Source organism: Elephas maximus, chromosome 1, assembly GCF_024166365.1.
Source record: "Elephas maximus indicus isolate mEleMax1 chromosome 1, mEleMax1 primary haplotype, whole genome shotgun sequence".
Taxonomy (NCBI): Eukaryota; Metazoa; Chordata; class Mammalia; order Proboscidea; family Elephantidae; genus Elephas; species Elephas maximus.
Window position 1 is genome coordinate 50959027 of NC_064819.1, and position 72089 is coordinate 51031115.

The 72089-nt window shown below is 39.4% G+C and overlaps 1 protein-coding gene across 6 annotated transcripts; it reads right to left on the reverse strand.

The window, feature by feature from the left end:
• Positions 1-21160: 21160 nt before the first annotated feature.
• On the reverse strand, positions 21161-52124 carry SLC35B3 (solute carrier family 35 member B3). 6 transcript variants are annotated; one of them, XM_049883330.1, is made up of 11 exons: positions 51920-52053; positions 49438-49616; positions 44915-45206; positions 41547-41668; positions 37394-37548; positions 36015-36122; positions 34748-34845; positions 28016-28108; positions 27460-27571; positions 24033-24102; positions 21161-22957 (listed from the first exon to the last, which is right to left on the reverse strand). In XM_049883330.1, the coding sequence occupies exons 3-11, from the start codon at positions 45113-45115 to the stop codon at positions 22807-22809; spliced, it is 1110 nt and encodes a 369-aa protein (XP_049739287.1). In that variant the 5' UTR covers positions 45116-45206; positions 49438-49616; positions 51920-52053; the 3' UTR covers positions 21161-22806. The 6 variants fall into 6 exon arrangements, with proteins under 6 accessions (XP_049739287.1, XP_049739293.1, XP_049739268.1 ...); XM_049883336.1 differs by lacking the exons at positions 49438-49616; positions 51920-52053 and adding an exon at positions 52087-52124; XM_049883311.1 differs by lacking the exon at positions 49438-49616.
• Between the last annotated feature and the right edge of the window lie 19965 nt (positions 52125-72089).

A 72089-nucleotide genomic window follows, 5' to 3' on the forward strand; every position in this document is an offset into this window, starting at 1 on the left:
CTGGAAGCCCTCCAGTAGTTTTCCACTCCCAAAAGGTAAAACCCAAATTCCAAGGCCCCATGCTTACCACTGCAACCAAAAACCAAAACCAAACTGAGTGCTGTCAAGTCAATTCCGACATAGGACAGGGTAGAACTGCCCCAGAGTTTCCAAGGAGCGCCTGGCAGGTTCGAACTGCTAACTCGTTGGTTAGCAGCCATAGCACTTAACCACTACGCCACCAGTGTTTCCCTGTAGCCTAGCCCTAACTGAGTCTGAGTTTCAGACGCAGCAAACTACCTGCAGCTATCTGAGCATCCTCTGCTGTTAATCATCTTCAATTACTTGCTCGTGTTGCTCCCTCCGCCCAACCTTTTAGTGCTGGATGGTTAAGTCTTTGCCTTTAATGTCCTTGTCATGAATTTGTTCAACCTATGTTATGTTTTGAGCCAACATTTTCATCACCTTGTTTTCTATTCAGGCTTCTTCCTGTTTTCTTAAAAATTAAGAAAGAATATCTTCATCAAATGAGTTATTTTGCATATTCAGAAGAAGTTCACAGACTGAATGTTTTTAGTTAGCTGTAGAGTTTTTTTTTTTTTTTAGGGACCAGTTCATATTTTCTATACCTATTGGCCTATAGTGAATGTATCTTTGGTCAACAACAGCTATAAACCCGTTGCTGTCGAGCCAATTCTGACTCATAGTGACCCTATAGGACAGAGTAGAACTACCCCATAGAGTTTCCAAGGACTGGCTGGGCTGGTGGATTCCAACTGCCAACCTTTTGGTTAGTAGCCATAGCTCTTAATCACTACACCACCAGGGTTTCCAACAACAGCTGTAAGAGGAAGAAAGACATTTGGAGAATAAAAGGAGACACAACAGACCCAGAAATACCCATGAGGGAAATGTATGTCTCATGTCTATTTCCAAATTGTAACCAGCTGTAGTGTTGACAGCTGGGTAAGAGATTATCAAGTTCCTACATATGACAATGATAAAATAATCTGATGCATAATATATGGCAGTTGAAACTGTCACTATTATCATTTTCTGTACTTTTCCATCAGAAAAAAAAAACCCAGTTGTGAGAGTTCACATTGCAATCTTAAGCGCTGCTCATTTTCAAGTAGGTACCTTCACATCCCATTTCTAGATGTATTTCCATTTAAATTTGATAGTACTGATACCAAAGAAATAAGTGTATGGGTACCACTATTTGTATTGGGTTCAACTACCATATGCCAGTTTAATTAAGCAGTTAACAGATTGGTGCATGGCTCTGAGTGTTACTGGATCACAATTCAGAGACAAGAAGGCTTTAATTGACCACATTATACCCATTAGATGGAAAATAATTTTAAGTGATCATAGAAGGATCAGAAAGGCTCCCTGGTGGTGCACCAGTTAAAAGATTGGCTGCTAACCAAAAGGTCTGTGGTTCGAATCAACCAGCCACTCAGCAGGAAAAGACTTGGCAGTTTGCTTCCATCAAGATTACGGCCTTGGAAACCTTCTGGGGCAGTTCTACTCTGTCCTATAGGGTCACTGTGTGTTGGAATCAACTAAATGGCAATGGGTTAGAAGGATCAGAAGTCCACATGGGATATGATCAAAGTTAAAAGAGAAAATCTTTTTTTTATTTCTTTTTTTTAAATTGTACTTTGGATGAAGGTCTACAGACCAAACTAGTGTCTTGTTAAACAATACATGTGTCATTTTGTGACATTAGTTGCCAACTCCGCAACATGTCAACATTCTCCCCTTCTCGATCTTGGGTTCCTCGAAACCAGCTTTCCTGTCCTCTCCTGCCTTCTAGCCCTTACCCCTGAGGTGGTGTGCCCGTTTAGTCTTGTTTTGTTTTATGGGCCTGTCGGATCTTTGCCTGAAGGGTGAACCTCAGGAGTGACTTCAGTACTGAGTTAAAAAAGGTGTCCAGGGGCCATACTCTCAGGGTTTCTCCAGTCTCTGGAGACTTACAAGATCAGTAAGTCTGGTCTTTTTTTGTGATTTAGAATTTTTCTCCCACTCTGTCTGGGACCCTCTATTGTGATCCCTGTCAGAACATTCGGTGGTGGTAGCCAGGCACCATCTAGTTGTGCTGGACTCAGTCTGGTAGAGGCTGTGGTAGTTGTGGTCCATTGGACCTTTGGGCTAATTAGTCCTTTGGACTAATCTTTCCCTTCTGTCTTTGGTTTTCTTCATTCTCTTAGATGGCCATTCACAAGCTTTTAAGATCCCAGATGCTACAACATTTTCTTTATAAACTATGTTGTGCCAGTTGAGTTAGATGTTCCCTGAGACTACTGCCCCCAGCCCTCAGCCCAGTAATTGGGTCCCTTCCATGACCTTGCCTTGGTCAAGTTGTGCTGGCTTCCTCAGTATTGTGTACTGTTTACCCTTCACCAAAGTTACCACTTATCTGTTGTCTATTTAGTGTTTTTCCCTCCCCACCCCTCCCCTCCCTAGTAACCATCAAAGACTATTTCTGAGAAAGCCCTTCTTAACGGACGAAAGCAAGATATTTTGGTCAGGCCTCACTTTTTCCTTTGTTAGAAGCAGAGTAAATGGCATAACCAATGTCATGGAAGGGTGTGGTCAGACTAATGTTTGGTCAAAAACTAATGCTTTTTATGGTGTCCCTCGGTGGTTTAAAATGTTGATTAGTCACTCAACTATCAGCTGAAAGGCTGACATTTCAAACACACCCAGAAGCACCTTGGGACACAGGCCCGGCGATCTGCTCCTGAAAACTCACAGCCTTGGAAACTCTATGGAGCAGTTCCACTCTGCACACATGGCGTTGCTATGAGTCCACAATCAACTCAAGGCAACTAATAACAACAACAAATGATTTTTACAGTACTATACAGTTTTCTAAGTGTCTTTCTTTAAACCTACTTTGATACAACTTATCATTGACGGGCAGTGTTATTAATATAATAGCGTTGTAAGGTATCAAACATCTGCTGCTGAGAGCCACCAACTAGAGTGATTAGAAAAGATCCTATCGTGAAAATAAAATGTTTTTCCTTTTTATCTTTAGTAAAATACTTGAAAATTTATTCTTTCTCTGAGCTTTAAGTATGATTTGCTATTCCCAAACTAGTTTAGTCTCAGCAGATATGGAATGTGGGCATACATTTTATATAACTAGGGCTGAGTTGCATTAAAAAGGAAAAATAAAGTATATGATTCGTAATAAGAAATTGCTGCCTTTGAAATCACTTCCTACCACAATACTGGCCACTTCATCACAATAGTAATTAGAAAGAGAAAAAAAAAAAAAAACAGGAATGGCCATTTGAGGGGAAATTAGTGCTTAATTTCCAAGACTGTTTTATTGTAACACTAGCAGGATTTTATACTGAAATTACAAACCAAAGAATGATAAGGCTAGTGTTTTAGATCTGTCTTCTAAATGGAAAACACTTAATGCAGCATGCGATGAAAAAGTGTCTAATGACTGAATGCACTCCGTATAGTCAAATGCACTATTTTTGAAAGATGGTTAAAATAAACAGGTATATGTATGTACGCTCGTGTGTATGGAAGCAAGTTACATCCATTTAATCAGTTGCTACTGTCTTTTACCAGGAAACCACTGTTCTAGTGCACATCTGTAGGTCGCTGAAGATACTCAGATAAAGAGAAAGCACTGTTAGAAGAAAATCTCATATTTTATTAAAAATATCTGGTGCAGTCCAAAATGAAGGATTGGATCTTTTTCTGGAAGAGGAAAACAAGATTTGAAGAAATAAGCCCAGGTTATTTTTTAGAGAGCTAATGAGTCATTTTCTAAAGAACTTATTCCCCACCCCCTTTATTTCCTCTTATAGATAACAGATTCAATCTGAAATATGATAGATACAGAAAACTGTATCAAATAAAAAGAAACAGCTCAAAGGGTACACAGTGTAACCACCACACAGGACAACAGAGCGCTGCCAACACCACAAAAGGCTCCTTGTGCCTCATCCTCCCTCTCTACTCCCACCCTTGTACCCGAAGGGCAGCTGTCTTTCCTGGTATCCCTTCCTTCCTTTTCTTGATATTTTACTATCAAACTATGCATGCCTCAATAGGATAGCTTTGCCTTGTCTTTTTTTTTTTTCCAAAATTTTATGTAAATGGAATCATACAGTTTATATTCTTTTGTATCTTGATTCTGCTATGCAATATTCTACACATGACATTTATTCTTCTTGATATGGGTAGTGGTATTTCATAGTCATTCCATCCCATTATATGTATATACCACAATTATTTTACCCGTTCTACTGTAGGTGGACATTTGGGAGATTTTCGATTTTTGGCTGTTATGAATAATGCTTCCATGAATATTTTTGTATGTATTTTTTGCTATACATATGCACACATTTCTGTTGTATGCACCTGAGAAGAATTTCTCAGTCAGAGGTTATGTTTGGTAGATAACGTTAAATAGTTTTCTCAAGAGGTTGTATCTATGCACACGTCTACCAGCAGTGATGAGAATCCCTCCTTCCCCACATGGTTGTCAATATTTAGTATTTTTGATCACTTTAGTTTTATTTTTCTGTCAAGTTTATAGCAGAATTTTTACTTTTCTTATTGATATGTGGGGTTTCCTTACAATGTGAGCCCTTTTTTGATTATATGTGGTAAATTTCTTCTCTCATTCTGTGATTTACCTTTTCACTTTCTTAGTGGTATCTTTCTTTTTAATTTTTTTTAATTGTGGTGAATATACACGCAACAAAATGTATGGCAATTCAACAATTTTTACACGTGTAGTGCAGTGACATTGATTACATTCTCCAAGTTAAGCAACCATTCTTCTGTTTCCCGAATTATTCCACCACCGTTAACATAAAACCAATGCCCCCTAAGCAGAAATTACCCCTTTCCCCCTCCATTCCATGCCACTTCTGGTAACCACTAATGATTTTCGGCTTCCATATATGTGCTTATTTCGTATCAGTAAAATCACATCCTTTTGCGACTGACTGATTTCACTCAGCATAATGGGCTCAAGGTTCATCCATGTTGTGGCATATATCAGGACTCCATTTCTCTTTATGGCTAGTGAAATGTCATTATATATATATGTATATATATATAATTTTGTTTATGCATTCATCTGTTGATGGACATTTCACTTGCTTCCACATTTTGGTTATTGTGAAAAGTGTTACAGTGAACACTGGTATACAGATTCCTGTTTGTGCTCCTGTTTTCACTTCTTCTGGGTATATAGCTAGAATTGGAAGTGTTGGGGCATATGGTAGTTCTGGAGCCCTGGTGGTGCAGTGGTTAAGAGCTTGGCTGGTAACCAAAAGGCTGGCAGTTCAAATCCACCAGCTGCTCCTTGGAAACCCTATGGGGCAGTTCTACTTTTTTCCTGTAGGGTCAATATGAGTTGGAATCGGCGATGTTTGGTTTTGGTAATGGCTAATGACCTTGAGCATCTTTTCATGTGCACGCTGGCCATTTGAATATCCTTTTTGGTGAAATGTCTGTTCAAGTTCTTTGTCCATGTTTTGACTGGGTTGTTTGTCTTTTTGCTGTTAAGTTGTAGAGGTATTGTGTATGTTTAAACAGTAGCCCCTTACCGGGTATTTGGTTCCCCCACATTTTCTCCCAACCTGTAGGCTGTTTTTAGTAGTATCGTTTGATGAATAGAATTCCTTAATTAAAAAATCTCTTGAATTAATATCAGATTTACAGCAGAGCAGCAAGGATAGTACAGAGTTCCCGTGTCCCTTTTACCTAGCTTCCCTCAATGTTACCATATTACATAACCATGGTACATTATCAAGCTAAGACATTGACAATGGTATAATATTGTTACCTCAACTGCAGAGTTCATTCGGATTGCACCAATTTTTCCACCGCTACCCTTTTTTCTGTTCCAGCATACCACAGTGCATTTAGTTGTCATGTCTCCTCAGTCTCCTCTAATAGGCGACAATTTCTTAGTTTTTCTGTGGTTTTCATGAACTTGGCATTTTATTATGTAGAGAGAATCTCATTTTGGGTTTGCCTGATGTTTTCTCAATACTAGATGAATTTCTTAATTTTTAATATAGTAGTGTGTCAGTCTTCTTTTAATAGTTAGTGCTTTCAGTAATGACTAAATAATTTCTTTAAAATATCTTCTCCCAAAAGCCATTCTTTCACCTTTCCTATCTTCCAAAAGCTACTGCTTAGCCTTTCATATTTAATTTATAAATTTAGGCCAAGTTCCATAGTTGCCATTTGGGATATCTAAGTGACTCAGCACTATTTATCGAACAAAAAATTATTTCCCCATTTCTCTGTAGTCCCATTTTACAGTAAATCAAATATCCGCAAATCAAAAAGAGTAGGAAGCTATTCCATTAGTCTACCTCTCTATTCTTGCACTCCATGCACAGTATTACATTGACTACTATAGCTTTACAATAAGTCTTGCTAGCTGGTGGAGCACGTTCCTCCACTTTTTTGTTCTTTACTAGAGATCATTGGCTATTTTGACCTGTTGCATTTCCAAATTGTAGAATTTGTTGATTTTGACAATTTACATTATTGAGTCTACTGATCCATGAACATGGATAGCCCTTCATTTACACAAGTCTTCTTTTTCTCAATAATAATTTATAATTTTCTAAATATCTCTATTATTGGTTCCATTCCCTCCAGCCCCAGTGCCAGAGTGCTTATTTATCTCCTCATACTGTCTTACCTGGAGTTGCTTAAATGTTACCTCTTGCATAAAGTCCTATTATAGTTTATACATATGCACATTATAGAAATTATTGTACTGTACTATGCATTCCTCATTAACTGAGAGAAGAGCCTATGACACATATATATAGTAGTTGTTAGTTGCTGTTCAGTTGATTCCAATTCATGGCAACCACATGTGTACAGGGTAGAACTGCTCCAAAGGGTTTTCAAGGCTGTGACGTTTCAGAAGCAGACTGCCAGGCCAGTCTTCCAAGGCACCCATTGCTGGGTTTGAACTGCCAACCTTTCTACTGAGTCAAGTACTTAACCGTTTGTACCACCCGCAGGGATTCTCGCTCTATATATACATAGATATATGCACACACAAACACACACACACATCCATACATATATCCTAATGGCCTTGAAAACTGCCCAATACATATTTATTGAATGAATGAAGCAATGTGATATTTGGGTCAATGGATGTCACCAGGAAAAAGTAAACAAAAAAGTTTAGCATTTTCTCAGTACTTCTTAGTGCAATCATTGATAATTCACTTTTCAGTGGAGAGGTCATATGGGGTCCACGGATTGTTACGTATTAAACTTTCTGAAAAGTCAATTCAGATGGGATTATTAATTTTCATGGACCTGTGTCAATGTCACTTTAAACATAGCTGAACCATTTATGATAATGCTTTGCTCTCAAGGAAAGTTTAAGTCTGAGTTCTTACAGTTGTAATGAACCCTTCTGACATTATAGCCACCTCATTTAAAAAGCCATGTCTATTTGGTGGCATAGTGGTTAAGTGCTACGGCTGCTAACCAAAGGGTTGGCAGTTCGAATCTGCCAGGCGCTCCTTGGAAACTATATGGGGCAGGTCTACTCTGTCCTATAGGGTCACTATGAGTTGAAATCGGCTCGACGGCACTGGGTTTTTTTTTTTTTTTTGGTATTTGAAAGATAATAGTCAAATCACTATACTATTGAAGTCGTATGCTTAGAAAGCTCAGGATCACATAATTTGAATTCTGAATATTATAACTTCAAATTAATGTATTACTTATTAACACAACTATCATAAGAAAGAAAACTCAAGTCTACAGTGAGGGTGCTTTTAGTCATCCTTTTTTCAATGTGCTGAATGAAGCATAATAAAATTAGCAATTTAGGCAAAATCTTATCACATTACTGACAGTAATTCAGGAGTACTGATTCCTAATTCTAGAATCTCCTTTTTTTAATGGTGATAACAATGTTTTTTCCCCCATGCATATGTCAGTTTGTTGTACTGTGAGGGCTTACCTTTGCTGTGATGCTGGAAGCTGTACTATCAGTATTCAAATACCAGAAGGGTCACCCATGGTAGACAGGTTTCAGCTGAGCTTCCAAACTAAGATGGACTAGGAAGAAGGACCTGACAGTCTACTTCTGAAAAAAATTGGCCAATGAAAACCTTATGAATAGCAGTAGGAGATTGTCTGATACAGTAACAGAAGATGAGCCCATCAGATTTGCACGCACTCGAAATGTAACTGGGGAAGACCTGCCTCCTCAAAGTAGAATCGACCATAATGACATGGATGGAGTCAAGCTTTCAGGACCTTCATTTGCTAATGTGGCATGACTCAAAATGAGAAGAAACAGCTGCAAACATCCATTAATAATCAGAATGTGGAATGTATGAAATATGAGTCTAGGAAAATGGGACATCATCAAAAAATGAAATGGAACACATAAACATTGATATCCTAGGCATTAGTGAGTTAAAATGGACTTGCATTGGCCATTTTGAATCCAAAAATCATATGGTCTACTATGCTGGGAATGACAAATTGAAGAATGGTATTGCATTCATTGTCAAAAAGAGCATTTCAAGATCTATCCTGAATTACAATGCTGTCAGTGATACGATAATATTCATATACCTATAAGGAAGACCAGTCCATACTACTATTATTCAAATTTACATACCAATCACAAAGCCAAAGATGAAGAAATTGAAGATTTTTACCAACTTCTTCAGTCTGAAATTGATTAAACATGCAGTCAAAATGCATTGATAATTACTGGTGATTGGAATACTAAAGCTCGAAACAAAGGAGAAGGCTTGGTAGTTGGAAAATACGAGCTCGGTGATAGAAATGATGCCAGAGATCGCATAACAGAATTTTGCAAGACCAACGACTTCTCATTGCAAATACCTTTTTTTCAACAATACACATGGACCTCACCAGATGGAATACACAAGTATCAAATTGACTACATCTGTGGAAAGAGACGTTGGAAAAACTCAGTATCATCAGTTAGAATAAGGCCAGGGGCTGACTGTAGAACAATCAGTTGCTCACTTACTAGTTCAAGTTCAAAAAAAAAAAAAATTTTTTTTTTTAGTTCAAGTTCAAGGTGAAGAAAATTAGAACAAGCCCACGAGAGCCAAAGTGAGACCTTGAGTATATCCCACCTGAATTGAGAGACCATCTCAAGAATAGATTCGATGCATTGAACACTAAAGACCGAAGACCAGACAAGTTATGGAATGACATCAAGGACATCATACATGAAGAAAGCAAGAAGTGGTTAAAAAAAAGAAAGAAAGAAAAGGCCAAAATGGATGTCCTAAAAAACTCTGAAACTTGGTCTTGTATGTAGAGTAGCTAAAGCGAAAGGAAGAAATGATGAAGTAAAAGAGTTGAACAGAAGATTTCAAAGGGCAGCTTGAGAAGACAAAGTAAAGTATTATAATGACATGTGCAAAGAACATGCTTGGTATTTCTCAAACTGAAAGAACTGAAGGAAAAATTCAAGCCTCGAATTGCAATATTGAAGGACTGTATGGGTAAAATACTGAGACACAGTATCCACCAAGAGATTACGGAAGGAATACACAGAGTCACTGTACCCAAAAGAATTGGTCGACGCTCAGCCATTTCAGGAGATAGCACATGATCAAGAGCCAATGGTACTGAAGGAAGAAGTCCAAGCTGCACTGAAAACATTGGTGAAAACCAAGGCTCCAGGAATTGGTGGAATACCAACTGAGATGTTTCAAGAAACATGTAGCATTGGAAGTGTTCACTTTTCTATGTCAAGAAATTTGGAAGACAGCTACCTGGCCAACCGACTGGAAGAGATCCATATTTATGCCTATTCCCAAGAAAGGTGATCCAACAGAATGTGGAAATTATCAAACAATATCATTAATAACACACACAATAAAATTTTACTGAAGATTATTCAAAAGCAGTTGCAGCAGTAGATTGATAGGGAACTGTCAGAAATTCAAGCCAGATTCAGAAGAGGACACGGAATGAAGGATATCATTGCTGATGTCAGATGGATCCTGGCTGAAAGCAGAGACTACCTGAGAGATGTCTACCTGTGTTTTATTGACTATGCAAAGGCATTCAACTGTGAGGATCATAATAAATTATGGATAATACTATGAAGAATGGGAATTCCAGAACATTTAATTGTGCTCATGAAGAACTTGTACCTTGACCAAGAAGCAGTTTGAATACAAGGGGATACTGTGTGGTTTAAAGTCAGGAAAGGTATACATCAAGGTTGTATCCTTTTATCATACTTATTAAATCTGTATGCTCAGCAAATAATTTGAAAAGCTGGACTATATGAAGAAGAAGGTGGCATGAGGATTGGAGGAAGACTCATTTACAACCTGCGTTATGCAGATGATACAACCTTGCTTGCTGAAAGTGAAGAGGACTTGAAGCAGTAACTGATGAAGATCAAGACGATAGCCTTCAGTATGGATTACACCTCAACATGAAGAAAACAAAAGTCCTCACAACTGGACCGGTAAGCAACATCATGATAAACAGAAAAGATTGAAGTTGTCAAGGATTTCACTTTACTTGGATTCACAATCAACACCCATGGAAACACCAGTCAAGAAATCAAAGCACTGACTGCACTGGGCAAATCTGCTGCAAAAGGTCTCTTTAAAGTGTTAAAAAGTAAAGATGTCACTTTAAAGACTAAGGTGCGCATGACCCAAGCCATGGAGTTTTCCATTGTCTCATATGCACATGAAAGCTGGACGATGAATAAAGAAGACTGAAGAAGAACTGATGTCTTTGAATTATGGTGTTGGCAAAGAACACTGAGTATACAATGGATTGCCAGAAGAATGAACAAGTCTGTCTTGGAAGAAGTAGAGCCAGAATATTCTTTAGAAGCAAGGATGGAAAGACTTTGTTTCACATACTTTGGACATGTCATCAGGAGGGACTAGTTCTTAGAGAAGGACATCATGCTTGGTAAAGTAGAGGGTCAGAGAAAAAGAGGAAGACCCTCAATGAGATGAACTGATACAGTAGCTTCAACAATGGGCTCAAACACAACAATGATTATGAGGATAGCACAAGATTGGGCAGTGTGTTGTTCTGTTGTACACAGGGTCAGTATAAGTCAGAACTGACTTGACGGCACCTAACAACAACATTTCCAATAAACACAGATGTCATACAATCTTTAACTTCTGATGTAGCTCTTACATCCCGTATTTTAAATTTTTCCATTGTTACTTTTAATCTCTATACCATCTTTAGGCTTAGTTCCACCTGGCCCTCCTGTTGGGGGAGAAAAAGAGCCTTGGAACTCACAGTTTAGCAAATCAGATTCCTTTTGGCTCTCCTTGGACGCTGAAGCCTCCATTCTCTATTTTTTCCCCTAGGGCTGAGCCTCTGCCTTTTATTCTATTTCCATCAATACGTCTCTACTTTGACCACACTTGCCTTGGCTCCTTGCCCTGTACTGCAGTTCTACAGAAACTCAGAACCTGATTGGTCCTTTGGTTCTATCCCGCAGCCCCAGTTGCTCCTAAAAACCTCTCCCTGTGGCTGAGTCCCACTACCTGCTGGTAGACTAAATGTCTACCTGTGAAATACACCAGGCCATTAATGCACAGGTGGATTTGGCTCATCAGGGATGCCAGGTTGATAATCCCTTCTTCTTCCACCACTATATGTGCATTCCTCTTAAAGCCCAGCTGAAGAGGCTTGGATGGCTTAGTAGATGCACTCCTTAGATGGGTTGCTAGGTACACCAGCAGGATTATCCACAATGGTCCTTCCTTGAAAAAAGCCTTGCTCTGTTTAAGTAGGCCAGAGAAGGAAGACAGTGTAAGTCCTTTGGGGCACCCAGGAATAGTTGGAGAGGATGCCGATTCTAACCTTGTGGTATAGTCACTGGAGGGGGCAGAGGCTCAGGAATGGTAGGTTATCACATAGGCATTAAATCCAGAGTCAAAGAAACTGGATTTTGATCCATTCTGCCATTTACTATGAGCCACATCCTTAGGCACATCATTGATCTGTTTTCATAGGGATTTTACAAAGGATGCTTCCTTCAGTGTACACTAGACAAGGGCAGAATTGGGGAATCTTACAAGGTATATGAATTGGTATTATCCGAAACAATCAAAGCTTTGAAGTGAAGTTTTCCAATCTGAAAAAATTATGCATATGTACTAACTTAAAATCTATGCTATGTAAATCACTGTAATATGAAATTAAAGTTCCTGTTTATTGTAATGACTGAATTCTACTTTCTATTCCATTACCTAATTTTCCTCCCAAAATATCTGAAATGTCTGCAAATTGTTAAAGATCACAAATCTTATGGCTTAAATCTGAATTTCATCAATTTAAATTGGTAAATGGGCCAATATCTCTAAAATAGAATCAAAGTAGCAGCGAGGAAGCTATCATTTGTAGGTATTGGAATGGCAAACCTGTGGATTATTAACATAAGCCAGTAAGACAGAGTGGGGAGAATTTCCCTTTTAATTAGTCTTGGTTCCTCTCAAGGTGGTGAACTATCATAGGATGCTTGCTGGCTTCTTCCAAAAACAACCCTGAAGAAACTATAAAAGTGAGGGAGAGTGGGAGAGATGGGCATGTGGGTTCTAGGAAAAAACGGAACAGTACCAAAAAGTGAGAAGCCCTGAGAAGATCAAAGTCTGTCCAACCTTGGGGCCAGAGACGAGGAGGAGCGGAAGGAGCGTGTGCAGATGGCAGTGAGGAGAAAGGTTGGAGGGAAACTGCTAAGGACTGTGCTTTGTCTGTCCCTGTCATTCTAGGAAATCCATGCCTGCCTCTTTCAACCACAGAACTTGGCAGAAGGAGTCCAGGTCATCTGATCTGGTAAGTTAAGTCAAGGTAGTGCAAAAGCTCTGCTGGAGTGAGATGTGGACAAAGACAGGTGAGGGAGAACCCAGTGTTCTTAGGTACCTGATCAGTTACTGCTGCACTCCGGCCCCCAATCTCCAGGGCTAGAAGATGTAGAGTAAGAAGACATCTTTCCTGCTAAGAGTTGGGAGATAAAGCCCCTGTCAAAGGAGCTGGCGAGAGTGATGCAAACCTGAGTGGTGGGCAGTCCTCAGGTTGGGACTCTCCGTTCCCTTTCCTTACACTCATCTAGACAGCCGCAGACTAGGGTGTGGCCCTTCCCCAATATATTATCGAAGGACCAAGAGTTCAAAGGCCAAAATAACCAGAGACCTAAGAAGTATAATTTCTGTAAAAGAAAGACAACTAACTGAAAAACATCTACTATGGGAAACAGAATGATTAGAACAGAGAGCCTAGGAATTTAAAATAATCATGATAAATATAACAAAGTAAGGGAAAATATCGGTAACATAAAGCAACACCAGAAAATCATTTAAAAAAATTCCAAGTGGAAGTATCAGGTATGAATTAATAATAACTGAAATTAAGAACACACACACACAATGAATGGGATAAAGAGATGAATAGAAGAAGAATGAATTAACGAACTGAAAAATGAGATTGAGAAACTCCCAGAAGCAATAAGAAATAGTAAAGAGATAGAGAAGAACAGAAGGAGAAGAGAATAAAAGAATTGCTCAGGGATATGTAAGGTAAAGGTAGAGTTTCCAACACTGTAGAAGTCCCAGAAGGTGAGGAAATAAAAAGAATAATCCAACTATAAGAAATTCTTAGGAACATAAATGACAAGTGCTCACAATTTAAAAAATCAATACCCATGCCTGAGTTTTATGAGAATGGCAAGCTGCTAAGAAATTGTTGTTGTTGTTGTTAGGTGCCGTCGAGTCATTTCCAACTCATAGCGACCCTATGCACTGCCCGGTCCTGAGCCATCCTTATGCTTGGGCTTATTGTTGCAGCCACTGTGTCAATCCACCTTGTTCAGGGTCTTCCTCTTTTCTGCTGACCCTGTACTCTGCCAAGCATGATGACCTTCTCCAGGGACTGATCCCTCCTGACAACATGTCCAAAGTATGTAAGACGCGGTCTTGCCATCCTTGCTTCTAACGAGCATTCTGGTTGTACTTTTCCTGGGACAGATTTGTTCATTCTTTTGGCAGTCCATGGTATATTCAATATTCTTCACCAACACCACAATTCAAAGGCGTCAACTCTTCTTCGGTCTTCCTTATTCATTGTCCAGCTTTCACATGCATATGATGCGACTGAAAATACCATGGCTTGGGTCATGCACACCTTAGTCTTCAAGGTGACATCTTTGCTCTTCAACACTTTAAAGAGGTCCTTTGCAGCAGATTTACCCAATGCAATGCGTCTTTTGATTTCTTGACTGCTGCTTCCATACATAGCTGTTGATTGTGGACCCAAGTGAAATGAAATCCTTGACAACTTCAATCTTTTCTCCATTTATCCTGATGTTGCTCATTGGCCCAGTTGTGAGGATTTTTGTTTTCTTTATGTTGAGATGCAATCCATACTGAAGGCTGTGGTCTTTGATCTTCATTAGTAAGCGGTTCAAGTCCTCTTCACTTTCAGCAAGCAAGGTTGTGTCATTTGCATAACGCAGGTTGTTAATGAGTCTTCCTCCAATCCTGATGCCCCGTTCTTCCTCATATAGTCCAGCTTTTTGTATTAGTTGCTCAGCATACAGATTAAATAGGTACGGTGAAAGAATACAACCCTGACGCACACCTTTCCTGACTTTAAACCGATCAGTACCCCCTTGTTCTGTCCAAACAACTGCCTCTTGATCTATGTAAAGGTTCCTCATGGGCACGATTAAGTGTTCTGGAATTTCCATTCTTTGCAATGTTATCCATAATTTGTTATGATCCACACAGTCGAATGCCTTTGCGTAGTCAATAAAACACAGGTAAACATCCTTCTGGTATTCTCTGCTTTTAGCCAGGATCCATCAGCAATGATATCTCTGGTTACACGTCCTCTTTTGAATCCAGCCTGAATATTGGCAGTTCCCTGTCAATATACTACTGTAGCCATTTTTGAATGATCTTCAGCAAAGTTTTGCTTGTGTGTGATATTAATGATATTGTTTGATAATTTCCACATTCTGTTGGATCACCTTTCTTGGGAATAGGCATAAATATGGATCTCTTCCAGTTAGCCAGGAATCGGTCTTCCATATTTCTTGGCATAGATGAGTGAGCACCTCCAGCACTATTTCTGTCAGTTTGTCGTATTGTGGGGGCTTGCATGTTGCTGTGATGCTGGAAGCTATGCCACCGGTATTCAGATACCAACAAGGTCACCCACGGAGGACAGGTTTCAGCTGCGCTTCCAGACTAAGACAGACTAGGAAGAAGGACCTGGCAGTCTACTTCTGAAAAGCATTAGCCAGTGAAAACCTTATGACTAGCAGAAGAACATTTCTGATGTAGTGCTGGAAGATGAGCCCCCCAGGTTGGAAGGCACTCAAAAGATGACTGGGGAAGAGCTGCCTCCTCAAAGTAGAGTCGACCTTAATGATGTGGATGGAGTAAAGCCTTTGGACCTTCATTCGCTGATGTGGCATGACTCAAAATGAGAAGAAACAGCTGCAAACATCCATTAATAATTGGAACCTGAAATGTATAAAGTATGAATGTAGGAAAATTGGAAATCATAAAAAATGAAATGGAACACATAAACATTGATATCCTAGGCATTAGTGAGCTGAAATGGACTGGTATGGGCCATTTTGAATCAGACAATCATATAGTCTACTATGCTGGGAATGACATCTTGAAGAGGAATGGTGTTGCCTTCATCGTCAAAAAGAATGTTTCAAGATCTATCCTGAAGTACAACGCTGTCAGTGATAGGATAATATCCATATGTCTACAAGGAAGACGAGTTAATACGACTATTATTCAAATTTACGCACCAAACACTAGTGCCAAAGATGAAGAAATAGAAGATTTTTATCAGCTGCTGCAGTCTGAAATTGATCGAACATGCAATCAAGATGCATTGATAATTACTGGTGATTGGAATGCCAAAGTTGGAAACAAAGAAGAAGGATCAGTAGTTGGAAAATATGGCCTTGGTGATAGAAACAATGCCGGAGGTCAAATGATAGAATTTTGCAAGACCAACGGACTTCTTCATTGTGAATACCGTCTTTCACCAACATAAACGGCGACTATACACGAGCCTCACCAGATGGAACACACAGAAATCAAATTGACTACATCTGTGGAAAGAGACGATGGAAAAGCTCAAAATCATCAGTTAGAACAAGGCCAGGGGCCGAATGTGGAAAAGGCCATCAATTACTCATATGCAAGTTCAAGCTGAAACTGAAGAAAATCAGAGCAAGTCCACAAGAGCTAAAATATGACCTTGAGTATATCCCACCTGAATTTAGAGGCCATGTGAAGAACAGATTTGACGCATTGAAAACTAGTAACCAAAGACCAGATGAGTTGTGGAATGGCATCAAGGACATCATCCATGAAGAAAGCAAGAGGTCACTGAAGAGAAGAAAGAAAGAAAAGAACAAGATGGGTATCAGAGGAGACTCTGAAACTTGCTCTTGAGCGTCGAGCAGCTAAAGCTAAAGGAAGAATTGATGAAGTAAAAGAACTGAAGATTTCAAAGGGCCTCTCGAGAAGACAAAGTATTATAGTGACATGTGCAAAGAGCTGGAGATGGAAAACCAAAAGGGAAGAACACACTTGGCGTTTCTCAAGCTGATAGAACTGAAGAAAAAAATTCAAGCCTCCAGTTGCAACAGTGAAGGATTCCATGGGGAAAATATTAAACGACGCAGGAAGCATCAAAAGAAGATGGAAGGAATACACAGAGTCATTATACCAAAAAGAATTAGTGGATATTCAGCCATTTCAAGAGGTGGCCTATGATCAGGAACCGATGGTACTGAAGGAAGAAGTCCAAGGTGCTCTGAAGGCATTGGTGGAAAACAAGGCTCCAGGAATTGATGGAATATCAATTGAGATGTTTCAACAAGCAGATGCAGCACTGGAGGTGCTCACTCATCTATGCTAAGAAATTAGCAAACAATTAATTAAAGATATATATATATATTAGTTTTACCAAGTTGCTGGGACATTTAGACCCATAAATACCTTTATTCAGTGTATGACTTTTAGCCTTTGTATCTTACCATTCTTGCTGCTCGTATAACCAGACACCTACTCAAGCATCGACCGCACTGTGTCAGCAATGCTGCAGCACTCCTCTGGCTCTACGCTTCTCCTGAGTCCAGCAACGCTGCCTAGCTGTTTAAAGATCAACACCAGCATAACTCAAACTGGCTACAGATACGTTTGTAGGCATTTTACAGTAGATTACCCCACCACACCCTACCCACTACATCAAACCTTCTTAAGGACATGTGAATCATCTTCTTTTTGATTTAATGTGACCATATCACAACAGTTCTGAGATTTTAAGATTTTGTGTTGCTTAGCACAGATGATGCAGCCCAACATTATTGAAATGTAGCTAGAAACTTAGAGAAAAAAGGATTACCTCCCTTGATAAATCTTCTCTGGTGATATACTGTATTTTTACTCAAATAACGTGGGCCTTCTACATTTGTTTGCTAAGAATGCCCTCCCCCTCACAAGGTATTTTGATAAACACTGCTGTGCTAATTTTTTTTTTTACATGTTGCTGTGAAAAAAAATTAGAATAGTGTGCTTATAAAAATACCTCAATGGGGAGAGCAGCTGGCAAACGTAGAAGGTGTGCATTTTTTGTGTAAAATAGGGTATACAAAGAAAAAACCTACACAACTAAAATTAAGATATACATGAATTTTTTCAGAACGTGTGAAAAATCAATTCCTAAATGCTCACATGATGTTGAGTCAGGAGTGAAACACAGCAACATGTGAATTGATCTGCTTTTTCCTCCTAACACTGTAACTGGCTTTAGAAGAAAAAAATGGGAGTCCTGCAATGAGATCTCCAACAATCAGACTCCAAAATTCTATTTATTACTTATTGTGAATAATCATCCATATATTTTTTAAATGTATTTAAATCTTATTGTGTTAAGCTGATTAAAATTATCTCATTATGTTTTAGAAATTTGGGGGCATATCGTAGGATTAAGATATTTAATAAAAACAACACATTTTATCATTAAAATCTCAGAAGAATCCTTTAAGTGTTGCTTTACCTCCCTAGGTCCCTGTAATACACAGTTCATTCTGAAGCAGCCACAAATCACTGAAGTCAACATTGTTTTCAGTGTCACTACAAAACAGCATAAAAAGTATCCTAACTACGCGCCGTGAAATTAAAACAACAGACCATGACTGGTAGGGAATTATGTGTTTCTCTCACTTTCGTGAAGATTTTTAAAAAAAGGTAACATTTATGGAGGAAGTAATGAATATTAAATCTTTCAAACACCTATAATGATTAAAGAACTCTCTTCATTTATGCCAGCAACTCTTCAAACCGTGATTTCTATTCAGCTTGAACAAAGAGACTTTGAGAGAAGTTAAATAGGGTCATGCAAGACAGAATGGGAAGCTTGAAAAGCAAGTAGAAAGAAACCAGGTGAAAATTACTTAAATAATTTAAAATGCACTGATACTGAAAACATCTGAAGGCTTGTACGCTAAGACCTAGCATCTCAAGTGCAGATCATGGACCACCAGCAGCAGAAGTATCACCTGGAAGGTTGGGGCAGAATCTCAAACCCTGATCCAACCATAAAAACCAAACCCAGTACCATCGAGTTGATTCCGACTCCTAGCGACCCCATAGAGTTTCCAAGGAGCGCCTGGCAGATTCAAACTGCCGACTCTTTGGTTAGCAGCCGTAGCACTGAACCGCTATGCCACTAGGGTTTCCGATCCAACCATGCTGAATGAAAATCTGCTTTTTTTTTAAACATGACCCTCAGGTGACTGATATATAGTTTTATAAGCCCTGTCACTATGGGTAAATATTTTGAAAATCTAAGCTTATAAAATAACCAGTGACTAGAAGAAAACCAACATTGTTTATGTATTGTACAGAGATTATACAGTAAAGTTTCTCTAGACTGGGAGTTCTTCCAAACTGGGGTTGTATGTTATTTTTTGTATTCCCAGCATCTAGTATAATGCCTGGCTCATGTTTGGCCCAGTGAGAATGGACGAATACATGATGTTAAAATAAAAATAGAACAGTCAAGTCAGTGATGCTACAGTACTTGCTACGAAGGTTATGGAGGCTGGCTCAATGGGCAAGTACAAAGACTACAAAGGTAATCAACAGGAACACATGAAAAGCCAGAATATGGGAAATATGAAAGGTATATGGTCAAACACATCAAAGGGAAAGCTGGCCATGTGCTTAGGAAGGAAGCACACAACGAAAATTTTAGAGTGATGCATAACCTGTTAATTTGATAACCACGTAAAGAACTAGTAGTATACTGGAATGGATAAATTTCACCATTATGCTAAAAAAAAATATGTTATTGGTCCATTATACTGGCCATATTCTACTAGGATTCTGTGCTCTGATCAAGAAAGAATCTAGAATGTAAAGTGAGTTTAAGGTAAAAATCACTTGGGATAGATAATTAGGTTAACAGTCCAGAGAGTGTTAGTACAGGCAGTCCCTGTGTTAGAAACGTCTGACTTACAATTTGTACTTAAGAACGGACTGCCATCAGACCTATTATATTAAAAACTGGAGTTAAATACATACAATGGTTGATATTAACTACTTTGTGACACTCATGAAAACACTGCATGATTTGGCAGTGTTTCTTAAGTGTTTTGTATGCATAAACCAAAAAACTAAACCCATTCCCATGGAGTCGATTCTGACTCATAGTGACCCTATAGGACAGAGTAGGACTGCCCCATAGGGTTTCAAAGAACACTTGGTGGATTCGAACTGCCAACCTTTTGGTTAGCACTCATAGCTCTTAACTACTATGCCACCAGGGTTTCCTTTATATGCATACAAATACATACATGCTATATACTAAGATGGGGCCCTGGTGTTGCAGTGGTTAGGCATTTGTCTGATAACCTAAAAGTCAGCAGATTGAATCCACCAGCTGCTCCTCGGAAACCCTGTGGAGCTATTCAAGTCTGTTCTATAGGGTTGCTATGAGTTCGAAGCAACTCCACAGCAACAGTATGGGTTTTAAAAACTAAGACAAACATCTGACTAACTGATGCTCAGTAAGAACTGAACGTACCTATTCCGACTTATCTACAAATTCAACTTAAGGACAGGAACGGATCTCACTCATAACCCAGGGACTGCCTGGGTTACTTTAAAACAATTGTCAACAAGCATAAAGTCTTACTGAGAATTCTGGCTAGGCCAGTGTACCTCAGTCTAATTTGAAAACAGTGATCCGCCAGGGTTGGCCAGGTTCTTCTGCTGTTAATGCCATCTTGTTGTACTGAATATTATGCAAAAAAAAAGGGACATAATATGGCAAAATTCAGAATGTCAATTATCCAGGATCTTTTACGGTCTAATGGTATTCTTTGAAGATTAGTCTTTCATGATGCAAATGTTTTGAGTAGCTATATGAGAGGTATCCAATGTGAACAAAGCTGACGAAATAATTTATATCTACATACTGCTTAAAACAAATACATCCAGCTACATTCCACCAATGTTCCAATCAAATAATCCTTGCTTTTTTTTTACTCATTTAAGTATGTCTCATGAATTTCTTTACTTAGAAACTCTATCATTGTTACTTTGAGTTACGGTGGTGCCTAAATGTTCATAGTGGGGTGCAATGGACAGAAAATATACGTTGGAATAGGACAGATCTGGGTTTGAAGTCCAGTGCTGTCCCATAGCAGTTATGTGATTTTGAGCTTTTATCTGTAAAAAATGTGAACATGAGCAATCATATCTACTTAGATAGGCAATATAGTGGTTAAGAGTATGGATTCTAGAACCGTACTGCTTGGCAGACAGCTCTGATACTCTAGCTAAGTAAGGTTGGGAAAGCCACTTAATTCCTCTGGCCACAGCTTCATCTGTTAAGACAAGGACACTACTACTAGCCCTCACAGAGGCGTGAAGATGAGAAAAGTTCATCATGTAAAGCACTGAAAATAATGCCTGGCACTAACAAGCACTAATGTATTAGCTACTGCAATTATTAGTCCTTTTCAATTCACTTACTGTTACTCATTTTGGTTGTTGGGATTAAATAAGGTAACACTCATGAAAGAAAATATTGTAAAATTTGACACAAAGTGTGCATTCAAATGTTTTCTTTTATTCTCAAAATTATTTTATATTTCAAACTATTTGCTAAAGACTACCCAATGGATAAAATAAGTGAGGTGAAATATGGGGCATAAAGGGTAGACTGGCAAATAGTGATTTTTAAACAGTGCTAAACTGCCTTGGGGGTGGAGTGGGGTGAGAAGTTGGTAAAAGCAGACAGTGGTAAACAATCAGAAAAGTATGGGGATAAAAGAACACTTTCATAAGTTAAAATAATAAGACTTTATCAAGGATTTAGGAAAAATGATTTAAGTTTTATCTTTAAAACACAAATTCTTATTACCTGAGAATTTAAGGCAGCACAATGAAGTCCAAGTTAAGATCTCATCCCATTTTAAGATAGAAAAATATAAAAATGATTACTATTTTGGTGAAAAAAACAACAGCATTTTTAACATATGGGGCAAATGAAAACCAGTTAGAATTCATTACTATACCCTTCCATTATTACAGTCTCTGTTGTACCCACATAGCCACGTAACAGGCTAAAGTCACCACTAGAATACAATGGAATGTTAAGAATGAGATTAAATATTCCAAGTATATTATACCCAAAAATATAAATGACATCATCAATAGCATAGATACTAAGTTGTTTTATCCCAATTACATATATTAGAAATAAAGATTACTTGGATTTTTTTTTAATACAGTAGGAAAAAAAAAACAGTAGAAGCATTCCAAAAATCACTGATGAAAATAAGGGCCCAAATCCTTAGAGTTTTAGACTCAAAACTGGGCAAGCAACATATTGTCCAAATTTTCTAAACCTACTTGTGTTTCTTAACTTTATCCTACTTCATATTTAAGCTTTCAAATTAAATTTCACTTTTTATGAGAAATAAAAACTATGATAATTCCATTATGGTTTTATAATAATTTTAAGACATCGACTACTTTCCCTTCAATTATAAACTCCACCTCCTTGGTGAACAGCAGCCCCTTCTTCCTGTGAGACACACAAGACGCAGGCCGACGACTGCTTTCACCGTCTGGCCTGTATCCTACATGACGTTTTAAGCATGTTTCCTCTAAAGAGTACTTTTAAGTTACAAAAGGAAATCTCGGTTTTAAAGTTTATATAAAGCCTTATTGTAACCTTTGCTTCCCTCTTAATAACTGTATCAATACATTCTTTCAAAAAAAATCACAGAATAACTTTTATTTATAATGAATGCTATTCTCCCCAGACTTTAAATCATCATTTCACTCTTATAACAGAGACTTGATTCAGTAACACCACCAAAATGGAATGAAGACAAAACAATTTGTTATTATTTATCAGTTTTTTTGATGTCATAAATGACATCCAATTAATCTTGCAACATGGTCCATGTCCAAAGAAAATGCTCATTGAACTGCTAAGAATTTCAGTCCTTCATATTAACATTTTATTCTTAAGGTGTGTTAGACACTGGCTCTCTTAATTGCTTCAGAGGTCAGTCCCAGTGTTCAAAAGAAAAGGCTGACATCCCAAAACCACTTCATCATATGTAATCCATCCACAAACGGACAGCATGCCTTCAGATCCTTTGGTTTTTCTAAAAATCCCTTTGTAGAGTTAATTAATTGGTTATTCCCACAAGATTCCATTTTGAACAGTATGAATCACTGCCTACACAGTTTGTGCCAACGTCCTTGACTTTCTCTCATCCACTGACTTGTTTATCAGACCTTGTAGTGATGGTAGTCTTATTTTGTCCATATTTTTACTGTAAACGTTGAGGAATATGCCAAGGACAACTAACAAACCAGACCATACATACCTAAAGGAAAGAAATAAGGGAAAAATATTAATATCAAGGTAACAATTTATTGTTAATCACAATCTGGCTTTAAGTTCAAATTCTGGAATCAACTAAAAGTTTGCTATTGGAGGCCCCCAATAATAACACTAAAATAAAAATAGTATTCTTAGATCAAATTAACTAGGATTCCACACCTGTTATGTTGTGTATATATAGAAAAAAGGTATTTAAAAAAATATCACAAAGGTAGTTCATTTGAACTTTGTAGTTAATAGTGTATTAAAAATCCAAGCTCTATCAAAAGTTTTATGAACATTCTTAAAGCACCGGGTATGTAAACCTGCCAGTGGCCATCTTGGGAATTCAACTCAGCGGTGCAACTAGTTGTCCCAGTTGTACAGAATATAAAGGGCTAAAACGAGACCCACCCCTGAAAAACAAGGGGGTTCTTGTGGATTACTGTAATGTATACATAGTACTCACAGAAAGAAAAATTAATTTACAGAAAACAATAATCTATAATACACTGATGCAAACTTATGCTGTGATTATCTTTAAATTCGTACTTAAGTTTTAAGCAAATACTAGCCAGAAAAGATAACAGTAAACTGTGTGACAAAAAGCCAATAAACAAATAAATCATTAAGGCGCAACATATTAAATACCTTCTCTATCTCAAATCCTAAACTAATAATTACTAAAATTATTCATTTTCATATATATTTATATATTTGTATGAGGACAAGAAGAAATTCCTTAATCTCAGCTGTGTACACATCATTCAAGTTCATTCAGAGTAGAAATATAGTCACATCTGCATTGGACTCTGGTTAGGCAATTTAAGTATACAAAATGATAAACTCAAAAATGTAAATCACACATTCCCGAAATAGCAGCAGGCACATCAACAGATATGGGTCAAGATGTAAAAGATTCTTTACTAAGTATAATAGGAAAAAAAAATTAATTTATAAAAAAGTTAATACATTTACTGCAAAACTGGAAAAGCACCAAAGTTGAAGTAAGGCTGTTTAAGAGGAGGTGTAAAACACAGTATCCAAAAATGTAACTTACTGAATTAAAAAGTACTTACTGAAATGTGAACGGTTTAGTAAAGAACATAAATGAAAGTACAATGGTCATTGCTTTTCTTCCTGTTGTCACTGTAGGAAAAAGAAGTCTGGTTTAGAATGTGCCTACAATTGTAATAATATTTTGGGACCCATATGCTAAAAAAATATTTGCAGAGCCTACTATGCAGCAGGATCTACATGAGGTGCCAAGGAAACAATGGAAAGCAAAGAAAAAGCCACTACTCCTGCCACTATGGTGTGTACAGTCCAGCAGGGGAAGAGACATGAAATAATAATAGTCAAGTGTTAAAACACAACTGTAAGAAGCTCTTTGATGGGAGCCATGGTACTACGAAGGCATGTCATCCCTCAGAAAGACCTACTTAGCATGAGGGAGACAGGAAAGGGAGGGCTTTCCTGAGGAAGAAAGGATTAGGTGAAGCAGGGGTTATTCCTAAAAATAAGTAATCTAAGATATATTAATATCTTAATTGTGGCTATGTCTGGGTAAGACTGAGCAATTTTTATAATCCTTCTAAGCATCTGTATTAGCTCTGACCTGTCTTTCAAGTATCACCTTCAAGTCCTCCTTAAGGCCTGAAACCTCCTCCTGAATCCCAGGCAGAGGAAAGAACTCTGCTTGGATCTCCATCATAGCCCTTTTTACTGACCTCACTTTATAATTTGCAGTCTTCCTGCTGAACTGTGATGTACTTAGCTCCTTGTCTTATTGATCCTTATATCGCTCCACTCTACAGTTCCTGACACTTAGTACTCAACGCACAGAGTCCCTGGGAGGTACGAAAGGTCAGCCCTTAAACCCACCCAGATGTGTCTTGGAAGACAGGCCTGACCACCTCCTCCTGACAGGTCAGAGCCCTGAAAACCCTATGGAGCACAGTTCTACTCCGACACTGGGGAACTGACTGGAGGGCAACCAGCAATAGTCAAAGCATGAATAACGAATGAAGAAATTGTTTTGGACACCTGCCAGAGTCTGATTACCAGTATCTATTTTTCCTCTTACTTTACTATAACAGAAACCCTGGTGGCGTAGTGGTTAAGTGCTACTGCTGCTAACCAAGAGGTCAGCAGTTCGAATCCGCCAGGCGCTCCTTGGAAACTCCATGGGGCAGTTCTACTCTGTCCTATAGGGTTGCTATGAGTCAGAATCGACTCGACCGCAGTGGTGGGTAGGTTACTTTAGTATAAGGACCCCCATTTTTAGCTGGCATTGTTCCAGCCTCCACTTGCCAGGTGTGGTATGTGACTAGCTTTTGGCCAATGAAATGTGAGCAGAAGTGTTGGCGTGAATTTAGGAACTATCTCTAGAGGGAAAGGTGCTTCTTTCATCTTCTCTTGCTCCATCCTAGGAAGAGGACATGCTCTCTAGACCTCCAACACTGTGGATTCTGGGCAACACAATGAAGATGGCAGAAGAGGAATAGCCTGGATTCCTGAAGACCACAATCACCACAGGAGCCCTGGAGGCATACAGCACACGGATTAAGAGCACAGTTCTGCAGCCAGGCTGCCTTGGTTTGAATCCTGGCTCTGCAACTTACTAGCTGGCTGACTACTGAGCAAATCACTTAATTTCTCTGTGCCTCAGTTTTCCCATCTGTAAAATAGGACACTAGCACCCACTTTACAGAGCTGTTAGATTAAAAAATGTGAAATATGAAGAATGACATCTGATACAAAGTTAAAAAAAAAAAAAAAAAAAAAAAAACCTGCTGCAGTCAAGTCGATTCCAATTCATCGCAACCCTAGAGGAGTAAGTGCTATACAGATATTAGTAATTGTTATTATTTTCTTATCACCTCTGGATTTCTTTTAAGAGAAGTAGATATAAATCTGCCTGCACCTTCAGGACAAGGACTGTATCTCACACTTCTTTATGTTAATAACCAAAACCAAACCAAGCCCACTGCCGTCGAGTCGATTCCAACTCATAACAAACCTATACACAGGGCAGAACTGCTCCATAGAGTTTCCAAGGAGCGCCTGGTGGATTCAAACTGCTGACCTTTTGGTTACCGATGCAGCTCTTAACCACTACGCCACCCAGGTTTCCATTAGAACACCCGGGCTCCGATATTAATCACAGGGCTCAATAAATACACAACAGTTGACTGACAGCAGGCCCTTTTTGAACAGTTTTGCTTACAAGCAAAGTGAGAACCCAAGCCAAGTGTGTGAATTTGCATCTCTCCTGATAGCATGAGCTGACTTGAAAGACCATATGGACTGATCTATAACTAAATTCCCTTTATTTACCATTACGGATGCAAACTTTAAAAAGGTAAGTCATGTGTGAACAAATGAAGGAAAAAAATTAGGAAGCGAATATACTTTCACAAGGAGAAAGGTATTAATTTTATTTATTTAGTCTGTTGGTAGTCCCCTAAAATCATGAAAATTCTGATCAGGTAAATGATTAATCTGTGTATGTATTACGTATGTAAATTCTCTAGATCCCTGATAGAGATGCTCCAGTCTAACCCAATCACCTCACAAGAGAGAGAACTGAGGCCCCAGAGGAGACTGACTCTCCAAGTCACAGGCCCTCAGACGGCAGAGCTGGGCTGGATCCTGTTCTCTCTTGACATCCCACTGCAGCATTCTGACATGTTGCCCACTGGGATGCCCCTGTCACGTTCGTCATCTGTACCACTCGATCCACAAACAGCATAAGCTAGCACACCGTGCCTTCTGCTTCCCTCACTAGACTGTACTCTCCTCTAAGGCAAAGCATAAAACATTTTCATTACCCTAAAATGCCTTGGAGCCCTGGTGGCACAGTGGTTAAGAGCTGAGGCTGCTAACCAAAAGGTCAGCAGTTCGAATCTACCAGGTGCTCCTCGGAAACCCTATGGGGCAGTTCTACTCTGTCCTATAGGGTCACTATGAGTTGGAATCTACTCAAGGGCAATGGCTTTTTTTTTTTTTTTTTTAATGCCTTGCAAAGGTACCTGCACAGAGTAAGACCGTAAGAATTGTTAGTGGAAACAGAAGATAATTTGGTGATTGTTCTAGAAGTGCACAAATGAAAGGTCCAAAAAGCTTAGTTTAAAATATGCTTCATATTTTAAATGCAACAAAATGGGAATTTTAATTTATACATTAAAATTATACTAAGGTTATATTTTTCTCTGAAGGTATTCATCCACCATACTTTTTAATATCAAATTCTTTCAATGTATTCAAAAGTTATTATTTAGATAGATGTATACTTGTGATTTTAACATTAACCTTTAAAATAAGAAATAAAGATCAAACATCATTTTCCTTAGACTTTTAAAGAAATACTACAGGAAGAAAAATAAATTGGTGGGATATGACAATTCTTAATGAAGAGTAGAGTTGCCATTATATTTTAGAAAAGAACTTCAGAGAAAATTTTAAATGTTTATTTCATAACTTAAGCAAGTAAATCACTCCTACCTGTTACAGCAAGAAGTGCACCAAAAATTTTAATCAAAGCTAGAACAAAGGAGATTCCAAAATACCCAGTGAGGGAGAAAAGGAAAGCGTAACCGTAGGTCCGAACCGGATTCTGCAACAAATAAAAAATCCCGTTAGTTCCAAACATGCAGAACAAACCCTGAGGTATTACAAATGAAATCAAACTACAGATTTTAATCAACTTCTTGAGTAATAATAAGCCATTCAACAATGCAGTCAAGCAAAGATTCTTATTTAGTTCTGATTTAATGGAAAAATAATGATGAAATTAAAAATCCCCAACTTTTACATTATGAATAGTTTGTAAACTAACTTGTAGGGTACAGTGAAGGTAAGATGAATTTAAATATAAATAATTTCATTTCTCAAATAACTTCTGATCTACATACATTATGTTAAAGGAGTTATCAAATTACATCAAAAACAGCCTTTTGAACAGCAAGAATTAGAACAGAAAAAACTACTTAATAATTAGAAACAGAGAAAACTACTTAATAGAAGATGTTTATTTAAAGGAAGTGTGATTCGTGTTTACCTTTGAACAAAACGTCACTGCCGGGCGTAATCCACTAGTGCATGTCAATCCCAGTAAAATATACACAAACCCTATGGAATACGAATACAGAACCTAGAGTGGATAAAGTGGAAAAAGTGCTATCACAACAAAGGTGGAAAATGAAGGGTTTTCAAGCTATGGCTTAATTTATTTAATTAAGCCTGTTAAAGAATATTTTTTTTTTTTTTTTAAATTTTTATTAAGCTTCAAGTGAACATTTACCATTCCAATCAGTCTGTCACATGTAGGTTTACATACATCTTACTCCCTTCTCCCACTTGCTCTCCCCCTATTGAGTCAGCCCTTACAGTCTCTCGTTTCGTGCCAATTTTACCATTTTCCCTCTCTCTCTATCTTCCCATCCCCCCTCCAGTCAAGAGTTGCCAACACACTCTCCCATGTCCACCTGATTTAATTAGCTCACTCTTCATCAGTATCTCTCTCCCCCCCACTGACCAGTCCTTTTCATGCCTGATGATTTGTCTTCGGGGATGGTTCCTGTCCTGTGCCATCAGAAGTTCTGGGGAGCATTATCTCTGGGATTCCTCTAGTCGCAATCATACCATTAGGTGTGGCCTTTTAATGAGAATTTGGGGTCTGCATCCCATTGGTCTCCTGCTCCCTCAGGAGTTGTCTGTTGTGTTCCCTGACAGGGCAGACATCGATTGTGGCCGGGCACCAATTAGTTCTTCTGGTCTCAGGATAATGTAGGTCTCTGGTTCAAGTGGCCCTTTCTGTCTCTTGGGTTCTTAGTTGTCGTGTGACCTTGGTGTTCTTCCTTTGCCTTTGCTCCCGGTGGGTTGAGACCAATTAATGTATTTTAGATGGCTGCTTGTTGGCATTTAGGACCCCAGGTGCCACAATTCAAAGTGGGATGCAGAGTGTTTTCATAATAGAATTGTTTTGCCCATTGACTTAGAAGTCCCCTCAAACCAAGTTCCCCAGACCCCAGCCCCTGCTTCGCTGACCTTTGAAGCTTTCATTTTATCTCGGAAACCTCTTTACTTTTAATCCAGTCCAATTAGGCTGACAAAGAATATTTTTAAAGTGATATTGATGTTTCAGGAGGGCCTAATTTTCTGAAATAATGGTTGATCCTAACTATTTATAAGTCTACACCTTATTTTACACACAAAATAAAAGTGGTACTGACCCTTCATGTGACCCTTCATATATGCTTACATAATTACTCATTTCTTTCTGGTTTAATTATTAAATTCAAACCACATTTTACTGTTACAATTCTAAATATTATATATAGAAGACAAAATAAAAAAAACCTTTGAAACTATTTATTAAACATAAAAATAAGCATGAAGCTCACAAGACAGTGAAACATAAGGAAGATAAGCAGTATATAGCATATCTATTTATTGCTTAACATCCCTACTTTCTTACCAATCTCTCTATCCCAGTTTATTACACTCATCATAAACAGTATCATCATCATATCATCCAACTTAAATACCTGTTACATGTCATGTCTACAGGAATTACTCCATTTATTTCTCACAAGCAACAAATGAGATAGGAACTCTTATCACTCTCTGATTTTCAGATGAAGAAACTAAAACTGAGAGATATTAAGTAATTTCTCCTTAATAGGAGAGCTGGTAAAGCTAGGATATGAACTGAGGTTATCTTATTCCAGGGCCTATGGCCTTAACCACCTCATTGTATTACTATTTTAACTACCTACTTCCTTAATTCTTCCCTAAAGCCATCTTCACTTTACCTAGAAACCCAAAAAAAATCCAAACCCCTTGCTGTCAACTCACAGTGACCCTACAGGACAGAGCAGAACTGTCCTATGGGGTTTCCAAGGAGCGGCTGGTGAATTCGAACTGCCGAACTTTTGGTTAGCAGCTGAGCTCTTAGCCACTGTGCCACCAGTACTGATAAAGAGCCAGAAAGCTCTTGGCCAAGATTAAAATCCCTATGTCATTAGGGACTATTTAAAGACGCCCCACTCTGTGCTGAGAAAGTAACAGGATTGAACAGTCCTATCTATCCTTAACGTGGTATGTTCCATCTATCCAGCAAGGGAGTTGGTTACAAAATTAAAGTTAAAAAAACAAATAAACAAAAACTTTCCTACCTACCAACATACTTACATACCAATACTGACCAGTCAGAAGATATACTGGGAAAAAAGACATCATTTACAGTAACAACAGCCAAAAAAAAAATGAAGCACCTAACATTAAATTTAGTAAGAAATGTGCCAGATTTACATGAGAAAATTCTAAAGTATACCAAACCAAACCCACTGCCATTGAGCTGACTGACTCACAGAAACCCGAATGAACAGAGCAGAACTCCCCCACAGGGTTTCCAAGGAGCGGCTAGTGGATTGGAACTGCTGATCTTTTGGTTAGCAGCTGAGCTCTTAACCACTGTGCCACCAGGGCTGTTCTAAACTATAAGGGACATTAAGAAAGAAAACACTTGAATAGAAGGAAAACCATGTCTTTTTCTTGGACTGAAACAATCAAGTATATAAATGCCATTCTCCCTAAACTAATTTATAATTCAATGCCATACCAATCATAATCAACAGGGTTTCCAGTTTATCTGGGGTAAGAATCCCTAGACTAACTACTGGTAGCAATACTGTGAAAAAGAAAAGGAACAACATGGGCCAGTCCTAACAGATGGTAAACAGATGATGAAGCTGCTGTCGTTACATGGTCATGGTATAGAAATAGAGTCAAAATAAAGCAATCCTGACCCCTGCATTAGGATACGATAAAGGAGGCATTTAATGTAAGCTGGAAAAATGGATTATTCAATAAATGGATTGCCATCTGGAAAAAAAACTATACAAATCCTGACCTCACTTCATATCAAACAAAACTTTGGCTTGGATTAAAGATTTAATTAAAAAGGAAACCACAGAGCTAGAAGACAACATACACAAATCAGTTGGATGCCTCTACACCAACAAAAAGAACATCAAAGAGGAAATCACCAAATCAGTGCCATTTACAGTAGCCCCCAAGAAGATAAAATACATAGGAATAAACATTACCAGAGATGTAAAAGACTTATACAAAGAAAACTACAGTACACTTCAGTAAGAAACCAAGAGACTTACATTAAGTAGAAAAACATACCTTGCTCATGGATAGGAAGACTTAACGTTATAAAAATGTCTATTCTACCAAAAGTGATCTATATATTTAATGAAATTCCGATCCAAATCCCAACGACATTCTTTAATGAGATGGAGAAACAAATCACCAAGTTCATATGGAAGGGAAAGAGCCCCCGGATAAATAAGGCATTACTGAAAAAGAAGAGCAAAGTAGGAGGCCTCACTCTATCTGATTTTAGAAACTATTATACCGCCACGGTAGTCAAAAACAGCCTGGTACTGGTACAACAACAGATACATAGACCAATGGAACAGAACTGAGAATCCAGACATAAATCCATCCACATATGAGCAGTTGGTATTTGACAAAGGCCCTGAAACAGTTAAATGGGGAAAAGACAGTCTTTTTAACAAATGGTGCTGGCATAACTGGATATCCATCTGCACAAAAATGAAACAAGACCCATACCTCACTCTATGCATAAAAACTAACTCAAAATGGATCAAAGACCTAAATATAAAATCTGAAACGAAGAAGATCATGGAAAAAAAAATAGGAACAATGCTAGGAGCCCTAATACATGACATGAACAGTACACAAAACATTACGAACAAGGCAGAAGAAAAACTAGATAACTGGGAGCTCCTAAAAATCAAACACCTATGCTCATCCAAAGGCTTCACCAAAAGAGTAAAAACACTATCTACAGACTGGGGAAAAGTTTTTAGCTATGATATTTCTGATCAGCGCCTCATCTCTAAAATCTACATAATGCTGCAAAAACTCAACTACAAAAAGACAAATAACCCAATTAAAAAATGGGCAAAAGATATGAATAGACATTTCACCAAAGAAGATATTCAGGTAGTTAACAGACACATGAGGAAATGTTCACGATCATTAGCCATTAGAGAAATGCAAATCAAAACTACAATGAGATTTCATCTCACTCCAACAAGGCTGGCAATAATCCAAAAAACACAAAATAATAAATGTTGGAGAGGCTGTGGAGAGATTGGAACACTTCTACACTGCTGGTGGGAATGTCAAATGGTACAATCATTTTGGAAATCCATTTGGCACTTCCTTAAAAAGCTAGAAATAGAACTACCATACGATCCAGCAATCCCACTCCTTGGAATATATCCTAGAGAAATAAGAGCCTTTACATGAACAGATATATGCACACCCATGTTTACTGCAGCACTGTTTACAACAACAAAAAGATGGAAGCAACCAAGGTGTCCATCAATGGATGAATGGATAAATAAATTATGGTATATTCACACAGTGGAATACTACGCATCGATAAAGCAACAGTGAGGAATCTGTGAAACATTTCATAACATGGAGGAACCTGGAAGGCATTATTTATGCTGAGTGAACTTAGTTGCAAAAGGACAAATATTGTATAAGACCACTATTATAAGAACTTGAGAAATAGTTTAAACTGAGAAGAAAACATTCTTTTATAGTTATGAGACGGGGCAGGGAGGAAAGGTGGGAGAAGGGTTTTCACTAATTAGTAGGTAAGAACTACTTCAGGTGAAGGGAAAGACAACACACAACACAGGGGAGGTCAGCACAACTGGACTAAACCAAAAGCAAAGAAGTTTCCAGAATAAACTGAATGCTTCGAAGGCCAGTGTAGCAGGGGCAGGGGTTTGGAGACCATGGTTTCAGGGGACATCTAAGTCAATTGGCATAATAAAATCTATTAAGAAAACATTCTGCATCCCACTTTGAAGAGTGCTGTCTGGGGTGTTAAAAGCTGGCAAGCAGCCATCTAAGAAGCATCAATTGGTCTCAACCCATCTGGATCAAAGGAGAATGAAGAACACCAAGGACACAAGGTAATTACGAGCCCAAGAGACAGAAAGGGCCACAGGAACCAGAGACTACATCAGCCTGAGACCAGAACAACTAGATGGTGCTTGCCTATAATCGATGACTGCTGTGACAGAGAACACAACAGAGAACCCCTGAGGGAGCAGGAGAGCAGTGGGGTGCAGACCCCAAATTCTCATAAAAAGGCCAGGCTTGATGGTCCTACTGAGACTAGAAGGACCCCGGTGGTCATGGCCCCCAGACCTTCTGTTGGCCCAGGACAGGAACCATTCCCAAAGCCAACTCTTCAGACATGGATTGGACTGGACAATGGGTTGGAGAGGGATGCTGGTGAGGAGTGAGCTTCTTGGATCAGGTGGACACTTGAAATTATGTTGTCATCTCCTGCGTGGAGGGGAGATGAGAGGGTAGAGGGGGTTAGAAGCTGCTGAAATGGACACAAAAAAGAGAGAGTGGAGGGAGAGAGCGGGCTGTCTCATTAGGGAGAAAGTAACTGGGAGTATGTAGCAAGATGTATATAAGTTTTTGTGTGAGAGACGGACGATTTGTAATCTTTCACTTAAAGCAGAATAAAAATTAAAAAAAAAAAAAAATGTATGATACAAATCTTTCCTGGAGCAAAGGAGAATGAAGAAAACCAAAGACACAAGGGAAAGATGAGTCCAAAGGACTCATCACCAAAGCCTCCACCACACTGGCTCCAGCGCAACCAGATGGTGCCCAGCTACCACCACCGAATGCTCTGAAAGGGATCACAATAGAGGGTCCTGGACAGAGCTGGAGACAAATATAGAACGAAATTGTAACTGACTGAAAAAGACCAGACTTACTGGTCTGATAGAGACTGGAGAAACCCTGAGAATACGACCCTCAGACACCTTTTGAACTCAGTAATGAAGTCACCCCTGAGGCTGACCTCTCAGCCAAAGATGAGACACGTCTATAGGGCCGACAATAACGCAGGTGAGGAATGTGCTTCACAGTTCAATCATGTATACAAGACTAAAGGATAGGACAGTCCAAAAACAAAGACAAGAAGGCAGGAAGGGACAGGAAAATTGTACGAATGGAAACAGGAAACCTGGGATGGAGAAGGGCAGAGTGTTGACACATCGTGGGGCTGGCAACCAATGTCACGAAACAATTTGTGTATTGTTTAATGAGAAACTAATTGCTCTGTAAACTTTCACCTAAAATACAATTAAAAAAAAGAATGATACAAAGTCAGAAGCCCTTGAAATAAAAGATAGATAAACTGGACTATATAAAAAATAAAAAATTCTAAGTGCAAAATAATACCAAATACAAAGAAGGGAAAAATAAGATGTAACAAAAGACTTTTTTATATATAAAAAAAAAAATTCTATAAAACAATAAGAACAGAATTTATCAAATATAACCTCTTCAAAAAAGCCAAACCTGTTGTCATCGAGTTGATTCCAACTCATAGTGACACTACAGGACAGAGCAGAGCTGCCCCATAGAGTTTCTGAAGAGCAGCTGGTGGATTTGAACTGCCAACCTTTTGGTTAGCAGGGGAACACTTAACCACTGCGCCACCAGGGCTCCTCTAACCTCTTAGTAAAGGTATATCTACTTCGTACATTCCTGTAATGTTTGAACGTATTGCTTTTATTACAACGGTGATGATAAACTTCTTTAAAAATGAAATGCAAGTTTTCAATACCATAACTATTTTATAAAATTAAGTCCATCACTGTTTTTGAGTCCGTTGGATGTGAAGAAAAAACACTAACGTAGTTACCATTTCTGAATTAGAAGCATTATGCAGTTTCATAGCTTTCTCTTGGACGTTTCCAATGACAGCATCTGCACATAGTGCCAGGGAAATAAGGATCACGCCTTCGAGAAGATATAAAGAAAAAAAATAATGCTTCTTATTTAAACATATGAACTATAATCAAGTTTTATCAAAAATATACCTAAAAAACAAACCCACAGCCGTCGAGTCGATTTCGACTCTTAGTGACCCTGTAGGACAGAGCAGAACTGCCCCATAGGGTTTCCAAAGCTGTAAATCTTTACAGAAGCAGACTGCCACATCTTTCTCCCATGGAGTGGCTGGTGGGTTCAAACCACCAACATTTCGGTTAGCAGCTGAGCGCTTACACAATGCACCACAAGGGTTCCTTAAAACAACAAACAAAAAACAAAAGCAGATCATAAATCACATTTCCTCAGTAAAAGCTGAGTACTCTTATCCATGACCAGTTTTAACAGGCACACTGGTGACAGTATTATCACCATGGAACTCAGAAATGGTGAGCACTTAAGTTATCGTAGACATTATAGTGAGGTATTTTAAATACTATTTCTGTCAGGCTAGGAAAAAAAATTAGATAGGCTAAATGACACTAAAATAATCTTTTGAGTAAAACTGTAACTGTCAATAATTTAGAACAACAATACTGCATATATAAGAAAAAACTCAACTCGATGGCAACAGGTTACTTATTTCTAAATATACTGCGGTATCGAATCTGCTTTTGAAAAGTCTAATGTATAAAATTCTATGGCGTTTTCTATGGAGAAAATTATTTCTGTTGGAAGCCTTAGTACTTTCAGGCTATTGACATATTTATATTACAGTTCAATCTTAAAGCACAGCATAATATTCTTTTTTAGCTAAAACAATGACATGTAAATGTACACATTTCAAAGTTTTTTTTAAACATGAGAATAAAAACAATCACTACCCTGATCCCCCTATAATTCATGTGCACGTTTCCAATGTAAGTCATAAGAAAGTAATTTATCATGTATGTACTTGATAATCGAAGATTCTGACTTGGCAAATAGCCCCCTGTCAAGTCAAAATGCAAGGGAACTAAAAGCAATTATTCTATTTCCAGAATTGTGATATTTTTACTACTTTTATATGGAAAGCCCTGAAAGGTTTACGTTGGATATGAGAATCACATAACATCGTTTAAATTCTTTGTGAAATTAAAAAAATTCTTACTCTAAACCAAGATGCCTATAAAACTGAGGAAGAGAAATAAATTCCTTACCTGTCAGGTTGAAATTCGGCGCAATTGTGCTGTCAGCCAGAGTAAACCATATCAGTCCAAGGCTCATACATACTGCGGCGGACACATCTGCAACGTTGTATCGCTTTCCTGCAGAAAACACAGGTCGGTCAACTCCATTATGCAAATACTCACTCAACCGTTTTAAATCTATGTGTTTAGCTAGGTAGAGTGGGGGCCTACTTTTTATACCCAATGTCAAAAATACAGGAAGAACACTTATGTCAAAGCTACGAGTCAGTCACACGTCCTTACGTACTAGATACGATATACTAGATTATCCATTATTTTCAGTGGGTAAATACTCTTTTGTAGAAAACTGACAGCAAGAATAATAAGCAACCACAAATACTTAAAAATTTCATGGAAATTAACTGTTCTACTTTCTGTAAAATATAACACAATAAGTTTTCTTGGTTTTTGTAAGTTTACAAAGTAACCAGAGTAATGATTCAGTCTGTAAAACTTTGCAAATAACAGGTAACATCTAGATAGGTCAATTATCTGTATTTTGGTATACCCACATTTAAAAAACAGTATCATGTAGTATAATTTGTTGTAAGGATGTATGCCGAGTCAGCTAAGATGTTCAAAAGTGATTTTTATAAGTACTGAGCTCAACATTTTTTCCTGTGTGAACAGTTATCTTGAAATTATATATGAAGCAGCTGACATACATACTTTTCATTTTAAAAGGCTTAATTTGAGAAGGCATTTAATACGTGAGAGGAAGTCAGGCCATATAAGAACTTCAATAACACAAAAACAATTACCAACATACAAATATTCCCCATGACCATTAATATGAACAACAACAAAGAGGTGTCCCAAAGCTTGTTGCTATCGTTGTTTTCTTTTATTCATGTTTCCATTACAGCTTGCGACTTAGCTGAGCTCTTAGAAGTCAACAGGCCAGCAACATTGGTAAAACAGCAGTTTTGCTGAGGTTAACCTTTACTGTCATACAAGAACTGTACATTTTTATAAAGGAGGTGGAGAGGGGAGCCCTAAAGGGTAAAGGAAGAATTGGAAAAGGAGCTTTCCAGGTACTTCTGAGGGGGACCTTTGAACTGTGAATGTATTGTTTTTTGGAAATGTGGTAGATTCCAATATTAAAAGAATAAACTAATAAAACAAAATATTATTTTTATTACTCATGGGTTTAATTACTGATTTCGGACACTAATACGTATCACAGAAGTATCCGTGTTTAAACAAGATTTTTACATCACTAAGAATTTTTACAATATCTCGAAGACTCATCAAAATTATTAATGAAAAGTTGACGGTTTTTCCTAATGCCAGATGCCCTAAACAGACCCTCTGAGTTTCAAACACAGGAAAATGCATCATTACAATACCTTGAATAAAAACTCCTCCTAGCATAACAGGAATCAGTTTGCAGCACTTGAAGATGACCTGGGTGGGGTAATTCAGGTAGCCCAAGGAAGTGTTTGACAACCCCATGGTACCCACTGTTAGAAAAGCTATTGTCATGTAGGTTTTTCCCGGTATTCTGGAAAAGACAATTTTTAAGATCTTCATTTTGAGACCCAATCCGTACTATTTTAAGACCATGTATTCACAAGGTGCAAATATCTAGTTACTTTTCTAATTCCTGGTTAATGTTTCTAGAAATACCAGTAAAAATATCATTATTGTTGAAGTTATAATACTATTTACATGTATTAAGGAATGTCGGTAAAGAGAATTTACCTTTTTTTAAGCTATCATAAATGAGAACTCTCAACTGTGTAAAAAAGATGCATTAGAGAGAGTTACTTAGATTCTTCCTGAAGGCACAAATGTTGATAAAAAGATTTTTTATTGGCAGTTCTAGCTGCAAACAAAAGTGACCTTGACTATTTAAGAAAAAAAAAGTTGAATTTTATAAATACTGGCCTCTGTAACTGTAAAAGGAGGCTTGACTAATTTTTAACTTGGAAATTGTTGTTCTGTTTCCTAATGTTTCCATCTAGCATTAGGAAAAATCTGTCCATTCTGCTGGAACAAACTCAGCAGAATTTCTCTAGGAAAAGTAAATGTGGCGTAAAAGCCCTGGTGAGATTTGCACCGCCACAGCACCTCACGAGCTATCCCTAACTCTGTGTTCTATGTAATGAATGGTGAGGAATCTGACTCTTCTCATGATTCCGAGTCTCCTAGCCTGGTTCTGTCTGGACCTCCTAAAGATTCTTCCTTTGGCACCGTCGGGATGTGGAGCCCTAACTGTGATCATGTGCTCACCCTGACCGGAAATTTAGTGATCTATGATAATAACCTTGAACACTGGTGTGACTAACACAACGAAGCACTGTTCACAGAGTCTGAACATGCTGTACACTTAGATCTAATTTTCATTTTGCGATCTGTGTTCGTGTTTAAATCAAGACAACCAAATTCCTTCCTATCTTTTATAGGGCCAGATGGGAGGTAAAATAATTTACCAAAAACCAAACCCGCTGCCATCGAGTCGATTCTGACTCATAGCGACCCTACAGGGCAGAACAGAACTGCCCCATAGAGTTTCCAAGGAGCGCCTGGCGGACTCGAACTGCCGACCTTTTAGTTAGCAGCTGTAGCACTTAACCACTATGCGACCAGGGTTTCCAAGTAATTTACAGGAAGAATAAAATTAGAACGCATTATTTACATTTGTATTTAAATTCTGAGGCCTTTTCTAACTAATACAGTAGTCGGAAACCCTGGTGGCGTAGTGGTTAAGTGCTACAGCTGCTAACCAAAGGGTCGGCAGTTCGAATCCGCCAGGCGCTCCCTGGAAGCTCTATGGGGCAGTTCTACTCTTTCCTGTAGGGTTGCTATGAGTCGGAATTGACTTGACGGCACTGGGTTTGGTTTTTTTCAGTTTAATACAGTAGTCTACACTTAAAATCCAACTTAAAACAGTTGGAATGCCTGTATGCTTCGTGTATACTAACGCACGTGAATGCTCTCCGTGGGGTTAATCCTCAGTGGTGTACTGCAGGTGAAGGAAGACTGCACTACTTCCCCAGGTCATGATGGATAAATAGCAAATAATGATGGCAAATACGGAATGATCATTAGATTAATGCACTCGGTTGCTAACTGAAGGTCGGAGGTTCAAGTCCATGCAGAGGTGCCTCAGAAGAAATGCCTGGCAATCTGCCACCAAAAAATCAGCCATTGAAAACCCTATGGAGCACAGTTCTACTCTGACACACATGGGATTGCCATGAGTCAGAGTCGACTAGACGGCAACTGCTTACAGAAAGAAAACCAGCCTAAAACTCAGGAGCCCTCAATTCAAAAGGTTCCAACTCTGAAAGCAACTTGCTATAGGAGCTCATGAAAGTCCCAGCACTATTCTAGGTCTTTGTTTTCTCAGTGGTAAAATGAAGAGGTTAGATTCCACTGTCTCCTTTGTAGGATTCTTATTTCTATTTTACATAATACTCCAATTGCTTGCATCTTTAGAAATGGAGGGAAAATCCCCTTTGAAAGCAACGTGAAAGATTTTTATTAAAAACTTAAAGTAATAATAAAGTTCCAAGGTAATCTTAGGTAAAAAACAACAAGCATTCTATCTGGGGTATTACAGTCTACAACGTGCTTAAAATGTTCTTTATCCCATGTTGCCACATTTGGTTAACTTGGTTAAACAACAAGTTACGTATCACGAAATAACATTCATACGAATGTAAGAAGAAAGAAAAACTACACAAAGGGTCTAGCTAAATAGAAGTCCAAGGAGCAGTGCCACTTTACCAAATAAATGCACAAAGGAGATGTGATTGGGACAATTTTCACTACTTGCTGCTGTTAGTTGCTGTCAAGTTGATTCTGACTCATGGAGATTCCATGTGTAACATACTTTAAAGACTTTTTTAAAAAAGGTTTTTAATGTGCCTTGAAATAAAAAAGTTTCGATTCATAATTATATTTATTATTAGTCTTCACTTATGTTTAAACCAAACACAAGCAATTTTATTTTTAAATGTGTATGGGCACGTGGCCTAAAAGCTGAGCTAAACAAGGCTTGGGCCTATTCCCATCCCATCCAGGCAGCAGACAGGGGAGGTGTTTCTTGCTGAAATTTAACAGTAGATGCATTATCTCTGTATCGCTTTTCACTTTGTAGGTTTGTTCAAGGGTTTAACTGGCATAATTCTCCAGCCTTTCCTCTATCTTTACATGAAATTCTTTTTCTAGGTTTATATAAGCCAAAGTGAAATTGATAACGTCCGTGGTACTATCACAATTGTTTTTCCCACAGACTGGCTACTCACAGACACTTAGCTTAGGGCTACCAGTAATCAGAGGCCCTATAGTTTGCAATGAGTCTTCACGATTCCTTACATATTAGTCTTGGCGGATATATTTAATTACTTCCTATTCTATCACCTATGACTTAATCCTGCAGAGTTCCAGAGCGTGAAAATCACGAAGATAACCTCAGATTCAAACATTCCTACTGCTGCTGCTATAATACGTTATTGGCAATACAGAGAGGCTGGGAGGGAAAATCAGATCCATGAAGAAACTCTGGTATTACAGATTGAAATATTTAAAATTTCATAATTATCTTCAGAGAAACACGGAAACCATTTTATGTTAAAAAAAAAAAAAAAAGAAAGCTGTGAAAAAAGTTTATTTTCATTGAAAGTTTAAACATTTCTATCAATGAAGACAGGACCTGGGTATTTATAGCTTAGTATCTTTTTTTTTTTTTTATTACATTTAAACTGCTTAATACATACGTGAAATATTTACATACTACAGTGGGATATGACAGAATAACCACGCTTCTTACATTTCCCAGAATATTTTATATTTAAATACCTAACCACCTTCCATTTATAACCAGAGACTGTTTTTTATTGCATATTATTCTATGTTCCATTAAAAATATTTAGCGATATTCCGTAAATCTAGATGTTCTTAATTTAAAAGGCATCAATTAATAAGCGCTTCTGGTTTTGAAGAAAAGATATACTATTAAATGGGTTCCCCTAATATTTCAATCTTAGCTACTGGGCATCACAAACATGACGATGTTAGCTAGAATATATCCTATGAAATAAAACATATAACTAGACATTTTGAAAACAACTGTAAAAACAAGTACTGATATCTCATTTTGCTACTTTAATGTTAGTAGCATTGTTAATCTTTCAATAATTCCACATATTTTGGTGTAGTTTATAATAACAAGATACATACATTGAAATATTTTCATCTGTTTCAAGAAGATATACCTTACAAATTGAGCCTAAATTATGTTTTTTACACTTTGGCAACATTACACTTAAAGAGAGGCCTCACTTTTTTCAGGGCATAAATAAACAAAATACAATACTTAATATTTTTAAAGGTTACCCTGCTAATAAAAATTCCTGGGTATTAAGTATGTTTTGATAATGTGAAATGTAAATCATATGCATAATGGACTCTGTAAGCCAAAACACTAATTAAAAAAAAAAAAAACTGCTACTAGTGAATTTAATTATCAAAAAATAAATACAAACCACATACCTTCTCCTTTTGTCCTGAATAAGCTGAAGTTCTATTAGGCCAAATGTGGAGTAAAACCCAAACTGCACTAATGTAAGGTACCAGCCATAGGACTTGAAACCCTCCACTGAAAATATTAATTCCTGTCAAAAGATACATGAATACTGTTCAAGTTCAAGGGGAAGGCCAATTTCCCACAACAATAAATTCCTATAAACCCAGTTTAGAAGAGACACCAAACCCCTACCCAAACACAAAAACAAAGCACCCTGCTTCAGAGAGAGAAAGCACAGAAGGTAGAACCCTTCTCCAAAGACCTGACACTCGATGTTGCTGTTGTTGTTGAGTCGATTCTGACTCATGGCAACCCCATGTGTGCAGAGAAGAACTGTGCCATCATAGGGTTTTCAAGGCTGTGACCTTTGATACCCAGGCATAAAAAATCAGAAAAGCAGAAAAATAAAAGGGGCAGGGGTAACTATGAAACAACACTATTCTATACTTTTTTCAAAAGACCAAACTTCAAAGAGCTGTCCAAACCAATGAGAAATGTAGCTAGTTCAAGAACTCATTTACTATATAAAAAAACATATTTCATTAGGAGTCTATCATCTGAGGCCTGGTGTTCTATAGAAACAGCATGACGACATCAAATTGATAACTGAAGCTATTTTTCAAAATTCTATGCCACTGATTTATATGAACACATCACCTTGTAAAAGTAATGGTTAACTTGGTTAAACATTTTATGTATCATGAATTAACATTTACGTCAATAGTTAACGGTAAGTCATTCTTAGTCTTTAAAAGCTAGTCTAATGAAGTTATCTGACTAAATTGTAAATTTGTCCCTGGGTGGTGTGAACAGTTAATGTGCTCTGTTGCTAACTGAAAGGTTGGAGGTTCAAGTCCACCCAGAGGCTCCTTGGCAATCTACTTCCAATAAGTCATCCATTAAAACCCTATAGAGCACAGTGATACTCTGACACACATAGGGTAGCCATGAGTAGCAATCAATTTAATGGCAACTGGAACTGGAATTCAAACTTTTCACTAAACTTGTCTTACCTACACATATTACAACTGTAGTCTTTAAAAAAATTTTCAAAGATGGTATTTTTGGATAAATTTCTTTTCAAGGAAAAACATAGCCTCTATATAGACCATGAACTAGATTTTGTACATTTGAGGTGCTATATAATTCTCCAAATTGTTAAATTTTATGTTCAAGTAACTCTGCAAAGTATTTAGGATGAAAAATGCAATTCAGAGCTGGATGGGGCTGCCTTGTTTTTCTGGGCCTCTCCAGTTTTCTGCCTTTGACAGGGTGCAGTATTTTCTACCACTATTAGTGGAAAATATTTTAGTTTTCCTTTCCCGACAGGTTTTCACCTTAGACAAGTCTGACTTTCCCAGGTTTTACTGCAGTTCTAGCATTTTGGCATTCAGATAAACATCCCACTATACAGAACTTGTCTCATAGCGACTCACAGTGACCCCACAGGACAGAGCAGACTTGCCCCACAGGGTTTCCAAGGAGAGGGTGGTAGATTCAAACTGTTGACTTTTCATTAGCAGCTGCAGCTCACCATAGCTCTTAACCACTGTCGAAACTGACTCGACAGTGATGAGTGTTTTTTGGTATATAAAACTAATTTATTAAAAAAGCTATTTTCTTTTAACTATTTTCATATGTAATTTTATGTACTGGAATGTCAAGTTTTCACGTGAAAGTGGTAATGTTACACAAAAATAATTACCAATAACATACAATTTTAAAAGAAACTATGCATAAACCAATTAGGAATTAAAATCTCTTGTCATTAATCAAATAGAAAAAAAAAAAAAAACATTTTAGTGAAATTTGTAGGGTAAATTTCTAGCCCCAAGTTGGAATTGGCTCAATGGCAATGGGTTTGGTTTTGGTTTTTCTTTTAAATTATACTTTGGTCCCAAGCTGTTTTTTTTTTTTTTTTTTTTTTAAGGAAAATAAAATGTTTCTTGAGAAATTTCAACTTTTATTTGACAAATTATTTTTTGTTATTTATTGTGATATCTCAAATTTTATATCATCTTCTAGTGGGGAAATCAATTATTACAAAGATTTTTTAATTCCTGCTTTTATTGGCTTTACACTAATGCTTTGCATAATTCTTGCAAGCTAAGAAATAGTCACAATCCTACCTTCATTTTTATTTATATTTTATATTTAATCCCTGTAAATTAAAAAGTGCAATTTCTAAGATAACTCTAACTTATTAATACTAAAGAATACCTGAAATAGAATCTATGTTTTAATGAAATACACTACTTTCCTTTTCTTGAAGTACAAAGGTTCTCTTGCGTTAAGAAGTTTTATTAAAAGTAAAGTTGGTAAGGGCTGAAAATAATTATTAATGAACTGATCATTAATAAAATGAGCCCCATTCAATCATTCCAGTTTACCCTAGGGTGGGTCTTCACTCACGTAGCCCGTCTGCCAAAATCAGGGCTCAGCTGCTAGTCAAAGGCATAATGCCATGCAAATGCAAGACGAATTATTGCAATTTAAAAAATGTCTTGCACATGCAAAAATTAAAGTAAGGTCTGGCAAAGTTAGATTAGAAGAGAAAACCAACAGGAAAAATAACACAGTATGTGTGTTTAAAAAAAAAAAAAAAGAAGAATTTGTGAATATAACTGGATTAAAGACACACCCTTGGAAAAATATAAAATAGCCTGATTATTTTTGCAAAAATGAGCTTTTAATTACTGAGCTCCAAAAATCAACTGTGAACTGGAATTTGCCTTTTATGCTGTTATTCAACTTTAGTAGAAAATTATGTTATAAAATACTCCTAAAATACTTATCAATACTTAAATCACTTTTAAATTTCTTTTAAAAATACATGGTTTCAATATGACCCATGTTTTGTTAAATGTATTAAGATTCTTATTTTCATAATTCTAACTTTTCAAAATAAAGTCTCTGCTCCCTCCCTGCCCCCATGTACACTTAAAATAAAAATACTTAACTGAAATTTTGGTTCCTGTTTTCAGTAAACTAACTTTTAAGAAGCTTCTTCTACTCCTTGAAAAGCTGGTGGCATAGTGGTTAAGTACTACAGCTACTAACCAAGAGGTCGCCAGTGCGAATCTGCCAGGTGCTCCTTGGAAACTCTATGGGGCAGTTCTACTCTGTCCTGTACGGTCACCATGAGTCGGAATCGACACGATGGCAGTGGGTGGGTTTTTTTTTCTACTGTACTAAAAAAAGTCATTTATAAACTGAACCCTATAAAGTATCTTGGGCGGAGCTATCAATTAAGTGCTTAAAATCTGGCCCATGGTGACCTCAATTGTTATAATTACCGTATTACAAAAATGAGGGAGTTTTTTTTTTTTTTTACCTGTAAATATCCATAAATCAGGTAAAATACAAAAACCCCAGCAACACAAATGAAAAACTGAGTAAGTTTGTTAAATCTGCTGAGATTGATGCCAAGGACCACGATGTCATCTATTGACTTGATGTGTGGTGACATTGCTTGGGTTTTTGAAGGGACGGTGATAGAAATATATTTCCTGGAGTTGTTGAACTTGAGATCCATTGTTCTTATTTTGCTGCATCCAGCGCTTCCAAGGTTATCTTTGTGGATTTCCTGTTTTGTTCAGTCTTTCTTTTGCTTGCTGACTCACGTCCTAGAGAAGAAAATATGAAATTAAAGCAAAACATTCAGATCACAGAGTAAAAAACTATGCTCCAAATATCATTCCAAATCACAATTTAAAATTCCACAGATAAGTTTCATTCTCGCTGGGTATTAATATATTCAAGCTTTCACTCCAACAAAAACAATATGGCTACTCTCTAAACAATTTGTTTACCTGATAAACACTAATAAATCACTAAATTAAATATATACTGTATTAATTTCTACAGCAACAGACCAAAAGCTAACCTAGTATTTCAAAGTAATGTCTTTATGTTTATTATATGCAGTAATTATATAACTTTTAAAGCCCACAATAATTTGTGCATACTGTCCTCAACATTAAAGTCGATCTTTAATTGCTGTAACGAAAAGAACAATTGATGCTCTTTATATATTAATATGTTTTAGTAATTAGCATCTCAGATTAAAGAAAAAGCCTTCTTTGGGAAAAATCATTTTAATTTAAAAAAATCTTTGGGATTACAAAAAGCCAGAAAAAACCCTATCATTCTTTGTCAGTCTGTGAAAAAAAAAAATTATGATGGCACCATAGATGATTATCAATTTTTCTTTGGATTTATATAAACCTAAAAAAAGAAATCCACGTAAAGGCTGAAGAAAGACTGAAGAATTATGACAAAGAGAACACACCTCTGAAGAAAAAATTATTTTCCTAGGAAAGAATGATTCTCTGTCACAATTCCAGTGGGACCAAAATTTGGGCTCTAGCTAAGGGCTGAAGATAGACAAGGATGGTTTTGACTGTGAGGTCTTCTCTGGAAATCTTTTTAAAAGAAACTGTCATATGATGGTTTAAATGATAAGAATTAGAGTCAACCTCCTCATGATCGCTTCAAATTTGCTGACTGACAGAGATTAACTAGGCCCTCTTCAGTAATTCAAATTTGGGGTCAAGATTCTGAAGACAACTTTTAACAAACAATATTCAGGCATCTAAAAAAAAAGAAAAAAATACATATACACACACACAGTTTTACAGGGTACCTGTTTTTTCTAAACAAAAAATACGTAATTTCACTTTTTTCCCTTTGCCTATTTCTTCTTTCATACATTCTTCTTATTTATCACACACTGTTTTGATCATTCTCACCTCTGAGTATAGTCATCTCATAGAGTACTCTTGAAATTCAGTTTTGTTTATAACCTACACACAGGAAGTTACTGCTGTTGTTAGTTGCCACAGAGTAGAAGTGTGCTCCACAGGGTTTTCAAGGCTGTGACCTTTCAGAAGCAGATCGGTAGGCTTGTCTTCCAAGGCGCCTGAGTGGGTTCCAACCTCCAGCCTTTTGGCTAGCAGTCAAGCTCTTAACCATCTGTACCACCCAGGGACTCCCACGCATTAAATCATGCCCCTTAAACTCAGCAAAAACTAGAGAAACTCTCAGTGAGGTAGACTGACACACCAGATGTACGATGAACCCAAAGAGACCAACGATCACGAAGATGGCACAAACCACACAACACCTCACTCTGTCATACATAAGGTCGCCATGAACCAGAGCTGATTCGAAGACAACTGGCAACAACCACCACCACCATTTAATAAAACCTGTGTTTCAATTTAGAAAAAACCTTAGCAGCTATTATCCAGATGTGTAGGGATGGATATAGAATAAATCAAACCAAAAACCAAACCCACTGCCGTCAAGTCGATTCTGACTCATAATGACCCTATAGGACAGAGAACTGCCCGCGTAGTTTCCAAGGAGCGCCTGGTGGATCTGAACTGCCAACTTTTTGGTTAGCAGCTATAGCTCTTAACCACTAGACCACCAGGGTTTCTGGATATACAGTAGCATTCAAATAAATATGGCCCCACAAAGGTCTTTAACCTTCCTCTCCCTCCACTTCTTTCAGTCAAGCGCTACACCAGCCACAACAGCCTACTACTGCATTCCTCAAGTACACCAGGAGCTTCAAACACCCTTGCCTCTTGCTCATGGTGTTCTTTCAGCCTGATGTCTTCTTTTTCTACATCAGATTTTGAAGATCAGCTTTAATGTGTCCTCTTTTATGCCACCCTCCCTAATTCTACCACTTGGAGAACACAGAACTTGAAAGGCGTGTCTCAAATCTAGCATAAACTCTGCACCTAGTACTCATATGAACCAAATCAATGGGTCCTTCCTCTGAACGTCCTCAAGCCTCAGCCTCTAACCAGTCACCCTCTGCCTGGATATGATTTTTCAAAGGTACTGTGGCACTGGTGCAAACTTGGCAGGGAAAACTGTAAATCTTACAGAAAACAGAGGTTGGGAGAAGAATATAAATAATGATAATATCTTTACATATATAAACAAAAGTTCTAGAAAATATCTCTTTTCGACTTTTATTGGTACCAAAAAATTTCTCTAGCAGGTAACTCTTCTCTAAAACTACCTTTTCCAAATAAGGTAATGTTTGTGACTTAGCACAATGCCTGGCATATTGTGATGACTCAATAAACACATAGCTAATATTACGGCAAAGCAGTTTAGCATGGTGCTTTTCCCATGCTTTGGAATTCTGACAGATCTGTGCTCAAGACCTGGCTTTGCCACCTATTAGCTGAGGAGCCTTGGATAAATTGTTTAACGGCTTTGAGTTTGTGAATATAGATTTGGATTTCCAACCAGATTTCTGAGTCCCAGGTCTATACCTCCAGTCATGGGATCTCCTGGCACCTTATATTAAAAATGTCCAAAGCTGAACTCATTATTTTCCCATAATAACAAACCTACTCTTCTTCCTATACTCCAATTTCATTTAACAGTATCTACTTTTAAACTCAGACACAAAAGCTGAAAGTCTATCACCAAGCGCTCTCGGGCTCTTTCCTTTCCTTTACGTTCTATATTTTGCCGAGATTCCTGCTGATTCTCTGTCCAGTCTACGATGTTTCTAGCCCTACCATCAAGCAGCCATTTTCTCTTGCCTAGATTACTAGACTCAGCTGCCTATCACCTCTTCTCCCCTTTCTGACCCAGCTTTCACGTGGTTCAACAAGAATTCTGACCATGCTGTACCCCTGCTTAACACCCTGTAAGTTAAAAACTGGTTGATCCCCTAGACTCTTGTAGCATATTATACAACTAGTAGCTGTCAAGTCGATTCCGACCCATGGCGATCCCACGTGTGTCAGAGCAGAACCATGCTCAATAGGGTTTCCAATGGCTGAGTCTTCAGAAGTAGATTGCCAGGCCTTTCTTCTAAAGTGCCTGAGTGGACTGGAACCTCCAATCCTTTGGTTAGCAGCCAAACGCACTAACCAGCTGCACCACCTATGGACTCTACACACATTGTTTCTACTACCTAAATCATCATGGTATCACTTTTTTGTTTTCATGTGTGCTTCTCCTACAAACTTATGAATTCCTTAAAGGAAGAGATGATGTCATCTTCCCATTACGTTCTAGCACAGGACAAAAGTTCAAGAGGTTAAACATCATTTAATCAACATTATTTTGCTCTTTCCCAGCATTATGCCACTTCTCACACACCTGCTGGAAATGTTACGCCAGACAAGCAGACTTAAGGTCCTCCAGCACAATCACCTTTAGGACATCTCTGCCCCAATACTGACATCTCTACTGAAATTCCCCACAAGCCATCTGAAATAAACATGGAAATAAATTCTTTTTTTGCTTACTTGAGGCACCAGCAGGAGCCCTTGTGGTGCAGCAGTTAAAGCACACTTCTGCTAACCAAAAGATCGGCAGTTCAAACCTACCAGCCACTCCTTGGGACAAAGATGTGGCAGTCTGCTTCCATCAAGATTTCAGCCTCGGAAACTCTATAGGGCAGTTCTATTCTGTCCTATAGGGTCAGTATGAGTCAGCATCAACTTGGTGGTGATGGGTTATAGGTGGGGAGGCACCACAAAATCTGCCCTTAAGAGCTTTGCATTTAGAATTATTTTACTAATCAGAACATATGTTTTTCCTATCACTGGTCAGACCATGTGACTGATGACAGGAAGACACTGCAACCTCTGATACCCAATAACCGTGATCCATAATGTTTGCCATATCCCTTCCACTACAAACAGTAATCACTGATATTAACTATCATCTAAAAGAAACTGGACCGGAAGTGTTGTTATTGCAGGGGAAAAAAAAATCAAGCATATAGTTTTCAAATTCAGTGATCAACATTTTTCTCTTTTTGCTTTAAAAGTTCACCATAACCCTTAAAATATTACCAAAAACACTACTCACACCAAAATCTGTTGCCTTCGAGTAGATTCCGACTCATAATAACCCTACAGAACAGAACAGAACTGCCCCATAGGGTTTCCAAGGACCAGGTGGTGGATTCCAACTGCCAGCCTTTTTGGTTAGCAGCCAGCTCTTAACCTGGGCTCCAAACATGCAGATTATTTGCCTGATGCCTTTTCCTAAAGTCAACACAAAGATTTAACTTTGTTCCTCAAAGGTACAGGTAACTTCTAAAAGAAAATCAAAGGTAGCATTTCCAGCACATTGTGAGCACGTAAACATTATAAAGAACTCGTGATGATGCTGATTTACAATGACCTGCTGACGTAAAAATGATTTCAGTTAATTTCTTAATCTAGTCATTTCCAACCTTAAGGACAAAAGTCCCCCATTACCCAAAGGTACAATATGAAGAAAATATGTCATTACACTGTGAGTAAACTGAAAAACAAAATTAATTCTATATTTTGTCACACTCATTGTTAAAAACAGAAGAATCTTGCCATTATATTTTGGTTAACTGGACTTTGGTTATTAATTATGACCTTTGGGGAATGATTACAGCATAGAGAAAAGTGAGATTCTGCCTTGCTTCTCTGTACACACTTCATTACAAAAAGTTTGTGCTAATTTTTGAAGTTATGCCTTATTTAAAATGAAAACCCAAATTAGGATTTAACATATATCTTAAGAAATTATGTACAAATAACACTGTCTAAATTAAGAACCTACAATATGCAGATGACACAACCTTGCTTGGTGAAAGAGAAGAGGCTTTGAAGCACTTACTCATGAAGATCAAAGACTATACACTTCAGTATGGAGTACACCCCAACATAAAGAAAACAAAAATCCTCACAACTGGACCAATAAGCAATATCATGATAAAGGCGGAAAAGATTGAAGTTGTCAAGTATTTCATTTTACTTGGATCCACAATCAACGCCCACGGAAGCAGCAGTCAAGAAATCAAACGTCATATTACACGGGGCAAATCTGCTGCAAGAGACTTTAAAGTGTTAAAAAACAAAGATGTCACTTCGAGGATTAAGGTGGAACTGACCCAAGCCATGGTATTTTTAATTGCTTCATATGCATGCAAAAGTTGTACAATGAATAAAGAAGACCAAAGAAGAATTGGTGCCTTTGAATTATGGTGTTGGGGAAGAATATTGAATATACCATGGACTGCCAGAAAAATCTGTCTTGGAAGAAGTATAACCAGAACGCTCCTTAGAAGTGCGGAAGGCACAGTCTCAGAAGGAACCACTCCCTGAAGGACATCATGTTTGGTAAAGCAGACGGTCAGTGAAAAAGAGGAAGACTCTCACTGAGGTGGACTGACATAGTGGCTCCAACAATGGGCTCAAGCATAACAATGATTGTGAGGATGGCACAGGACTGGCAACCCTCCCTTGTTATACATAGGGTCCCTATGAGTTGGAACTGACTCAAAGGCACCTAACAACAACAAAGAAAAATTATTTTTAAGTATTCTTTCTTCCAAGTTCCACACTATCCCAATTCACTTACAAAGATGTTTAATTAGAAAACAATTCTAGATGTCTGAAATCCTACCCTAAAAGAACTTTTATTTGCACAACACCAAAAAAAAAAAAAAACTTTTAGCACATTACTCACTATGTCTTCTACTTTCAATATTCTTTTAAAAGAAAAATAAAAAGATGGGAGATGAAGATTCACCTGAAATGAACTGGAGGTATCTACAGAACCTCTAAGGAGTCCTGGTGGCGTAGTGCTTAAGAGCTGGGCTGCTAACCAAAAGGTCCAGGGAGACGGAGATGGCAGTCTGCTTCCCTAAAGATTACAGCTTTCGAAGCCCTATGGGGCCGTTCTACTCTGTCCTATAGAGTCGCTAGAGTCGGAATCGACTTGATGACAATGGGTTTGATTTTGGGTTTACAGAACTCTAACGGATATTTGTGACATAAATTTAAAAATAAGTCAAATGGACAGAGAAGCACAGCCCAGCTGAGTGCCCTTATTTAACACAAACCCGGAAGTAATTCTTAAGTGAAAATACAGTCTCGGGCACTTCAGGCGACTGACAGTTCTTCAGGGCCCGGGGCACTGCCTAAAAGATGCCGCCGGAGGTGGCGCTCATCCCTCCGAGTCCGAGGCTTGGGGGCCTGAGGGAGCGCTCGGCAGAGGAGAGACAGCCGGGCGAGGATGGGCAGATACTCCTCCGGGACACTCTACCGGCAGGTTTCCATATATAAAATGACACCGCCCGCGCCTTCCACGCCGACCACATCCGCTCCCCTCAGGCCTGTTCAGGCCGAGGAAGAAGGGCAGGTTCAAGGTTCTCTGGCGGAAGGCGGGCCTGGCTCCCAAACACCGGGAAGGGCCCCAAGTACACGCCCACCCCACAACCGGTGGGTCACCTGCAAGAGTGACCCCAGCCCGGGTGGCGCCTCAGCCAGACGGGGAGTCTCCCCCTCCCCAGGTCCGTCGCCATCACCTCCTCAGCTCCTACTCCTGCACCTGGCACCGCCGCTGCCGCCTCCTCCGTAGGTGCTCGCATCTCCGGCCCGAGCGCCACTTCCGCCTATGTGTCCCCGCGCGCAGGCGCAGGAGCGCAGCCCGCCCCCGCCCCCTCGTCGACCCCGGGGCTTTGCCCCACCGTACCTCTAACCCCGGAAACTTCAGGGCGCGGGGCGGGACGGGGGGGTGGTGGTGGGGGGGGCCCTTACTCTCGCGCATGCTCCCTCCACTCCCCGCGCGGGACGAGGTGAACTCGGGTGGGCCCCCCCACGCTTTTCCACTCGCTAAAGGCCTGGGCGCGGCGACCGCCGATCGGGTCGAGCGTTCTCATCCTGAGATCGGTGCTCCGTGGGTTCCTGGCCTCTTCAGTCCCCGCAGGTGCAACCGTGGGTACCTTCGGCTCCATGGACGCCCACGCCAGGGGCGACTTCACGTTGGTAACGCTGCCTGAAATTGAAAGGGGCAGAATGTTAGACCCGGATGCAGAAACCATGGGAGTCCCTGTCCCCCTACTTGATGTAAATGAGATGTGATAATCACAGTACCTGTCTCGCCCTTCTGGTGAAGGTGGACTGGGTTGCCTCTGGCGTTAGAATTCAGCCTGGTAGCTACAGCAAGCCTGGTCTTTGCAATGTCCCAAAAGCTGCCAACTTACTGATCAGAAGATAAACCCCAGATCTGGAGGACCCGCCATCAAAACTTTCCCGAACATTTACTCTGCATTTCGGAATACAGTTAAAATCACTGAGATGCAATGATGTAAAAACCAAGGTGGAATGGCTGATGAGTTATTTTTAGATAACACTTAAAATGGTGTGGAAGCAAAGTTCCTATAACAAAGCCAGAAAATTTTTGAAAGCGTGCTTTGGCTACCCGGAATCCAGTCAGTTATGTACAACTTTTAAAATTTAATAGGCATTTTATAGACAAGGCAGCATTTGTGTTTTGCATTGAAGCGAGAGGTTAAATTGGGGTGAGGCAGGTATCACCCAAGATAAGCAGTGGCGAGAAAAAAGTGCTAGGCATTTTCCTTTAATCCTTGGCCAGCTCCTTACCGGTAGTCATGGTAACCCCATGTGTTTCAGGGAACTGTGCCACATAGGGTTTTCATGGCTGTGACCTTTCAGAAGCAGATCATCAGGACCTTTCTACTGAGGCGCCCACGGGTGGATTCAAACTACCAACCTTTTGTTCGGTTAGTAGCTGACCGCTTAACTCCTTGTACCACCCAGGGACTCCTTAGCAACCCTGTTAGGCCCAAGTTACAAGCCTTAATACAGATGTTGAAACTAAGGCTCAGAGAATTTTAAGTAAATGTAAAGGGGAAAGAGCAAGACTTTCAAGGAGGCCGTGCTGTCGCCAGAATAATGCAGATTTAGTACTGCTGTTAACCACCTACATAACAGGTACTTACCAAGAGCACCTATTAGAAGGGCATATGCATAGTCCATAAATTGTAAGTATAAACTCCCTGCCCTCAAGGAGTTGTGAGATCCGTATGAAAAGGCACATGGCAGCATAAAGCAACTAATAATACAAGAGGAGCCATAAGGCATCATCAACTCATGACTGGGCAGTTGCCATGACATTCTAACAGGTCTTTCTACTTCCCCTTTTACTTCCCTACAGTCTACTTCCATTCAGCAGTTAAAGCGATCTTTAGAACTGTGACAGACTATGCCACTTCTCTGCTCAGAACTCTTTCATAGCTTACCATCTTACTCAGATGAAAGTGCAGAATCCTAAGACTGAACTTGGTCTGGATGGTTCATGTCCACAGCTACTCTTCAAAGCCCAACTTCTAACCCTCTCAAGTACACCAAGCGTGCTCCCAGTAAGAGCATATACTTACTGCTCCTTTTGCATGGGACACTTCCTCCCAGAGAGTCACAGGACTTGCTTTCTTACGTTTTTTGGGTCATTACACAAGCGTTGCCTGGTCAGATAGCTCTTCCCTGACTACCCTATCTAGCAGAGCCAACTCCACTAACAAACTTGCTGTCCGAACCCTGCTTTACATACCTTCACAGTGATTATGACCACTTCATGCATATCTCTTGTTTATATCTCCCTCACTGCTTTAGCCCCACAAGAATGTTTGTTCCATGAGAGCGGGAATTTTGTTTTTGTTTTTTTTTTCACTGCTGTATCGCCAGCGTGTAGAACAGAGTGCTTGGTATATAGCCGGCACTAAGTTAATACTTGGTGAATGATAAGTGCCAGGTAAGTGTTACAGTGGTATGGGAATTCAGGAGAGGTAAAATATTGGCTGCAGTGGTCTACGGAAGTTTCCTCTAGAAGGTAAAGCCTAAATGATGAGAAGGATTCAAAGGGAGGGGGGTGTAGGGGGGAGGTTGTAAAGAGGGATGAGGGTAAAAGTGTTCCCCAAGCAGAGGGAACCAAAATAAACAGTGGCATTAGACAAGGTAGTAACCAAATCTACTGTAATGTTAAATGCTGATCTCCAAAGGCTTAAGCTATCTGTGATTGGCTGCTAACTGAAAGTTTGGTGATTTGAAGGTGGAAGAAAATGTCTGGTAATCTGCTTCGCTAAAGATTACATCCAAGAAAACCCTGTGGAGCACTTCTTGGTAACATATGGGGTCACTCTGAGTTGGAATCAACTCAATGGCAGCTGATAACAAAAAATATAATTAAAATAGAGAAACTGCTAATAGGTGATCTGTGAAAATCCACCGTGCTTCCCCGGAATAGTTAATGGCAAACTTTCAACAATATCATTTCCCTGTTTTACAGCAAATCTTATCCTTCCTTGATTGTATCCTTCAGCTGCTGTCAATTCCAGACTGACTGACAAAATATATTTAGAGAATGGTTGGAGTTTGTTTTAAATAGTTAAAAAGAAAAAAAAAAAATACTGAGAATAACCTAGAATTAAATGTTTAAAGAAAGCATAAGTTACATACATCCCTTAAGACTTCTCGTGTACATGGAAAAAACAAAAAGTAGGCATAAAGAACCAGCTGTTGTAACTCTCCTTGCAATTTTCTCTGCAAGTCCAAAGGTATTTCTTACGTACAAAAAAATGAAAGTTTTACTTTTTAATACCAAGCCAATTTCAACTCTGACAGTGTTTCATTACAAAGTTATGTTTATTGAAATCTTTATCATAAGGCTTTAAACCACTATTTTCCATACACATTATTTTATTTACAGTTACTGCAATTATATGAAAGAGCTCTGGTGGTGCAGTGGTTAAGCACATGGCTGCTAACCAACAGGTTGGCAGTTCGAACTCACCAGATGCTACATTGGAGAAAGATGCAGCCATCTGCTTCAGTAAAGATTTACAGCTTTGGAAATCCTGTGGGGGCAGTTCCACTCTGTCCTATATAGGGTTGCTATGAGTCGGAATCCACTCAATGGCAGTGAGTTTGGAGTGAGTTTTCATAATGTGGGTGAGTACTAGTCAATAATTTTCATAAATCTGGCTGTAAGATTAGTGTGAAATTTACCTCTTTGAAAAACAAAGTATATTTATCATTAATATCACAGGCAAGCAAAATTTTGCTGAAGATCATTCAAAAACGACTGTAGCAGTATATCAACAGGGATCTGCCAGAAATTCAGGCCGGCATCAGAAGAGGACATGGAACCAGGGATATCATTGCTGATGTCAGATGGATCCTGGCTGAAAGCAGAGAGTACCGGAAGGATATTTACCTGTGTTTTATTGACTATGTAAAGGCATTTGACTGTGTGGATCATAACAAATTATGAATACCATTGTGAAGAATGAGAATTCCAGAACACTTAATTGTACTCATGAGGAACCTTTACATAAAGAGGCAGTTGTTCAGACAGAACAAGGGGATACTGATTGGTTTAAAGTCAGGAAAGGCATGCATGAGGGTTGTATTCTTTCACCATACCTACTCAATCTGTATGCTGAGCAAATAATACAAGAAGCTGGACTATATGAAGACGAATGGGGCACCAGGATTGGAGGAAGACTCATTAACAACTTGCAGATAACACAACCTTGCTTGCTGAAAGTGAAAAGGACTTGAAGCACTTACTAATGAAGATCAAAGACCACAGCCTTCAGTATGGATTGCACCTCAACATAAAGAAAACAAAAATCCTCACAACTGGACCAACGAGCAACATCAGGATAAACGGAGAAAAGATTGAAGTCAAGGATTTCATTTTGCTTGGATCCACAATCAACAACTATGTATGGAAGCAGCAGTCAAGAAATCAAAAGACGCATTGCATTGAGCAAAGGACCTCTTTAAAGAGTTGAAGAGCAAAGGTGTCACCTTGAAGACTAAGGTGCACCTGACCCAAGCCATGGTATTTTCAATCGCATCATATGCGTGTGAAAGCTGGACAATGAATAAGGAAGACCATAGAAGAATTGACACCTTTGAATTGTGGTGTTGGTGAAGAATATTGGATATGGCATAGACTGCCAAAGGAATGAACAAGTCTGTCTTAAAAGAAGTACAACCAGAATGCTCCTTAGAAGCAAGGATCACGAGACTGCTTCTTACATACTTTGAACATATTGTCAGGAGGGATCAGTCCCTGGAGAAGGACATCATCCTAGGCAGAGTACAGGGTCAGCGGAAAAGAGGAAGACCCTGAACAAGGTGGATTGACACAGTGGCTGCAACAGTGAGCTCAAGCATAACAATGGTTGTGGGATGTCAGGTCCAGGCAGCGTTTCATTCTGTTGTACATAGGGTCGCTATGAGTCGGAACCAACTGGATCGTACCTAACAACATATTTTTTGGAGGTGGACTGTAGGAATCCAGGGTAATTTTTACATTCGTTCAAATAAGCAGTACTTTTGCCCTAAGATTATAAATACTTTTTAAATGTAAAAGGTCAACCTTTTCACACGTCAGATGTGAAATGTATGAGAGACCATCTGGGGTAGCATTTTTATAGAGTGTTTAATAAATATTGACTCCTTACATGATTGCTCTCTTACCTCTGTGATAAAGATAATTATATGATTTCCAAGAAATTAATAATCCTGTTGTATCAGAAGCATCATCACTGATTTCTACCTTAATTGTGGGGACAGTTTTTGCAAATGTCCACTCACTTCTGGCTGCTTCTCTAGGGCTGTGCCAGCACCTTTGCTTCCTGCATCAAAGCCCTTCTGACTTGGCTAATGCCAGCAGTATCTCTTGAAGCTCACACCATGCATAGCTTTGAAGCGTTCATGAACTACCACTCACCACTTCTGGTGTCATTCTCCAACCAGTGAGCAACTATAACTGGTGGGTAAATGCTCCTGCCTCTTGCCCTTTAGGAAGAAGTTTTGTAGGTCACTCTTTGTGCTTCTCAACAGACCCCAGTGAAATTGAGTTCTGACGGCCCACAGCAGCAACATCAATAACATACTCTTATATCACCTTCCATAGTCCTCCTCCCATTCCCTCACTGCTTCTCACTAGGATCACTGCCCACACACAAGTAGTTGTCTTAGTGTATGTTTTTGGAGGGAACCAAGCTAAGAAAGTTGATGTAAAAAAGCAGCCTAGAATATAGCCCCTCGGAATAGGACTCCAGAACTAGGTCATCACTAGTCAGATGGGACCAAGGACCTCATGGGTGGTAAGCAGGGGGGTGATACCACCTGGTGTGCTTTGGTATCACAGTTACTGTCTTATGCTGGGTTATCTAGAGAAGTGAAACCAGTAAAGCATATAAATATGTATATATAGAGAGATTTATATTAAGGAAATGGCTCATGCCGCAAGTCCGTGGGTCAGGATAGAAGATTCTCCTGATTCATGTAGCTGTAGGGGCCGGTGGACCCAAGATCAGCAGATCAGAGAGCAGGGCTCTCGCTTACAGGCTGCGAAGATAGAGGAATCCCAAGATCGGCAGGCAAGCTACCAGCTCAAGAACTGGAGGTCAGACGAACAGGAGCCAGCTGCAGGATCCAGCTTAAGCAAAAAGCCCCTGAGCTGTGTCAGAATGTCCACTTATATTTGATGCAGGCCACATGCCCGAGAAAACTCCCATTTCAACTGATTGGCTACTCACAGCAGATCCCATCATGGGGATGATCACAGATCTCAACAGGGAAGTGGCCACAACATTATATGACTGCCAAAACACTGAGAATCATGGCCCGGCCAAGTTGACATACAATCTTAACCATCACAGTTACCAAGTCTCTTCCTTATGATGAATTGAAGATGAAGATAAAATTTAGTCTATGTGGTAGCTTTGGCACTCAAATGGGAAGTTGTTTTTAGGAGCCATCGAGTCTATTTTGACCCATAGTGACCCCATGTGACAGAGTAGAACTGCCTCATAGGGTTTTCTAGGCTGTAATCTTTACAGGAACAGATCATCAGGCCTTTCTCCTGCAGAGGTGCTGGGTGGATTTGAACCACCAACCTTTCGGTTAACAGCCAAATGCTTAGCTGTTACACCGCCAGGTCTCCTTTGAATGGGAAGGGGCAATGATAATTACAAAGATAGTAGAATTAGCTGGCTTTTTTTTTTTTTTTTAACTGCCGTGGTCAGTTAGCTATCAACTGAGGGCACACCGTAAAAGCCAGAAGGTCTTCATATCAGCATTTAAAGAGACCCTCATCTCTTATAGCCACAGCACAGACCACTAAAAATGTGGCCCAGGCTTGAATTCTGAGAGTCACAGAGGTGCAAAAGTGATGGAATGCACATCCTTGATGGGTCTCTATGCTACAGTCAGGGCCCTGATAGGGAAGGAAGGGGACCCTGAAACCTAGGAAGGGGGCAATGGTAGCAATTGATAAGCCTAGGAATCTTGAGTCCCTAAATTACTGTTAACCGTTTGGGCTGGTAGAAGAAACCTCTCCCCCTTGTTCAAGGAGAGCAACCTCCTTCACCTGAAGACTATGAAAAGACCTCATCAGGAGGTGCCTCATAATATCATACTTGTCTTGAAGATCTGTTCCTGCCTCCTTTCAATGCCTTCGGTGCAAAAATTAGGGCCAGTTCCGAGTATAGCCCAAGCGGCAATGTGTAGCTTCTGCTCTGGGAGAAAATAGCTTTCTCACCAAAAGAGTTGCAAGACCTAGCTGGTAGGACTGGGAGAACACATATGAGTTTCAGGGAGTGGATATAGCAGCATTGGACTGGAAGAAGGAGAGGGAAAAGGACAATATGAAGCTGGTTAAGGGAGGATTTATTGACACAGGAGCAATCTCCCATGATTCAATATATAATATCCTGGCAAGGATACCTCGAGCCAGCTCTAATACACTGCTGGAGGTACCTTGAAACTTGAACATAATGATTACCTATAGTAAATGAAGTGGGGATGGCAGAACTGCCTTGGCAGAATATTGAGTAAGGAATAGGAAGCCTCAAGCCTCAGGTAGATAGTATTCTTGGAATGAATTTATTTCATGAGAACAAAGGATCCATCTGAGTCTATTCCCTGAGAAGGCCTAGTGGACACTGCCTTCAATAAGGCAATAGATCTGCACTGGTGAGAAGGGCATTGGTATTTTTTGAGAAACTTAGTGCTCTCTGTAAGCCAAAGTTGAAATAGGAGATGAATTCATGGAATTAGGCTCACTAATATCAATAGCAATGATGAAGGGGTGATAGGATTCCAGAATAACAAAAGCCCAGGGGCACCATTCAACCAACAAATACAAGGTAGATGTAATGACCATAACTAACAACAAAGCCAGAATGGCAACCAGGGTGCCTTGACCTATAGGCTTATATTCAAAGTGTTCCTAACAGTGAGATAGATGTGTGTCTTACAGTATATTGCTTGCCTTGAATAACCAGGAAAAAATCAATCAATTGATCAAACAAACAAAAAACCAAGAGGTACTAGTGGGCAAAAGATCGACATCAGCTGCCTCAATAAAAATAACCTCACACCCAGAACCACCTATTGAAGGGAAAGCCAGGTCCTCAAGGAAGAATCCCTCAATAGCACTGCAAGTATCAACAATAGATATTCCCCTATCCATCCCCCAAGAGACCTGAAGCCATTTACCCAAGGACTTGCACACTGTGTAAAGTAAATGATCATATTTTCAAGAGCTGTTTGACACAGGGACTAAGCTGACTCACAGTGTGTCCACTTGGTCTGTGCACTCAACCTGTGGTTATTTCTCTAGTGTTTGAGGGCATAACTGGCACTGATTTGCTTAGCAATTGATGGGACTCTCTCTGATCTGTAGAGCAGGAGTTATTATGGTAAGAAGGGCCAAGTGGAAACTCCTGAAATTATCTTCCCTCCTTGTTTCAAGGTAGTAAATCAGAAGCATATTGTACTTCAGGAAGAATTGCAGAGATTGTCCTACTAGCAAAGACTTAAAAAAAAGTATGGATGGTGAGCTCCATCATATCTTCATTCAATTCATTGTTCTTGACCACTGAAAAATCTAGATGGATCATGGTGTAACTTGGTAGATCACTGTAAACCTAAGCAAGTAATAGCTTCAATAGCAGCTGTTTGTGTCATTTTTTTTTTACTAGATAAAAAAGTCTGATACTTGTTTTGTGCCATTGAACTGACAAATGCCCTGTAAGCAAAGAAGAACGGACAATTTACTCTTTTGTGACAATGACTGCAATACATGGCGTCATCTTTCTTCAGATCTATGATAACATTTCTGCCACAATTTAGTCCTGCAGGAACTTTTATTGTCAAGAAATTTTGCAGATCATCATTTGGTCCTCCATATTGTTGTCATCATGCTAATTGGACCTAGGAAACAGCAACTGGGAACCTGGAGGCCCTAGGAAGATACATATGTGCCACGTTGTTGTTGTTAGGTGCTGTCGAGTCAGTTCCGATTCATAGCGACCCTATGCACAACAGAACGAAACACTGCCTGGTCCTGCGCCATCCTTGCAATCTTTATGCTTGAGCCCGTTGTTGCAGCCACTGTGTCAATCCATCTCATTGAGGGTCTTCCTCTTTTCTGCTGACCCTGTACTTTACCAAGCATGATACTCTTTTCCAGGGACTGATCCCTCCCGATAACATGTCCCAAAGTATGTAAGACGCAGTCTCACTATCTTTGCTTCTAAGGAGCATTCTGGTTGTATTTCTTCTAAGACAGGTTTGTTCATTCTTTTGGCAGTCCATGGTATAGTCAATATTCTTCGCCAACACCACAATTCAAAGGTGTCAATTCTTCTTAGGTCTTCCTTATTCGTTGTCCAGCTTTCACATGCATATGATGCGATTGAAAATACCATGGCTTGGGTCAGGCGCATCTTAGTCTTCAAGGTGACATCTTTGCTTTTCAACACTTTAAAGAGATCCTTTGCAGCAGCTTTGCCCAATGCAATGCATCTTTTGATTTCTTATCTCCTGCTTCCATGGCTGTTGATTGTGGACCCAAGTAAAATGAAATCCTTGACAACTTCAATCTTTTCTCTATTTATCATGATGCTGTTTATTGGTCCAGTTATGAGGATTTCTGTTTTCTTTATGTTGAGGTATAATTGCTACTGAAGACTGTGGTCTTTGATCTTCATCACTAAGTACTTCAAGTCCCCAGCACTTTCAGGAGGCAAGGTTGTGTCATCTGCATACCATGGGTTGTTAATGAGTCTTCCTCCAATCCTGATGCCCTGTTCTTCTTCATATGTTCCAGCGATTATTTGCCTGGCATACAGATTGAATAGGTATGGTGAAAGGATACAACCCTGACGCACAACTTTCCTGGCTTTAAACCATTCAGTATCCCCTTGTTCTGTCCCAATAACTGCCTCTTGATCTATGAACAGGTTCTTCATAAGCACAATTAAGTGTTCTGGAATTCCCATTCTTTGCAATATTACCCATAACTTATTATGACCCACACAGTCGAATGCCTTTGCATAGTCAATAAAACACAGGTAAACATCCTTCTGGTGTTCTCTGCTTTCAGCCAGGATCCATCTGACATCAGCAATGATATCCCTGGTTCCATGTCCTCTTCTGAAACTGGCCTGAATTTCTGGCAGTTCCCTGTTGATACACTGCTGCAGCTGCTTTTGAATGATCTTCAGTGAAAATTTGCTTGTATGTGATATTAATGGTATTGCTCGATAATTTCTGCATTCGGTTGGACCACCTTTCTTGGGAATAGGTGTAAATATGGATCTCTTCTAGTCCGTTGGCCAGGGAGCTGTCATCCATATTTCTTGGCATAGACGAGTGAGTACTTCCAGTGCTGCATCTGTTTGTTGAAACATCTCAATTGATATTCTGTCAATTCCTGGAGGCTTGTTTTTCACCAATGCCTTCAGTGCAGCTTAGACTTCTTACAGGATGGGAGATAAACTCTCTAAACATTCAGAACCTACCAAATTTGGGGGTGGGGTCCAATGATCTGGGAGATTCTGTGACATCCCTTTTACTTTGGTTTCCTCTGAAATAAGAAGGTGAGACAAGAATTTGTGTGCAGGTAACTTGTATGGAAGGTCATTCCAGGAATTAGAAGGTAAACAATGAAGACAGGGAGATAGAGAAAGAGGAAAGGCAATATCAGGGTTCACTATTACTGCCTCGCTGGGTGATAAGGGCTCAGTTTTATCAGGACTGAACACCTGAGGGACAACAGGGGTTTGAAATGTTCCTCTATCGGTTTCTGCATTTAAACTTCCAGAATGCTCATGAGCATGGTCTAGAGGACACCCGTAACATCAAAAAAGGCCGTGTGGCAGAAAGCAGTAAGACTCACAGAGCCTGCTTGAGGGAAAACACTGTAATTGTAAACCCAAAATCCAAACCAAATCCATTGCTGTCAAGTCGATTCCAACATATAACAGCCCTTGAGTACAGAGTAGAACTGCCCCTTAAGATTTCCAAGATTTCCCCCAAGATTTCTTTATGTAAGCAGACTGCCACATCTTTCTCCTGTAGTGTGGCTAGTGGGTTTGAACCACAGACCTTTCAATTAGCAGCCGAGTGCTTAACTACTGTGCAACCAGGACTCTTTCTATAAGTATACATTGAGCCTGAACTCACACTGAAATGTCCACCAGAGCTGCAGCTTAAAACAGAGGTTTGCTGAAGGGATGAGTCGTGGGGCAGGCAAGCACCTGCTTCATTCTCTAAAGTGAAGAACAAGATCACAAAAAAGTAGTTCAGTATTTCACGGTCCCTTGGTGGCATAGTGGTTAAGAGCTATGGCTGCCAACCAAAAGGTTGGCAGTTTGAATCCATCATGCTCTCTTTGGAAACTCTATGGGGCAGTTCTGTTCTGTTCTATAGGGTTGCTATGAGTTGGAATTGACAACAACGGGTTTGGGTTTTGGTTTTTCGGATTCTGGAGTCAGCATATACCACCCTTGGCGATACTGCTCCCACCCATTTATCAGGTGCACGGAAAAAGGAGGGACAAAGGGGAATCCCCATTGTGGCATGGTAGATACAGAGCTATGCGGAAAACTTAAGTATCTAATTGGAATTTTTAAGTTGTTTTAAATGGGGTGTGATTTGTAATTCCACAAAAAACTTTCAGTAAATCTGCCTTTTTCATCAATGCCACTGTGCAGGTGTATTATTTTAGATGAATATAAAGAAGGTTGTTGTTGTGAGGAAACCCTGGTGGGATAGTGGTTAAGTGCTACAGCTACTAACCAAAGGGTCGGCAGTTCGAATCCACCAGGCGCTCCTTGGAAACTCTATAGGGCAGTTCTACTCTGTCCTACAGGGTCGCTGTGAGTCAGAATTGACTCGATGGCACTGGGTTTGGTTTTTTGTTGTTGTTGTTGTTGTTGTGAGGTGCCATCGAGTCGGTTCCAATTCACAGAATCCTATGTACCACAGAAAGAAACACTGCCTGGTCCTGCACTATCCTCACAATTGTTGCTATGTTTGAGTCCACTGTTGTAGCCGCTGTGTCAATCCATCTTGTTGAGGGTCTTCCTCTTTTTGGTTCCCCCTCTATCTTACCAAGCATGATGTCCTTCTCCGGGAACTGGTCCCTCCTGGTAACATGTTCAAAATATGTGAGACAAAGTTTCACTATCCTCGCTTCTAAGGAGCATTCTGGCTGTACTTCTTCCAAGGCAGACTTGTTCATTCTTCTGGCAGCCCATGGTATATTTAATATTCTTCACCAACACTCTAATTCAAAGGCATCAATTATTCTTTGGTCTTCCTTATTCATTGTTCAGTTTTTGCATGAATATGAGGCTAATGAAAATGCCATGTCTTGGGTCAGGTGCACCTTAGTCCTCAAAGTGACAATTTGTTTTCCAACGCTTCTAAGAGGTCTTTCACGGTAGATTTGCCCAATGCAATATGTCATTTGATTTATTGACTGCTGCTTCCATGGGCATCGGTTGTAGATCCAAGTAAAATGATTTCCTTAACAATCTCAATCTTATCTCCATTTATCATGATGTTGCTTGTTAGTCTAGTTGTGTGAATTTTTGTTTTCTTTATGTTGAGGCATAATCCATACTGAAAGCTGTAGTCTTTGTCCTTCAACAGTATGGGCTTCAAGTCCTCTTTACTTTCAGCAAGCAAGGTTGTGTCATCTGCATGTCACAGGTTGTTAATGAGTCTTCCTCCAACTCCAATGCTGTGTTCTTCTTCATGTAGTCCAACGTCTCAGATTATTTGCTCAGCATACAGACTGAATAAATATGGTGAAAGGATACAATCCTGACACACACATTTCTTGGTTTTAAACCACGTGATATCTGCTTGTTCCATTTGAATGCCTTCCTCTTGGTCAATGTACAGGTGCCTCAAGCACACAAGTAAGTGTTCTGGAATTCCCATTCTTCGAAATGTTATCCACAATTTGTTATTATCCACACAGTCGAATGCTTTTGCATAGTCAATAAAACACAGATAAACATATTTTCGGTATTCTCTGCTTTCAGTCAAGATCCACCTGACATTAGCAGTGATGTTCCAATTCCATGTCCTCTTCTGAATTTGTCTTGAATTTCTGGCAATTCCCTGTTGATGTACTGCTGCAACTGTTTTTGAATTATCTTCAGCAAAATTTTACTTGCCTGTGATATAATGATATTGATTGCCAGGTCTTCTAGTCTGTCCTAGTCTGGAAGCTCCACTGAAACCTGTCCACCATGGGTGACCCTACTGGTATATGAAATACCAGTTGCATAGCTTCCTGCATCATAGCAACAAGCAAGCCACCAAAGTACGACAAACTGACAGACATATGGTGAGAAGAGCGTTGGTGTGGGGTAAAAGTAGAAATTCCTGGGGGAGAGGAGGTAGGATCAACTGGGTAGGGAACTGCTAACACCCGAGTTATGCAGGATAAACATCTTTCTTCTCCACTCCTCCACTGCAGTGTCATTGTTGAAGGATTTATGACTCTAATTTCTCAACCTAAATACATTTTTGAGTCCTTGGGTGATGCAAGCAGTTAACGTGGAAAGGTTCGAGGTTCAAGTCCACCTAAAGACACCCTGGAAGAGAGGCCTGGTGATCTACTTCTGAAAAACCAGCCATTGAAAACCCTATGGAGCACAGTTATACTCTGATGCACATGGTGCCGCCATGAGTCAGAGGTAGCTCCAAGGCAACCGGTTAACTACCTTTTATCAGGCCTGTTTTTCTTTTCATGGGTGCAGTTAAGCTCCTTTTCGAAGCCTTCTTCCTTTACGTCTATAATATGCTTCTGGTTTCTCCTACCTTTTCACCTCTTTCTATTTCTCACTTGTTCCTTGCCCTCCTTCTGTCCTCTACGTATTCCATGTTTTAGTCTTTGTCTCCCTGCTCTTTTGTAAATATTCTTTTTTGGGAAATGAATTCAATTTAAAGGCTGAAGACATATCTCCTGTATCTGCACCTGCACCTGCACAGCTAAGCACCCAGCTATGCTGTAGTCTCCTGTTTCAAACTGCTTTCTGGACATTGGATGTTGTGATATAACCTGGTGATCATCATAAGCCTGAACTCAGTTTCTTTCACAAAACAGCATTTTTTCTTTCACTTCTTTATTCCTGCCAATGAAACTCTCCGTATTTGTTATCTCTATTCTTTTCTTTCTGAAATTTCTATTACCATACTTTGGCCCGTCCTGTATAGGTAACTATTAGTTTCTTGTTGCTGCAACCACAAACTTATTGGCTTAATACAACACAAATTTATCATCTTACAGTTCTGGAGACTAGAAGTCCACATGGGTCTCACTGGGCTAAAATCAAAGTATCGACAGGGCTGTCGACAAGGATTCTGGAAACTCCAGAGGAAAATTCTTTTTTTTTTTTTTTTACTTTTCAGCTTCTAGAAACTGCCCACATTCCTCGGCTCGTGTCCCATTCCCATCTTCAAAGCCAGCAATGGCTGGTTGAATCTCTCACATCACATTTTTAGGATTTCCTCTTTTGCCTCCCTCGTCCACATTTAAGGACCCTTGTGGTTATGCCAGGACCACCAGCTAATCTAGGATAATATCCCCACCTCACATTAGCTAACCAGCAACTTTAACTCCCCTTTGCCATGAAGTGTAACCTATTTACAGGTTCTAGAGATTAGGATATGGAGATCTTTGGGAGCTATTATCATGCCTACCGCAGTAACTATACACTTGCCTCCAGAATGCACTTTTGACATCAGTCTTACCCACTGTGTTAGGTTGTATTTCTCCAGAAGCAGATACCACAAAGTGGGGGACTTTAAAGAAAAGAAATTTATTTTCTCCAAAATTTAGTGTGTCGACAAGGCTGTACTTTCTCTCTGTTAGCTCTGGGAGAATATCCTTCCTTCTCTCTTTCAGCCATGGTCATTTCTGCTGAGAACTTTGAGTGAAGAACTGTTCCTTGGCCCTCTCCTAGTTTCTAGTGGCTGCTGACAATCCTTGGCATTCGTTTGCTATTCAAAGCTGCACCTGCCTTGGCAGTCACATGGTATCTGTCTTCCCCACGTGAGTGACTCTGTTTTTGTGTCTGTTCTTCTCTTTTATAATACATCACTCAGAAGGAATTAAGACCCACTCTACATCAGTGTGACCTCCTTTAACTTAATTGGTAATAAAGAAAAACCCCATTTCCAACCAGGTCACAGGGTCGCATTCACAGGGACCAGAAATTAGGACATCAACATATGTTTTTTTGGAGGACATAATTCAATCCATGAAAACCCTGGTGGCATAGTGGTTAAGAGCTATGACTGTTAACCAAAAGATTGGCAGCTTGAATCCACCAGGCTCTCCTTGGAAATCCTATGGGGCATTTCTACTCTGTCCTATAGGGTCGCTATACGGTCACTGTGAGTCAGAATAGACTCAATGGCAATGAGTAATTCAATCTATAACACTATGATGGGCAAAGGAAACTCCAGCTCTCTGGGGATTTCTGAGAGACAGAGTATGGAACACACCTCGGAGTTATTTTCCTTAAGGGTTGTGGAAGCTTGAATATTTATTCCCAACTCCGTCTCATCCTGGGATGAGGGCTTTTCCTGAGGCTGTTAACTTTCCAGCAGTTCATTTCCAGTCTTCCCCAAGCCAGCAAGCAAGGTCAAGAGAAAGCACCCCAGCCAGAGACCACCAGGAACCTACCTGTAGTTGAACAACTTCTTGCTGATTGACTCTTTACAATGATGGCGACGATACACTAAGGGGGAGGAGACTGTGGGACTTACAGGATTTGGGCTGTGTTAGGTGGTTTGAGGAAGGAAGCAGGGATTCGCTCTGGGATTGCCTGCTGCCAGGAAACAGATCATTCTATGATTGAGTATTCTCATCATACAGAGAAAAACAAAGCAAAGCTAAAGCTATAATTGGTGGAGAAGTAGGTGTTGCTAATATTAACCAACAGAGGGGAATGTTTGGTCATCTGGGGTGTGTTATGGATTGAATTGTGTCCCCCAAAAATACGTGTCGGCCTGTCTGGGCCATGATTCCCAGTATTGTGGGATTGTCCACCATTTTTTGTGATTTTTCCCCTGTGTTTTAAGTCCTGCCTCTATGCTACTCTGTCCTATAGGGACGCTATGAGTTGGAATCGACTCGATGGCACTGGGTGTTGGTTTTCTATGATGTTAATGGGAGCCTTGGTGGCAGTGGTTAAGAGCTTGCCTGCTAATCAAAAGGCCGGCAGTTTGAGTTCACCAGCTGCTTCTTGGAAACCCTATGGGGCGGTCCTGCTCTGTCCTTTAGGTTCGCTATGAGTCTGAATTGACAATGAGGTAGGATTAGAGGCAGTTATGTTAATGACGCAGGACTCAATCTACAAGATTAGGTTGTATCTTGAGTTAATCTCTTTAGAGATATAAAAGAGAGAAGTGAGCAGAGAGACAAATAGGGACCTCCTATGATCAAGAACAAAGAACCGAGAGGGGAGAGCACATCATTTGGACCCAGGATCCCTGCGCTTAGAAGCTCCTAGACCAGCGGAAGATTGATGACATTCCTCCAGAGCTGACAGAGAAAACCTTCACCTGGAGCTGGCACCCTGAATTCAGGCTTCTAGCTTGCTAGACTCTGAGAGAATAAATCTCAGTTTGTTAAAGCCATCCACTTGTGGTATATCTGTTATAGTGATAATTAAGGCGGGGGTTAAACAATGTTCTGGTTTTTGTCTGAGTTTAAACATGATTACCCAGTGGAGTGGCTTTTGTGTTGATGTACTATGGGCATAGAGTGTCCTTTTCTGATGTTGGTGTTCTCTGACATTGTTTATGTTCAGCACAAGAATACTGAGTCCTAACTGTGAGTGCCAGGCCAGCTACCAGTAACACCAACACTGAGAAGACAATGCCAGGCCAGTGCCTGACTGTTAGGGGTCACTTCTCTCTTTCTCAGTACCAGAGTCATGTGCTAGAGTGGTGAGTGCCACGACAAGTGAGACACCTCCAGTATCTGCTACACCAAGCTTCCCCCCATATAGATATTTCTATAATAATTATTTCATCATAGCTTTACCATGTATGTTAGTTTTCATTTGCAGTATCATAAATCACCATAAACTTAGCATCTTAAAACAACACTCATTTATTAGCTCACAGTTTTTTAGATCAGAAGTCCAGGTACAGACTGGCTCTGTTCTCTGCTTAGGGTCTGTCCAGGCTGAAATCAAGGTGTCACCTGGGGCTGTGGTCTTAGTTGGAGCTTGAGGTCCTCCTCCAAGCTTATTCAGGTTGTTCGCCGAATCCAGTTCCTTGCAGTTGTAAGACTGAGAGCCCTGTTTACTTGTTGGCTGTCAGCTGGGGGTTGCTTTCAGTTCCTAGAGTCCACCTGCCACCCTTGCTATGTGGCCTTCTCCATCTTCAAAGCCAGCAATGTCATGTTGAATCCTTCTTCAAATCTCTGACTCTCTCTGTCTCTGATCTCTAGACTTAGATTAAAGGACTCACGGAATTAGGGCAGGCCCATCAGAATACTCTCCCTTTTGATGAACTCATAGTCAACTGATTAGTAAACTTGATGACAGCTTTAAAATCCCCTTTGCCATGTATCATAACCTAATCATGGGAGTGATATCCCATCATATTTACAGGTTCTTCCCACACTCAAGGGCCAGGGTCGCGGGAGTGGTTATTTTAGAATTCTCCCTACATCATCGTGATTTAAAATCTTACATGGCTTCCCATTAACTGTGAGAGAAAGTTTAATTTTCTTATTCTGATTTTTAAGAGCCTTAAGAACCTAGAAACTTATCTCCCATGTCTTCAGCCAGTCTAGTCAGATGACTATCCCCCATCTCTTGTCTTAGTTGCCTTTAGCTCACATTATTTACTCTGTTCTTAGCACTGCATATTAAGCTTCCTAGGATTTGACCCTGATTCAGACCCTCACAAGTCTCATATCCCTCAACCTCAGCCACAGAGAACTTGCTGTATTGTCAGTGGTCCAGATTGTTTATTCTTGCTCTTTCTTAGGTCTAGGATAAAGGCTCTCAAACATGTGTGACCATATCTGTAATCTGTTAGTGTCAGACCTTCTCTACATTCAGGAGGAAGGTTGCTAATCAAGATCAGCCCAAAGCTAATTCCTATGTGGTGGAGGTCAGACATAACTCTAGTCTTCAAAATTTTCACGATTTTTGACACCAGCCATCCCACCCTCCCTCTTCCATGACACTCAACGTTTCTGCTGCATTTGATAATTCTTTGCGGTGGCCACAGAGAACTCAGAGACCATACTCTTGAGTATGTGGCTTATTAGGGAAGTAACAGGCTATAACTTGGGATCAGAATCAACTTGGAAGCAACAGGAGACAGGATACAGCTCTTCAGTCAGGACAGCTTCCAACCAAGATGGCTCTCAGCTTTTTCTTGGCTATGCTTGCTGCTTGGCCTCGCTGGGACTCTGCTCTGCTTGGGCAAATGTTACAACTTTTTTGGCTTAGCTGACAAGTGCCCAGAGGCACTCCAATCTGCCAGCAAGCCTCCTGCCTGAAGGCACTCAGCTCTTTCTTGCTCCATGGGTCAGCAAGCTCACTGCAGCCACCTCGAGCCGATCTCCTGGCTCCCTCCCGCTCATACCGCTGTCACTGTTTCTCTGCTGCTTGTACTGCTGCTCTGTCTTGTGCTGTCACATGCTGTCCTCAGTGTTATAGCTCTCTGTCTCGGATCTAGGAGGTTCTCAACTCTGGTACAAAGAATGTGCTCCACTCTAGACTCTTTGTTGGTAGTGAAGTCCCTGTCAACCTCTGTGGGATTAGCCCTTTTATAAGCCTACTCCTTCCACCAGGACCAGGAACTACCAATTCCCTCAGTAGGCCACAGTTATCTAGTTTGCATAGTAGTCTACTAACTCCTGAAAGATCACTTAGCCCTACGGAGGGGTTTTACACATCCTATTTGCAAGGTAGACTAACCAATCTCTTGTAAGATTGTAGCCCAACCAATCATTTTTTGGCAGAATTATAAATTGAAGGCCAAGGCCATATATACGAGAAGCTGATTGCACTACAATATCCAACTTAGAATGGACAAAAGAGCCCTAGCTCACCTACCACATCCATTCCTGCCTTACATAATGGTTGAAGAAACTGATGATGAAAGTGAACCATCATGAACACATTTCTGGAGGTTTGGATTTAACTATGGATATGTATGATAAATATTTGAATCACAATGCATGTATACACTCATGTTATTATTCGAAAATTTTATCCCAAATATACCATTAGGAAAATATTATTACCTGTAGTATGGGTTTAAAATAAACCCATAACAATAAAACTGATGACAAAGTCATAGTAATAAACTCATAGTAATTTTATATAATTAGTAAACTCATAGTAATTTTATATGATTATAAAGCAAGAATAACCTGTTGCTGTCAAGTCGATTCCGACTCATAGCAACCCTACAGGCAAAGCAGGATTGCCCCATAGGGTTTCCAAGGAGCAAACGGTAGATTCAAACAGCCGACCTTTTGGTTACCAGCTGAGCTAATAAGAGCAATCAAAAACCATAACAAATTTCAGATTGATGATATGCTTTTTAACAGTTTTATAGAGATATCGTTGATATAAATTGCACACATTTCAATGTACAATTTGATGAGTTTTGATATATGTGTCTATATGTAAAAGCATCACCATGATAAAGATGATGAACATATTTTACACCCATAAAGTTTTCTCCTGCCCTTTCTACTTCCTCCTTCACACCATCCCTTGCCTCTACCCCATTTGAGGCAACCACTGATTTGCTTTCTGCCACTATAGATTAGTTTGAATTTCCTAGAATTTTAAATAAATTGAATCATGTAGTAATACTCTGTCTGCCTTTTCTCATTGATCATAACTATTTTGAGATTCATCTATGTTGTGTTTATCAATAGTTCATTCCTTTTTTTTTCTGAGTAGTATTCCATTACATGGTTGTGCCACCATTTATCATTTCACCTATTAATGGACATTTGTGTCATTTCCAATGCAGTTTCAAATATTTCCCCCCATGCTGTGGCTTGTATTATCATTCTCCTCCCAGTGTCTTTTGAAAAGTTGTTGTTTGTTGTTAGTTAGTTGCCAACAAGTCAACTTCAAAGATAGAAGTTCTTGGTTTTCATGAAGCTGGACTTTATTTTTTTGTGGTGAATAATGCTTTTTTGTATGATAGCTAATTAATCTTTGCCTAACTCAATGTCAAAAATTGTTCCTATGTTTTCTTGTATAAGTTTTATAATTTTAGGTTGTATACTTTGTCTATAGGGGGTCTTCGTTCACTGTAGTTTTTGAAAGATACATTTTCATTGGGTATTGA

What these genes read in the sequence shown, in the direction of transcription:
- SLC35B3 (XM_049883336.1), bottom strand. Translation starts at nt 45,115, where the DNA reads ATGGATCTCAAGTTCAACAACTCCAGGAAATATATTTCTATCACCGTC. An exon ending in AGGAGGAGTTTTTATTCAAG is followed by an intron (nt 36,123 to 37,393) that starts GTATTGTAATGA and finishes TGTTTTCTGCAG; the next exon opens with GAAAGCGATACAACGTTGCA. An exon ending in GCCGAATTTCAACCTGACAG is followed by an intron (nt 34,846 to 36,014) that starts GTAAGGAATTTA and finishes ATCTTCTCGAAG; the next exon opens with GCGTGATCCTTATTTCCCTG.